The sequence below is a fragment of the Scardinius erythrophthalmus genome (genome assembly GCF_964197995.2).
Source record: "Scardinius erythrophthalmus genome assembly, chromosome: 2".
NCBI classification, from domain to species: Eukaryota; Metazoa; Chordata; class Actinopteri; order Cypriniformes; family Leuciscidae; genus Scardinius; species Scardinius erythrophthalmus.
Genome location: NC_138222.1, coordinates 3,760,814 through 3,832,902, shown reverse-complemented (window position 1 = coordinate 3,832,902; position 72,089 = coordinate 3,760,814). Strand labels below are relative to the sequence as shown.

Here is a 72,089-nt window from a genome sequence, read left to right as displayed (position 1 = left end):
GTTCCAGTTCCTGAGTCGGTGTCTGTTCCTGTGCCATGGCCGCCCGAGGGGTCTTCTCCGCCGTGGCCGCCCGAAGGGTCGTCTCCGCCGTGGCCACCCGAAGGGTCGTCTCCGCCGTGGCCGCCCGAAGGGTCGTCTCCGCCGTGGCCGCCCGAAGGGTCGTCTCCGCCGTGGCAGGCCGAAGGGTCGTCTCCGCCGTGGCCGCCCGAAGGGTCTTCTCCGCCGTGGCTGCCCGAGGGGTCATCTCCGCCGTGGCCGCCCGAGGGGTTTTCACCGCCGTGGCCGCCCGAAGGGTCGTCTCCGCCGTGGCTGCCCGAGGGGTCATCTCCGCCGTGGCCGCCCGAGGGGTTTTCACCGCCGTGGCCGCCCGAAGGGTCTTCTCCGCCGTGGCTGCCCGAGGGGTCATCTCCGCCGTGGCCGCCCGAGGGGTCTTCTCCGCCGTGGCCGCCCGAAGGGTCGTCTCCGCCGTGGCCACCCGAAGGGTCGTCTCCGCCGTGGCCGCCCGAAGGGTCGTCTCCGCCGTGGCTGCCCGAGGGGTCATCTCCGCCGTGGCCGCCCGAGGGGTTTTCACCGCCGTGGCCGCCCGAAGGGTCTTCTCCGCCGTGGCTGCCCGAGGGGTCATCTCCGCCGTGGCCGCCCGAGGGGTTTTCACCGCCGTGGCCGCCCGAGGGGTCATCTCCGCCGTGGCCGCCCGAGGGGTCTTCTCCGCCGTGGCCGCCCGAAGGGTCGTCTCCGCCGTGGCCACCCGAAGGGTCGTCTCCGCCGTGGCCGCCCGAAGGGTCGTCTCCGCCGTGGCTGCCCGAAGGGTCGTCTCCGCCGTGGCTGCCCGAAGGGTCGTCTCCGCCATGGCCGCCCGAAGGGTCTTCTCCGCCGTGGCCGCCCGAGGGGTTTTCACCGCCGTGGCCGCCCGAGGGGTCGTCTCCGCCGAGGCCGCCCGAGGGGTCGTCTCCGCCGAGGCCGCCCGAAGGGTCGTGTCCGCCGTGGCCGCCCGAAGGGTCGTCTCCGCCGTGGCCGCCCGAGGGAAAGTCTCCGCCCTGGCTGCCCGAGGGGTCATCTCTGCCGTGGCCACCTGAGGGGAGGTCTCCACCCTGGCCTCCCGATGGACTGTCTGCTCCGCCCTGGCCGCCCGATGGACTGTCTGTTTCACTCTGGTTGTCGGTTAAACTGTCACTCACTGTTCCTGTTCCCCTTCATGGACCTGGCCCCCCATCCCTCCCCCTGAGCCTCCACCATTCCACCTCCCGCCTGGACTCTTGTTTTGTCTTTTTTGTCTTGGAGCGTCTGGTAGCCGCTCCGTAGAGTGGGGGTTATGTCACAGTGTCTGGTTTGTGTTTTTCTGGTATCCACTTGAGGTCCTCTTCCCCACGGTGTCATCCACATATTGAACTACATTCCCCACAATCCTTGTCTGTACCAATCACTGTTAATTACACTCAGCTCTCCGTCATCATTGTTTCAGCTGTTCCCTGTTTCATTGTTAGTTTCCCTGTGTATATAACCCTGTCTGTTTTAGTATGTGTCACAGAGTCCTTGTATTTTTCACAGCCACTTCGGTATTCTGTTTCCTGCCTGTTCTTGTTTGTGTCTCGTTTTGGATTGCCTATTCGGATTTTGACCCATGCCTGGACTTGACTACTGATTTTGGATTTCCCTTTAATAAATACTTACCGTTATTGGATCTCCCTGTTTCTCGTGTGTGGGATCGTGACAATAGTTCTCTGTGCAGTAGTCTTACCCCTCAAAACATCTAGTCATTAGTTCATCGTATAAGACTTATTTTGCATATATAAGTCATTACAGTTTTTCTCAGTCGCTTTGGTGCATTTCTCACATCACTATTTACATTTGCACAACAGTTAGTTCAACCTCCACAACATTTAGTCATTTGGGCACATCATAGTAGCAGTTTCTCATTCCTTCCAACAAATTGCAAATGCTTTTGGACATGCATCAATTGCTTTCATACAACTCTCTGCTGTTTTATAACTTTATCATTTGCTTATGTCATGTCAGTCAAAATTAACTATACTTGTGAATGCTGAATAGTCATTCCATATAAAACTAATAGTCCTTATTTCATTGCTTGAGTCATTACATACAAAAATGTTGAACTAGCTGTCAAAATTTGTCATTTAAAAAAAAAAAAAAATCCTGAAAAAGTCTCCTAAATTTAACAATTTGCAATTGAGCAAGAGACGATATTCGCTGTGATGTAGATTACTGTAAATTATGTGACCAGACAGAGAGGAACGTCTGGATGTGCATGAATGATTACAGTACCATGTATGTTGTATGTTCAGTTCCAATATGTTCTGCAATATTGTTTACAGTTGTGCACAGCTCTACCCAAAGGGAGTTTATGTTTGTTGTAAATAATGGTGTATTTTTTCTTTGCACAATGCTGTGAACAAATTAGAATTGCAAAGAGCATATGCAGTAAAAATGTGAAACATACATATATTCAGTGTCTTGTACTCAGTTACCTCATAAATACAGTAATGTGTAACTTTACTGTATTTTTCAAATGGCTGTGCAAATAGTATTTAGTGCTGTATTGAGCATTTTCAGGTAGTGTCACCAAGATCTGACTTTTATCATTGGAAAACATTTACAGAGTAAACTGTCATAATGAAAACACGACTAAGCCATTTGACTATCTTGTTCATAAACGATGGTGTCAGGACTTTTTATTTTGATGACACTGACACTTTCATTGACATAAATACTTGCTTTTGAGGAATGGGCTATCCATTTTGAGCAAGTGACACGCTTTTGCAGGTTATCAACTAGGTTTTGCAGTTTGTACTATTTGTTTTGAGAACTGCATTAACTGTTGTTCAAATGTAAATAGTGTTATGAGAAATGCACCAAAGCGACTGAGAAAAACTGTAAATGCAAAATGGTTGATCTAGTTGTCATAAACTGTCAAGCATATTTTCTACACATTTCTATTAGACTTTTTTGTAAATGTGCCATGAATTGATGAACTGTGCAGGTGAATCTTGACTTTCACTGATGAAGAGAATGTAGATCAACCAATGAGGAACCAGTTCTCTGAAATAGCATCTCATGAACCTTCAATTGGCAAGCATATGTACATGCAAAAGCAAAGTTCTGCCTAAAGGGGCCTTTCCTGTGTTTGCCTTTCTAATGTTGTAGTTTCGCCTTTGTGCCCCTATTTCTTTTTCTTTTCTATATTACAATAATATTGTACTTTTTTTTTCTTCTTTTTTTCAGACCACTAGTAAAAGTGTAACTGTGAATCCTATCCAGTCTCTTTCAATCAATAACTCACGTACAGTAGTGTGTACATTTGTACTTTTGAAATGGATGTACGGCATACAGAAGAAGCGCAGATTTGTACATTTCAATACAGTAACTGTCATCCAAACTGTTGCCATAGTTTACATCAGATAATAATAACAGAGTGCAGTGTTTTATTGACAATTTGACTAAGCAATTTGACTATCTTGTTTGTGAACAATGACACAAGGACTTGTCATTCTGATGGCACTGACATGTTCATTGACACAGATATTTACTTTTGAGAGATGAACTAAAGATTTTGAGCAAGAGACTGGGTTTTGCAGGTAATCCATGGTGTTTAGCTATTTGTACGAATTGTTTTTAGAAGTGCACTTACTGTTTTGCAAATGTTGAGGATGATTCGATAAATGTACCAAAGCGACTGAGAAAAACTGTAATGCCCGACAAGTCCCTATTTCCAGAAATGAAATAGGGACTTGTTTGTGTTTGAGAAAAGTCCGCAACATGTTAAAACATAGGGGTCATTGAAGCCAGTAGTTTAAGGGACCATTTCTTTGGTTAAAGCCTTACTTAGACTAAAGTGTAGCTCTCCTTGAGAAAGAACGCATTATCTTGATGTTTTGAGAGGACTCTCCTGTTTATAGTTAAAACCTGGCCAAATCCAACCTTGGAAAAGCTGTGTGTTGGTGTGTGTGTTAGTCTTCTTGGTTACAGGTTAAGGAACCACTGGCATTAGTAATTACCAATGGCACCCAGCAACCCAAATCTGCGACCTGGAAGGTCACGACGTGCCTGACTTCAGGGTCTGAGTGTCAGCGGCATAATCTATGGAGATATGCTTTAGTCTATCTGTATATGTGTGGAAAATTTGGTTTATCTGTTTTTTAGCCAATGAGAATCATTCAACCTGTAAGCAATGACGTAGCTTAGACCGTGGAAATGGTATAACTGCTGTGATCTTTGTAACTGTAAGTGGGGCGGCCTACAAACTCCCATGTGAGTCTTGAAGCTGAACTTCTGCTGATGAAACTGCAAACTATCTTCAGTAAAACTTTTCTTCAATTTTTCATAATTCTGACTTCGGGTCTTCTTTCAAACATCTGGTCCTTGGGTCCTAAACTGTTACCCCCTAACAACAGTTTATGACAACTATCAACCATTTTACATTTACAGTTTTTCTCAGTCGCTTTGGTGCATTTCTCACATCACTATTTACATTTGCACAACAGTTAGTTCAACCTCCACAACATTTAGTCATTTGTGCACATAATAGTAGCAGTTTCTCATTCCTTCCAACAAATTGCAAATGCTTTTGGACATGCATCAATTGCTTTCATACAACTCTCTGCTGTTTTATAACATTATCATTTGCTTATGTCATGTCAGTCAAAATTAACTATACTTGTGAATGCTGAATAGTCATTCCATATAAAACTAATAGTCCTCATTTCATTGCTTGAGTCATTACATACAAAAATGTTGAACTAGTTGTCAAAATCTGTAATTTAAAAAATAAAACAACAACAAAAAATGCTGAAAAAGTCTCCTAAATTGAACAATTTGCAATTGAGCAAGAGATGATATTCGCTGGGATGTAGATGAAATTATGTGACCAGACAGAGAGGAACGTCTGGATGTGTATGAATGATTACAGTCCTATGTATGTTGTATGTTCAGTTCCAATACAGTATATAGGCCTACTGCAATATTGTTTACAGTTGTGCACAGCTCTACCCAAAGGGAGTTTATGTTTGTTGTAAATAATGGTGTATTTTTTCTTTTGCACAATGCTGTGAACAAATTAGAATTGCAAAGAGCATATGCAGTAAAAATGTGAAACATACACATTCAGTGTCTTGTACTCAGTTACCTCATACATACAGTAATGTGTAACTTTACTGTATTTTTCAAATGGCTGTGCAAATAGTATTTAGTGCTGTATTGAGCATTTTCAGGTAGTCACTGTGTCACCAAGATCTGACTTTTATCATTGGAAAACATTTACAGAGTAAACTGTCGTAATGAAAACATGACTAAGCCATTTGACTATCTTGTTCATAAACGATGGTGTCAGGACTTTTTATTTTGATGACACTGACACATTCATTGACATAAATACTTGCTTTTAAGGAATGGGCTTTCCATTTTGAGCAAGTGACACGCTTTTGCAGGTTATCAACTAGGTTTTGCAGTTTGTACTAATTGTTTTGAGAACTGCATTAACTGTTGTGCAAATGTAAATAGTGTTATGAGAAATGCACCAAAGCGACTGAGAAAAACTGTAATGACTTATACGATGAACTAATGACTAGATGTTTTGAGGGGTAAGACTATTGCACAGAGAACTATTTAATACATTTGAGCAACATGGCATTAGCAACTGATAATGTAGGAAACCGCAGACAACTGTACATAATCAATTGCATGAATGTACCAAAGCAATGTCACCTTGTTCAAAAGAATGAGAAACTGCTTTTATGATGTGCACAAGTGACTAGATGATGTGGAGGTTGATCAGGTAGTTTTGAGAATTTAATTTCTGATCTGAGAAATGCACCAGAGCGACTGAGAAAAACTGTAATAAAGCCTGAACCTCGTCCTCGGTCCGTCTGTCATATTTTTTAAACTCCATTGTTAATTCGATTAGTAAACAACTGTTACTGCACGCACCACAACAGATTTAAAATATGGTGGTTGAAATAAAATACTACATGAACTCAACCAATCAGCATGTTCAGGGCCAAAGTCCCACTCCCGAAAGTTCCCACGACCTCGCCAGCAGGGACTTTCTGAGGGGGAACTTCATTTAGACCCTGATCCCTGTACCACACCAAAGTCCCTATAGTTCCTGGGAAAAGTCCCTGTGGTGGAAACAAACTGCAAAGAAAGTGGATGTGTGAGTCCCATGGTTGAGCATAAAGAGGTTTAGATAAAGGGGTTTGAGTGATTAATACTCAGTATCTAACCTGACGAAAAGATATTTATGCAATGTTATCCACATTATATTTCATCTGCCACAGTTTTGTGAACTATTGTAAAGATACATTTGGGGCCCTATCTTGCACCCAGCGCAATTGACTTTTTACACCGACGCATGTATCATTCCTATTTTGCACCCGACACACAGCGGACTTTTCCCTCCACAGACGCACGTCAGTAAATTAGGGATTGAACTTGCGCTCCCGGGGGCGGTTCAGCGAAAAGAGGAGGCGTGTTCCGGCGCAAACGTTCCCTGGTGCTATTTTGCAGTTTCAGAAAACAATTCCACCACTGACCAGGAGAAACCTCGTCTAAAGTCAGTGGCGCGTTGCGCATGTTATTCAGATGCTATTTTAAGGGCGCATGTTTGGCCATAATGTAGCGTGTGCACAATGCTTATCTCATCTACACACAGATGCAGCAGTTCACATTTTTATGTCAGATGTTGACGTCAACCCGACGTCGGGTTCTTACGTCAATCTGACGTCAAACCGACTTTCATTTCCAACCAAAATCATCCACTGACTGACGTTACGATCTCTATTCACCTTGACAAAAATGTATTGGAGTAAAAAGTACAATATTTGTCTTTCAAATGTAGTGAAGTTAAAGTAAAAAGTTTCCAGAAAAAATAATACTCAAGTACGGATACTCAAAAAGTGTACTTAAGTACAGTCCTCAAGTAAATTACTGTCCACCTCTGCGAGTAGGTGGCGACAAGTGACTGTTAAAAAATGAGTTTGTTAATGAATTATTCAAGAGATTCGTTCAAAAACACTGATCCATCTAATAATGAGACAAGTGAAGACTTTATAGTTAGTCATTGATTAATTCATTCAAACTGATATTTAAAAATAAAAAAAGAATTAATTTTTTTAATAGACTGATTTTTTTTTTTTTTTTTTTTTTTTTTTTTTTTTTTTTTTTTTTTTTTTTTTTTTTTTTAATAGACTGCAGCCCCTCCTTGAACTGCCACCTTACCGTGGTGGAGGGGTTTGAGTACCCGAATGAACCTAGGAGCTATGTTGTCTGGGGCTATATGCCCCTGGTAGGGTCTCCCAAGGCAAACAGGTCCTAGGCGACGGGTCAGACTAAGAGCGGTTCAAAACCCCCTATGATGCCCAAAAAAAGGAGGACCGTGACGTCGCCCGGTATGGCGCAGCCGGGGCCCCACCCTGGAGCCAGGCCCGGGGTTGGGGCTCGTATGCGAGCGCCTGGTGGTCGGGCCTCCCCCCATGGGGTCCGGCCGGGCTCAGCCCGAAGGAGTGACGTGGGGCCACCCTCCCGTGGACCCACCACCTGCAGGAGGGACCGTAAGGGGCCGGTGCTAAGTGGATCGGGCGGCAGTCGAAGGCGGGAGCCTAGACAACCCGATCCCTGGACGTGGAATCTAGCTCTAGGGACATGGAATGTCACCTCTCTGGCGGGGAAGGAGCCTGAGCTTGTGCGTGAGGTTCAGAGATTCCGACTAGAGATAGTTGGGATCACCTCCACGCACGGCTTGGGCTCTGGAACCACACTCCTCGAGAGAGGATGGACTCTTCACCACTCTGGAGTTGCCCATGGTGAGAGGCGGCGGGCTGGTGTGGGTTTGCTTATAGCTCCCCAGCTCAGCCGCCATGTGTTGGAGTTCACCCCGGTGAACGAGAGGGTCGCTTCCCTACGCCTTCGGGTCGGGGATAGGTCTCTCACTGTCGTTTGTGCTTACGGGCCGAACGGCAGTGCAGAGTACCCGGCCTTCTTGGAGTCTCTGGGAGGGGTGCTGGAAAGTGCTCCGACTGGGGACTCCATCGTTTTACTGGGGGACTTCAACGCCCACGTGGGCAGCGACAGTGACACCTGGAGGGGCGTGATTGGGAGGAACGGCCCCCCTGATCTGAACCCGAGTGGTGTTCTGTTATTGGACTTCTGTGCTAGTTACAGCTTGTCCATAACGAACACCATGTTCAAGCATAAGGGTGTCCATCAGTGCACATGGCACCAGGACACCCTAGGCCGGAGGTCGATGATCGACTTTGTGGTCGTTTCATCCGACCTCCGGCCGTATGTCTTGGACACTCGGGCGAAGAGAGGGGCGGAGCTGTCAACTGATCACCACCTGGTGGTGAGTTGGATCCGATGGCGGGGGAGGAAGCTGGACAGACTCGGCAGACCCAAACGTACTGTGAGGGTCTGTTGGGAACGTTTGGCCGAATCTCCTGTCAGAGAGATCTTCAACTCCCACCTCCGGCAGAGCTTCGACCAGATCCCGAGGGAGTCTGGAGATATTGAGTCCGAGTGGACCATGTTCTCCACCTCCATTGTCAACGCGGCCACTCGGAGCTGTGGCCGTAAGGTCTCCGGTGCCTGTCGAGGCGGCAATCCCCGAACCCGGTGGTGGACACCGGAAGTAAGGGATGCCGTCAAGCTGAAGAAGGAGTCCTATCGGGCCTGGCTGGCTTGTGGGACTCCTGAGGCAGCTGATGGGTACCGACGGGCCAAGCGGACTGCAGCCCGGGTGGTTGTGGAGGCAAAAACTCGGGCCTGGGAGGAGTTCGGTGAGGCCATGGAGAAGGACTATCGGTCGGCCTCGAAGAGATTCTGGCAAACCGTCCGGCGCCTCAGGAGGGGGAAGCAGTGCCCTACCAACGCTGTTTACAGTGGAGGTGGGCAGCTGTTGACCTCGACTGGGGATATCACCGGACGGTGGAAGGAATACTTCGAGGATCTCCTCAATCCCGCCGTCACGTCTTCCATTGAGGAAGCAGAGGCTGAGGGCTCGGAGGCGGACTCATCCATCACCCAAGCTGAAGTCACCGAGGTAGTCAAGAAACTCCTCGGTGGCAAGGCACCGGGGGTGGATGAGATCCGCCCTGAGTACCTCAAGTCTCTGGATGTTGTGGGGCTGTCTTGGCTGACACGCCTCTGCAACATCGCGTGGCGGTTGGGGACAGTACCTTTGGACTGGCAGACCGGGGTGGTGGTCCCTCTTTTCAAGAAGGGGGATCGGAGGGTGTGCTCAAACTATAGGGGGATCACACTTCTCAGCCTCCCTGGGAAAGTCTATGCCAGGGTACTGGAGAGGAGAATCCGGCCGATAGTAGAACCTCGGATTCAGGAGGAACAGTGTGGTTTTCGTCCCGGTCGTGGAACACTGGACCAGCTCTATACCCTCTACAGGGTGCTGGAGGGCTCATGGGAGTTTGCCCAACCAATCTACATGTGCTTTGTGGATTTGGAGAAGGCATTCGACTGTGTCCCTCGCGGCGGCCTGTGGAGGGTGCTCCGGGAGTATGGGGTCCGGGGCCCTTTGCTAAGGGCTATCCGGTCCCTGTACGACCGGAGCAGGAGCTTGGTTCGTATTGCCAGCAGTAAGTCAGACTTGTTCCCGGTGCGTGTTGGACTCCGGCAGGGCTGCCCTTTGTCGCCGGTTCTGTTCATAATTTTTATGGACAGAATTTCTAGGCGCAGCCAGGGGCCGGAGGGGGTCGGGTTTGGGGACCACACGATTTCATCTCTGCTCTTTGCGGATGATGTTGTCGTGTTGGCCTCATCAGACCAGGACCTCCAGCATGCACTGGGACGGTTTGCAGCCGAGTGTGAAGCGGCTGGGATGAAAATCAGCACCTCCAAGTCCGAGGCCATGGTTCTCAGTCGGAAAAGGGTGGCTTGCTCGCTTCAGGTTGGTGGAGAGCTCCTGCCTCATGTGGAGGAGTTCAAGTATCTTGGGGTCTTGTTCACGAGTGAGGGAAGGATGGAACGGGAGATTGACAGGCGGATCGGTGCAGCTTCTGCAGTAATGCGGTCCCTGTACCGGTCTGTCGTGGTGAAGAAGGAGCTGAGCCGCAAGGCGAAGCTCTCGATTTACCAGTCAATCTACGTTCCTACTCTCACCTATGGTCATGAGCTGTGGGTCATGACCGAAAGGACAAGATCCCGGATACAAGCGGCCGAAATGAGCTTTCTCCGCAGGGTGGCTGGGCGATCCCTTAGAGATAGGGTGAGAAGCTCGGTCACTCGGGAGGAGCTCAGATTAGAGCCGCTGCTCCTCCACATCGAGAGGGGTCAGTTGAGGTGGCTCGGGCATCTTTTCCGGATGCCTCCTGGACGCCTTCCCGGGAAGGTGTTCCGGGCATGTCCCACCGGGAGGAGACCCCGGGGAAGACCTAGGACACGCTGGAGAGACTATGTCTCCCGGCTGGCCTGGGAACGCCTCGGTGTCCCCCCGGAAGAGCTGGAGGAAGTGTCTAGGGAGAGGGAAGTCTGGGCATCCCTGCTTAGACTGCTGCCCCCGCGACCCGGCCCCGGATAAGCGGTAGAAGATGGATGGATGGATGGATGGAATAGACTGCAGCATTTAGTCAGAACCTTTAGTAAATTACATGTTTAAGTGTCTATTCAGAATTGTGATCCCATTTTTTTTTAATATGTGATTCTTAGTTTATTCAGAATTGTGCAGCTCTAGTGTGAGTGTATAAACACACTGATCAGTGAATTTGCTGCTGCGACGCAAAAGGGCACCAGATCAAATCTTGCCTAGGGCCGCAAATAGACCAGTCCTGCCTGCGAGCGAACGGGTCATCAGCCTCAGATGTATCATTTATTTGTTTGTGTGTATCCTATAAAAGTGAGTACTGTTAATCCTACTATGTTCAGTGATTTATGATCGTTATCAATTATGACACAGTTATCGGCTGTGTAAAGTTACGTGACAATGCTAATTAATCTGGGCTAGATCTAATAATTTATCTGTCAATCACAATATTCAGATTTATAATGTTTATAATGTTATAGTAGCCTAAGTCATGTAGAGTTATAATGTGTGTAATGTTATAGTAGCCTAAGTCATATAGAATTATAATGTTTGTAATGTTTTAGTAGCCTAAGTCATGTAGAGTTATAATGTGTGTAATGTTATAGTAAGTCATGTACAGTAGATACATAATGATAATGCGATGGACTGTTTATGCATCCTTATGTTTTTGTATGAGCAGAGCCTAAACTTGTATGTGAATGATGATAATTATGGACTATTAATATATAATAATGATGTTGCTGGAGTACTACTCGAGTACTGCAGAAGAAACCACACACACATATTCAACCATAATCATACCATCCAAGTCTACGTCAGTTGATATGCACCCAGCTGACTAATGAGCCAAACACACACAAAATGGAGCCCATTTTCAGCCATTTTAATCCCCGAGCGAGCATTTAATGCCCCGACAAAAGCCCCCCCCCCCTTTTTTAACTCTTATGTTTCAACAGGATTATATACAGATAAATAACATGCTAAACTTTTTAAGCAAACATTCTACAATTAAACTTATTAATAAGCACAGCTGAAAAAAAATATCACATACAAATTAAAAAGTAAAATAAATTATATATAAAAATAAATTAAAATGCGTATTACATGTTCACACAATGTTTCTTGACAAAGTGACATCGCCACTTTTTATCTTACAATTCTGTTTTTTTTCTTCTTCTCAGAATTACATTTATATCTCGCAATTCTGACTTTATAACACGCAATTGCGACTTTATATAATGCAATTCTGACTTTATATCTCCCACTTGTGCGTTATAAAAAAGAATTGCGAGATGTAAAGTAAGAATTGTGAGATATAAAGTCAGATTTGTGAGATATTAAGTCAGAATTGCGAGATATGAACTAGCAATTGTGAGATAAAAAGTTGCAATTATCTTTTTAAAAAATGTTATTCTGTGGCGGAAACTAGCTTCTATAGTTTTTAGCACACCTGTTCACACTTGAGCTCGTTAACGCCGTATATTTAAGTTCCTCTTTGTTTGCAGTTCATTATCCGGTTATTGTTGTTGCCATTTTCCTGTGGATTTACCCGAGTTTGTATTATGTTATTAAGCACTATTATTTTGGAGCCTTTTTGCATATTCATATTCATCTGACCTTAAACGTTACAAAAAAAATAAACAGTTGTCGGCTACACTTTATTTTAAGGTGTCATTGTTACAGTGTAATTATATATTTAAGTACTGAGTAATATTAATTAACTACATGTACTTACTATACGATTAGGGTAGGATCAGGGTTTGGTTGAGGGTTAGTTGTTAATTGGTAAGTACATGTAACAAATGTATCAAGGACACTGTAAAATAAAGTGTTACCCAGTTGTCTCCATCATTGGAGAAAATCTGTGTGTTTTTGACGTCATATAAGCAGACTGTATTGTAACTGTCACTGAATAAAATGATCACTGATGAACTTTAAACATGTCAGAGATTAACCAGGTCAAAAGGGAAACCAAGCTGCCATCATTAATGTCCTACGATGTGATGATCTTATAATAATAAGGCTTTGTAAAGATAAATGGCCTATGGTACATTTCAACACAACAACTCCCTTGACGAGTTTTTACCTGGAATTTTTACAGTAACCGGTTTCTCAGGTAGTTTCTGTATGTCCTTCCCCTTTTTCACACGAGAGTTCCGTTTTCTCTTCTGTTATAAGCTGACAGAATGACAGAGTTGTCAGACTCTGCTCTGTATCTCTTCTGCAGACATTACTCACACACGTGCAGACATGGCTCGACTGGATGTCACCGAAACCTTTCACGGCATCACGTTCCCTGGGCACTTGCATACACAAGACTCGCTGAATTATGCCACCAACTTCAAGTTCCAGGACACAGACACTGTAATTGTCACTTACCCAAAATCAGGTAATAATGAAATGCATTTTCTTTATTCAACTTTAGTTCTTCTTTTACTTAGGTTGTGTATTTGATTAATCTCATTTTTGTGCTAGGCGATATGACCAGTCTTATTTCACGATATGAGAAATTTTATTTCACGATAACGATATATATATAATATATATATATATATATATACACTACCGTTCAAAAGTTTGGGGTCAGTAAGATTTTTAATGTTTTTAAAAGAAGTCGTCTGCTCACCAAGGCTGCATTTATTTGATTAAAAATACAAACAAAAACAGTCATATTGTGAAATATTATTCTAATGTAAATCAGCTGTTTTCTATGTGAATATATATAATTTATTCCAGTGATCAAAGCTGAATGTTCAGCATCATTACTCCAGTCTTCAGTGTCACATAATCCTTCAGAAATCATTCTAATATGATGATTTGAGGATCAAGAAACATTTATGATTATCATCAATCTAATCAGTTTTTTACATTTTTATTTCATGATGCTATGATGAATAGAAAGTTCAAAAGAAGAGCATTTATCTGAAATCTAAAGCTTTTGTATCATTAAACACTACCGTTCAAGAGTTTGGGGTCAGTAAGAATTTTAATTTTATTTTTGGGGGAAAGAAATAAAATAAATCAATACTTTTATTCATCAAGAGTTAAACTGATCAAAAGTTACAGTAAAGACATTTATAATGTTAGAAAATATTATATTTTAAATAAATGCTGTTCTTTTGAACTTTCTATTCATCAAAGAATTTTGAAAAAAAAAATTGTACACAACTGTTTTCAACACTGATAATAATCATAAATGTTTCTTGAGCATCAAATCATCATATTAGAGTGATTTCTGAAGGATCATGTGACACTGAAGACTGGAGTAATGATGCTGAACATTCAGCTTTGATCACAGGAATAAATTACACTTTAAAATATATTAAAATAGAAAGCAGTAATTTTAAATTGTCATAATATTTCACAATATTACTGTTTTTTGTTTTTGTTTTTTATCAAATAAATGCAGCCCTGGTGAGCAGAAGACTTCTTTTAAAAACATTAAAAATCTTACTGAACCCAAACTTTTGAACGGTAGTGTATATATATATATATATATATATATATATCAATCATGATATAGTTATTGTTTTTATTTTCATGATATAGTTATTTATTTATTTTTATTATTTGTGTTATTTCATCTAATTTCTGTTATTAAAAATAAGAAAAAAGAAGCCAGTTACAAACAATAGGACAAATACAACATAACAAAAACCTGAATTAAATAAATTAAGTTTTTCAGGTACAATAGGTTTATTTAACGAATTACATGAAAAGGACTAGATGTTACAATCCGAACTGATTCAGTCCGATGCTTGTCTTGTCTTGAGTCGGTTTTGAAGCACGATCTTAGTTGGGGGTGTTTCGTTAGTGACCATATAGTAACGTTTCCTCCTTTACGGCACATCTTCAGTTGTGCACCTTACCAGCGTAGTTAGAATTAGTACAGAAATGTAATAATCAAATGTAAAAAGTAAAAAATTGCATTGTCTTCATTGGATTAATTAAATATAAATGTATTCTTATTAAAGCTAAAACAAGTCAAGAGCAGTAAGTTATTTTCTCTTTAGTTTAATTCACATTAATGACACAGAGCAGCAGGTTTATTAGGCTACTGTCACTTTAAGACCAAACGCACAGATCCATTACACTGATACACATACCGGCCGTGTTCACATGAATACATACATAAATACGTGAGTATTCGACCATTCAAGCGCAATAAGACGTGAAAGAGAAGAGACTCGTACTTAGGCTGTGTGTCAGTCAGCGCGTGACCGCATTGAGCTCTTTATCACTGCTTATTGTGCTTTTAAACATCGAGAATGTCCCAAATTCGCGAATCGTCTTCTAAATGTGAGGCAGCTTTCTGTGCGCACTTTTCAGGATATGTTGCTCTTATAACTCTTTTTAACATGAGGCACGCTCTTTATATTCTCATTCACGCGTTTCATCAGTCAATAGTGCTATATATATTTATATACCGCGATATACACGATCTAGCAAAATCTCTAACGATAGACATTTTATATACGGTGGATACGATATATCGTCATACCACCCATCCCTGTTTTGTGCAGTAAGCTTTTTTTTTTTTTTTCCCAGGCAAGATAATTATTCATGTCTTTCCCTTGGCTCATAGGAACCACATGGATGCAGGAAATCCTCACTTTAGTTTTGAGTAAAGGGGACCCAACTATAGCCCAAAATCAGCCCAACTGGGCCCGTTCCCCGTGGCTTGAGCAGTACTACTGTCCTGAAGTCCTGAAATTCTCCAGCGGGCCTCGCATTATCACGACACATCTGCCTTATCACCTGCTGGGCCCGGCCCTGAAACAATCCAATGCAAAGGTGAGTGATGGACAAGACACAAATTTGCCCTATATTTAGGCGGGACTAGTTTTCCAGGAGGATGTTAGAGAAAATTGGGTTACACTTTATTTTAAGGTGTCATTGTTACAGTGTAATTATATATTTAAGTACTGAGTGTTATTAAGCAACTACATGTACTTACTAGGGGTCGACCGATTAATCGGTCGGACGATTAATCGGCCGATTTTTTGCATTTTTTAACATAATCGGCATCGGCCAATATCCAGTATTTCAAGCCGATTATTAGGCGGGCGCATCTGTGGGCAGCCTAGTGTTGTTGTTGTTGTGGAACAGGTGTGCGACGCACGCTGCGCCTAGAGTCATTCTCCAGCGGAGTGAGCAGACCTCATCCAGTGCCTAAGGAAGGAGCTAAGTTCCATGGAGAAAACTCCTTTATATTTAATTAAAACCTTTTGATATGTTACTGCCAACGTCGAGAAAAAATATGAATAGGCGACATGACGTTCGGCTACTTTGGATATTGATAGCGTTGTTGAGGTTGCATTAGCACAGCAGAAGGGTTGCTATCATGTCACAATAAGTAAGCAAGAATTTTGCAATTACAGACAGTGAATCTGAGACTTTTATCTGTTCTGTGTCTTATATTTGAGAGGGTTGTCACTCAATGCAGAGAAATAAGTAATAAAAAAAGTGACCAACGCACTATAGGTTAGTGAAGGACTGGCTTTGCTTTGCTAGCGTCGATGTTGCTAGGGTTGGGTAGCTACAGATAGACCCGGTGCTAATACGGCACCGGTGCCTTAACGACCGTTATTTACCGGACCGAATATGAATGCGGATTTCTGTGCTTCATTTCACTGTTATGCCTGTGCTTCTCTTGGATGCTCTGAAAACGGACGTTAGAAACGTAACGCTAGTCAGCAGTTAACTTTAGCATACCGTTAGCTAGAGGCTGGATTAAACACTGTTAAAATGCCGGCCAAACAGTGTAATGTGTGACTGTATTGTAGACTAGGGGTGGAACGGTACATGTATTCGCATTGAACCGAAACGGTACGGGCGTCACGGTTCGGTGTATACATTTACACGGAGAATACATGGTATAAAAATAAATAAAACTCGCATGCAAAATTAATACATGTTATGCGGAACTACTACTACGGGTTCTTTAGGGACACCTAATCTGTAGCTCCGCCTTAGCTCTGAAGCAGGCAGCGATGTAAAGATTGCAATGCTGGAATCATAAACTGTCTATGGCTGGAATATGGTGTGTGTGTGTGTGTGTGTGTGTGTGTGTGTGTGTGTGTGTGTGAGAGAGAGAGAGAGAGAGAGAGAGAGAGAGAGAGAGAGAGAGAGGCGCTGGGCGCGATCCGTGTTTACAGTTGCAAAGTGTTTACTTATATTTGTGTGTGTGTGTGTGTGTGCGCGCGTGAGGTGCGGATGCGATCGAACAGTGGAAACATAAAAACATACTCCGTCATTTTGTTTATATCCTACAAGACATCATTCAAACTGCAAAGTGTTTAAGTTACTGTTAATTAAAATGTTAAAGAAAACAAATATATTAATCTGAAATGTAGCAAATTAATTTTCAATTCATTCAAGTACAATTACCAAACATATCTCAAGGTCTTTTGTACAAGTGCAGATTGGTCAAGTGTTCAATAAATGTTTTTGTTGAGAAATCTTGTCTATCTTAAGTAATTATTTGTGTTACATTTTATCTTTCAAATAGAGGTTAAAAACAAGCACATAATCGGCCAAATATCGGCCAAAATAAATCGGCAGCATTAATCGGCCATCGGCCGACCCGGATTTCAAAAGATAGGCATCGGCATCGGCCTGAAAAAAACCATATCGGTCGACCTCTAGTACTTACTATAGGGTTAGGGTTGGTTGAGGGTTGAGTTAATTATGCATAATTTACTGTTATTACTATGGTAAGTACAAGTAATGTATGTAACAAGGACATTGTAAAATAAAGTGTTACCGAAAATTGTTTCACATGCGTACTTCTGAATCTGAATCTGCCATTTCTGTGTTTTTCTCACACAACCTCAGTATAAATTTCAGAAGCTAATTACCTAGTGTTCTTCAGCAAACTCAACGGCCCTCTGAGAAATCTAACGCTTCTCCTCAGGGGTTTTTTGACCAACCTGAGCTACCGTTTGAGCACCAATCTTTCGTTTCATTTCAGTATGGATGGTATCGAATGAAAACATAAAATTCTAAAATTAATAAATAGAGGATAAATCGCTGAAACTGCTTAGACTGCCAATTCTAGCATCAGTGTCAGGTGAGAAACTAGTCAAAATTTCTCTGCTCGCTTATGTGAGTTTATCATACACAGCCAGTTCTATAAACTCATGTGAAGTTTATAATTCATTAAAAGACATACATCATACGTTATGCATGTATCGATCTGTAAAGTCAAAAAAACAAACGTAATATCCGCACACTGATGTGACTGCTCCAGAAAAGTATGTAGTGCAACATTTCAACCATCAGGTCTTCATCAGGGACAAACTTAGTGAAATAAGGTACAACTCTTTATAACCTTAATTAAGTGCACACTCAAACACGTGTACAAGTATACCACAAAAAAAGTGTCTTGAATTAAAGAGAAAAGAAAAAACAATAAACAAATAATGATAATAATAAAAACTTAAAATAAAAATTGAAAAAATAGAATAGAAAAAAAGTGAATCGAAAGAAAACAAATAATGATAATAATAAAAACTTAAAATGAAATAGAAAAATAATTCTATTTTTCTATTTCATTTTAAGTTTTTATTATTATCATTATATAAAAAGGTATTATTTATTTATTTTAATAAAATTTAATTTATTAAAAAAATGTAATGTCCACATTTAGAAAACACACGGAGATGTTAGTGTCACGAATCATGATTTCCGTTGTTTTTCAAGGACTCTTATTTTGATATTCTGTTGTCTTGCCGTTTCTGGTTTTCACGTCCGATATTTAGTTCTTCTTTGCCTCTATTTCTATAGTTTCCCTTGTTAGTTTCGATGGTTATTGACTAAGTGCACCTGTGTCTTGTCGCTTCGCTCTGAGACCGACTCAAACCGCTCGTCGATATCCTAAATGTCGTTTAGAAAACTAGTCCCGTCCAATACTTGCTTTGTTGAATTTGCTTGCAAGGGACAAATGTTCACAAATACGATATAACAAAAATATGAATTAAATAAACAAGTTTTTCAGGTACAATAGGTTTATTTAACATATAGTTAGAATTAGTACACACATTTAAATATTGCATAGTCTTCATTGTATAAATTGAATATAAATTCTTATTAAAGCTTTGCCAAGTGTCAAGTGTTGTGGAAATGATGTATTTAGTGGTGAGACTGCAATGAAAATGGCAGGATGTCGAGTAGACATGCAACACCTTTTTTTTTTGCAAAGACATCTTCGGCTCGTAGCTGAGATTTGCAGACAGTACACAGTAATTTTCCACTAAACTATTGTCATGCAAGCACATACATTACATGAAGCAAAATTAATTACCATAACACTTTCCTCAGGTTATATATGTGGCCAGAAATCTCAAAGATGTGGCTGTTTCATATTATCACTTCCACAAGATGGCCAACTTTCTGCCTGACCCAGGCTCTTTCTCTGAGTTTCTGAGTGCTTTCCTGAAGGGAACAGGTTAGTTAAGTTTATATTATCAGTCAGTTATTACCAGTTTGAGTTTCACTTTCTTTTCCTTATAAAATTGATGGTGCTTTTCATCCATCAGTGCATTATGGCTCTTGGTTTGAACATGTCAAGGGCTGGACCAGTCACTCAAAAGATATTCAGAACTTTCTTTTCATCACATATGAGGAAATGTGGCAGGTATGATAACATCATTAATTTCGTGACCACATATACTGTGTACTTAAAGAAGCAGTTTCAGTTTAAAACATTTGTATTTTATCAGGATCTTTATGGGGCTCTTCAGAAAGTGAGTCGATTCATGCAGTGCCCTTTATCTGAGGATGAGCTGATGCTTTCTCAGAAGTACTGTAGTTTCAATAGCATGAAGGAAAATGCCATGGTGAACTACACCCTCATCCCTCAGGAGATCATGGACCACAGCAAGGGCAAGTTCATGAGGAAAGGTATGTAAATACTTCTCGTTTTCTTCAAACATTAGTATATAATCATGTCACGATAGAATAGCAAATGGGCTTAAAATTAATATAATCATGACTAAATGTACACTGCCCGTCTAAAAAAAAATTAAATAGGTAAATGCTTAAGAGTCTATCAGCCCTTTTTTAACGTTCTGAAACGCAAGTATCAAACGCGAAACGCAAGTAACTTTGTGGGCGGATCTCGGGTGCTGTTGCTATTATACCGGCGGGATAAATGACTCAACGCCCGACGCAAATCTAAAATGGGTTGGTCTGAAGTAGCTACATTACTCATAGGTGTGGTTTGGGCGTAACGTGAAATAAACCAATCAGAGCATCATCTCACATTCCCTTTAAGAGCAGGCGCTCTTGTTCCATGGCGGATTGCTATTATAACGGCGGATTTGCCAGGAGCGGTTCACAGCCGAGGAGACTGACGTTCTCGTCAGGGCCGTAAAACACAGAGAAGTGACATTGTATGGGGATGGAGAAACACACCCAAATTAGCTTCGGTTAAACAGGCGTATAATAATTTTGGTAAATGTGTAAGCTCGATTTATGCCTATTTTTTCACATCTTCATGGACAAAACAATGATTTCCCTCGTGTGGAATATTTTTCCTTGTACTTATGTATGGTTTGCAAAAATGAAAACTGCTGCGTCTGTGTGTAGATGAGAGAAGCAAAGTGTATGTGCGTTGTGCACACGCTACATTATGGCCAAGCATGCGCTCTTAAAATAGCATCTGAACGCACCACTGACTTTAGACGAGGTTTTCCTGGTCTGTGGCGGAATTGTTTTCTGAAACTGCAAAATAGCACCAGGGAACGTTTGCGCCGGAACACGCCTCCTCTTTTCGCTGAACCGCCCCCGGGAGCGCAAGTTCATTCCCTAATTTACCGACGTGCGTCTGTGGAGGGAAAAGTCTGCTGTGCGTCGGGTGCAAAATAGGAATGATACATGCGTCGGTGTACAAAGTCAATTGCGCTGGGTGCAAGATAGGGCCCATAATTGGATTATTATTGCAGTGATTATTATGTTTCTATAATGCTATTTGTTTGGCAGCAGTTCTTGACTGACAAGATCTTTCCCAAAAATTGATGCACCTCTTTATGCAACCATTCTTTCACAGTTTGAGCCTGATGAATCTTGACATTATCATCCATGATGTGTCTTCATACATGGTTGTTTAAGAAGTGAAAATCTACACACTCCATCAATTAGGGTTATAAACATATAACATGCTAGAAACATAATAATCACTGCAATAATGATCCAGGTAGAGACTCCAAGAATTTGGTCAGTGTATATAATCCTGCATTAAGTGAGATCACTCATTGAAAAACACTAGGAAATTGGTTTTCTGCATTCATTAGTCATATTAATCATATTGGAGACCTTTAAAAAAAAATGCGACCAGTATAAGGGTTGGACAATGAAAGTGAAACACCTGCTTTTAGACCACAATAATGTATTAGTATGTTGTAGGTCCTCTTTTTATTATATTGAATTGAAATAGGCAAATGCTTATTAAAGTCCCCCTGTAGTCAATCATTTTATCCCTAAAAACTCATCTTTGATCACCAAAATCTATTTAAGCATTTTTCCTTGAAAATCTTCATGCCTTAAAATAGCTTGAGTGTAACTCGACACCCTCGCCTCATTGAGTATACACGGATCTATGAATATGCAAATGAGCCCCGCCTCCACTCACTCACTCAGCTCAGAGATCCACTGGTTGACGATCACACGTTGATCTGATTGGTTACAAGGTAGTTTGTGACGTCAGAAACACCAGCGATTTCAAAGCGTGTTTTTGAGACTGTCTTTGGTTCACTGCAGTTTTAAGGAGGAAATACTCAGCAATGGTGTCGACTTATGAATTTACACATGGTTTGTCTTAAAGCAGATTAAAAACACCACATAGACACATAAACAACATTAACATGTCCCCACAGGGGGACTTTAAGAATTTGCCTATTTAAATCCAAACAGCAACTTTTTTGTCTGGGCAGTGTATAGTGCTTCTGTGTCAAACCTGTGATTTTATAAAATATATTTTTTATAATCATCTGACCACTACAATCCTTGTATCTTTCAGGTAAAGTCGGAGACTGGAAGAACATATTAACTGAGGAGCAGAGTTGCCTCGTGGATGACGTCTACTCTTCCCAGATGGCAGATTCCTCACTGCTGTTTAAATGGGAAATGGGAATGGCCTAGGGAGACTAAGGCCTTGGATAACCATTAATAATCCACCATCACATTCTTCTCTCATCACTGCTAATATCCTTCATTTAACATTTATAAAAGTTCCTAGTATTTCACAGTGAAATGCCCTGATATAAATAAGCTGATGTATTTGAGTCCTTTCTGTTTTTTGTGAGTGTGTTTTTGTGTTTAAAAAAAAAAAAAAAGGTTTCAGCATGTGACCTTAAGAGAAATGTAGCAATATTTATGTAACTTATTACAGGTAATTTTATATTTTTGTTTGATGCAATATAACTTACAACATAATAAAATTATATGAACATAACCAGTCATGTCAGATAAGCGGAGTTATGATCTAGATAGTTTGACCTGTTAGAGGTGTAATTTACAAAACAATATTTAAAGATGAAGAGTGACTTTATCAGTCTGTGTATGCATATAGCCTTGAATGATGTTTCATATTGCTTTTCACTTTTATCTCTTGGAAAAATTTTATTATTGTGCAATGCTATTGTAAAACAAGAACATCGCAAAATATACATAAACCTATTTGACAACCTCATATGCTAATTGTGGTCATTTTGAATTAAGTGAAATTGCTGAAAGTACTGCTGTTACATGAAATTACTGCTATTAAGTGAAATTACTCTCCATTGGTGACAGTGGTGTAACAAGGGCAAACCGCGGGTGTGTTTCATCAGTGGTGTGTAACGCAGTCACTCCAACTAGCCAGTTTGGCGGCTTGAATTTTACATATAATATATACATTTTTCAGTTGCAGTCTTTTAAAAAGGCATCTGAAATAATAAACTAAGTGCTATGAAGTGTTGTCAAAAATATAGATTTTTCGATACATATCGATAATGAAATATCTGAAACGCTTACACTAATAATTTCCTGAAGAATAGATACACGATACCAGCTGCTCTTTCTCTCTCTCTCATCTCTCTGACAGCAAATATTGTTGGCGTTGAATTTCGGCGAGGGATTGCACGTATTTTACTCATTCCTGCATATTTTCTGCTCACACCCAAAGTGCGTGCACATAAAGCAGACTCTTATGCTTATTGCATTGCTTAAACCATCAAATACACACAAAATAATATTAAAACGCCGGTCTTGATGAGTATTTACGTAAACATGCCCATATGGAAAAGGTTTGCTAAAAACATCTGTGATTCTTATGTTCCAACAGAATATCGTAAGGGACATATATGCTGCAAAAACCACATATATTAATTGCATAATATTAATGTATTTTTAATCATATATGTCATATATGTCCTACATACAACTAAAGCCATATAGATTTTCATGATGTAAAAACATAGGAAAACAATGCTAATTTAATATGAATGTCCAGCATGGATGTGTATAAAACAGTGCAGTTTACCAGTCAGTGTACTTCACTCATGCTTGCTCTTATCTTGTTCTAAGTCGATGCCTGTAGTCAATCATACTGTATAATCAGCCTTAGATGAAACACATTTAAACTACACACACAAGCACACATTTTAATTACAAAATTATTTATTAGAGTATATTCTAAAAGATACATTTGCATATTTCACATATCAATAATTTTTATTTTAAATCCTGCATCACCAGATTTCATTTTCATTTGTGACAATTTCTCTAAACTTTATCACAGAACAACTATGGTATAACAGTTCTATTACTAACAACATAAAACTTTCCTAAATGTCAAAGTGATTCTTATGCGTATCACTCTAAAAAATAATTCAGTGGCTTAGTAAATATCACAGTAATAATTAACTTTATTAACTTAATAAAATCTCCGAATATCATTTACTTGATAGTTTGAGTTGAACAGACCGAAATAATTGACTAAAACTCCAACAATTAATTTTGTCTGAAATTTACAGTTTGAAGTTTTTCACTAAAATAATTTAGTATTTGACTAAGCAATTAGAGCTAAGAAATGATGGAAATTTTACAAATATATTAGCTCTAATATATTTGTGAAATTTCCATCACATTATTTGGGAATGGATAATTAAACTGATCTGTTTCAAGAACCACAAATAGCCTATTACTTAAAATCAATATTATTAATTTTTAACACGCATACAATTAAATAAATTAAAACAATGCACCCCTCCCCCACCCTCTGCTCTGACGACACTCAGCGGTTGAGTGAGCGCGCGCTGTTTGAGCTCTCTCTCTCCACTCCAGTCTTCAGAGAGTTCTCCTCTTCTCCTCTCAGCGTCGTTGAACTGGTGCATTTCCTCTGTTAAATTCAGGTCAGGTGTGTGTATGTTTTTATTTATCTGTATAATCATTAATGTGCTTTAAATTATTTTATTTAATGCGAAAGAACATACAGAGTAGTGGTGGGCGATACTGCAAATTTTGGTATCGATCTGATACCAAGTAAATACAGGGCCAGTATCGCCGATATCGATACCGATACTTAATTTTAAAAGCATGCACTTGAACTTGTATGCACTTTCCTGTGCTAGAGCAGTGTGTCATGATATATGAGGTGAATGCATCATATGCTAAATCTGAATACGTTTTCATGACTACTAAATATTTTGTGATTTGTGCTCTCAACTCGCCTGTAATTAGTCAGTGACTTTTACAAAACTACCCTAATTATAGTACTAGCCTACTAGTATAGGCTACTAGCCTACTGTTCAAAAGTTTGGGTTCTGTAAGATTTTTTGTAAAAATGTTTCACCAAAAAAGTTAGTAAATCATATTAAAAGTTTTTAGAGTGCATCACCACCAGAGTTCATGTCACATATACAAAAACATATTCCAGCCAATTTTCAACATTTTAATCACTGTTCTAGAAACATGTTTGACTCAACTTTATTCACTTGCAATAATGTGTTATGATTTGTTTTGTTCACAAACAACAGGCCCAGACAGTTCACAATTAATGTAAATTCACAGTGTTACAATGTCATTGCTTTTCAACTGCTCTTTCAAATCCTTTAGGAAAATTAACAGTCTTCATAAAGGTCAGTGATACTCTGACAGTAATCCTCGAACCGGCTTCTGCACTGTACAATTTAAAATTTTTGCCAACTGCATATAAGTGAATCAGATGTTGGTCATCAAAACATGAAATCTGTATGAAACACATAAACAAATGACACAAAATGTGTATAAATTTTATATGACTTTAATTTGACTAGCATATGATTCAATATTATAAGAGTTTTATATGAGTTTTATATATTTCTACTAATACCATACACATTTGCATACTTTTGTCATGTAAAACTCATATAAGTCTTTTAACAGTAGTCATATATAACGCAAAAATCCCCTATAAGTTGTATGTGTGCTATTTAGTATGAAAGTGGCCATAATCGGTCTGATGTATGGGCCTTACATGAAACACAGAAGGTAATTCTGGTCGATTTATGTAAGGAAGATATATGGTTGCTGTATATGAACCATGCAGGTTTTTTTCATATGGGCAGGGAGCTGAGCCTTCTTTTCTATTGGTTGTCGCTCGCGAAAATCACTTCTCATTTGCATAAAGTTGAAATTTAGTTGCTGTGTCTGGTTGTTAAATAAAGTGTCTTGTGTTTATGCTCAAGTGGGCTCAGTGATATGTTATTAACTATTAAAATTAAAAACAATATTAAAAAAAACTCACTGTTGTAGGTCTCAAAGAAACTATTGCATTTTGTGATGTAGATTACCTAGATATAACACTTTTTTAAAATGAGACTCTATAAATCGAGGGGATGGGGGGCCTACAAAACCTCTCAGCTCCGGGGCCTAACATTAGGTTAAGGCAGCTCTGGCTTCGCCTGTGCTTCCCTCCAATATAGTCCCAAGTCAATATCTGCCTAGGAAATCGCCTAGTCTTAATCTGCATTGCTATTTGTACTCCTTGTTAATACGCAGGCGACAAGAAGTAATTTGTTTTGTTTTTTTTATCACTTTTACTCATGACATGCTAGCTGGCAACAAAGGATTCCATTCATTATGCTAAGCTAAGCTAGCGGTGGCGCTTCCAAACTAAAACAATGCATGCACTGAGACAAAAATGCGTTTGCCCTAAATGTAGGAAAGATGGCGAATAAGCCCTATTTCAAAAAATGGTGGAGTGTTCCTTTAAGCTTTATGTACAACACTGTTCCAGAACAGTACAACCAAAGTTTTCAACTGTGTGCTGCATTTTTCGGAGGACTGTTTCCAGAGAGTACAATCCCGGCTGTGCACAAAGGCTGCTTCTTAAAAGTGGGCAATTCCATCTTTGCAAGTACAGTCTGGCGCTTCTGACTCACAGACACAGCTGTAAGTATGTTTTCATATTTTAAGAATTTGCTACTGACTATTCAAACGCGAGTTTTGAGCATTATAGAGTAGCGCTTGTATATCGTTTCTACGATCACACGTGATTTTATGCTTAACGTTACATGGTGTTCTCGTAAAAAGACAATTAAAAGTAATTATATCCCCAATGAAATAAAACCATACCAATCTGATACGATCTGGTCCAGTCGCGCTGGCAAAGTTGATCGATCAGCTTGGTCATCTGCATTTTCCGGTTCAGATTCAGGCTCGAATTGATAAGGTAGCTACCCAGCAAACACATTTACGTTGTGGCAACGTCTCTGGCACGTTGCATTTCTGCTATGGCAACGTCGCTGTCTACGTGCTCGCAACATTGTAACAACGTAGAATTGTAAGACGTGACAGGGCTGTAGCAACGTTGTTGCACGACATTCAGCAACTGAGAGACGACGTTCTGACCATATGTCTATATGGTGTATTTTGTTAGATAATAATATACTTTTTATCGTTTATTGTTTATCTATATTATTATTTAATGGGGATATCAACACCTGCAAGTGTAGCCTACACTTTGAAGAGTAAAAATGACAGGTTTCGTTAATTCAACTTTATTAAAACTGCATATAATCAAATTGCACTTCCAAGTCATACATTTGTGAAAAAAAGAAAGAAAAGAAATAAACTAATATACAAATTTATTTTAAGTATAATAAATAAAACATAAAAAGCAAAGGCAGATCAGAACATTTGAACAAACCCGGGTCTGTATGGCAAACAGTAGCCGAGCAGGTGTCACCGGGGAAACATCGAGATGGTCCTCAATGCAGAACATGAAATCCACGGGGAGGAGTCGGATCCAGATCCAACTCCTCCCACCTTACATACCTAAACCTACCAATCTCCACCCCCTGATCCCTAAACCCACCCCTAAACTTACCCATCTCCACCCCCTGATCCCTAAACCCACCCCTAAACCTACCCATCTCCACCCCTAAACCTACCAATCTCCACCCCCTGATCCCTAAACCCACCCCTAAACCTACCAATCTCCACCCCCTGATCCCTAAACCCACCCCTAAACCTACCCATCTCCACCCCTAAACCTACCAATCTCCACCCCCTGATCCCTAAACCCACCCCTAAACCTACCAATCTCCACCCCCTGATCCCTAAACCCACCCCTAAACCTACCAATCTCCACCCCCTGATCCCTAAACCCACCCCTAAACCTACCCATCTCCACCCCTAAACCTACCAATCTCCACCCCTTATACAAGATCCGACTCCTCCCCCCGGATCTTGTGTACTGCATTGAGGTGCTACTGGAAACATCCACAAATCCAGAGAAGCAAAGAAACGAATGAGACTAAATAGCAGAAAAATCAAACGAAAAACTATACAGTGCGAGCGATGCTACATTAATCACATTAATTAAAGTTGTAGGTTGTGTTTGATAGCTGAGGTAGGCTAAACGCAATTCTCACGTATCCTTGTTCGATGATGAATGAGAACACAATGAGAAACAACAGGTGGTTGTAATTTAATGCTGATTTTCCCGCTTCAGGGCAGTGACGAGTACATTATGTAGTCCAGTGGTTGTCAAGACACCGTTGGCACAACCTTAAGCAATGGCCCTGAACGGTGGTTTAATGTCAACATTGTGACAACGCTGTAACAACCTTCACTACACAACGTAGTTATAGCAACCTTTTGGCCATGTTGTTAAAACGTCGTTAGAAGGTTGGCTACGTTGTGCCAACGTTCTGTGTTTGCTGGGTATGACATTATCACCTGTCATTATTGTTTTTGGAGCTGATGTTCCAAATATGGTAAGGGGCGTGACATTTCCGTCATACACTGTAAAAACTAAAGGAGCCTCAAGTATCCTGTTGGATACTCAAGGAACTTCAAAATGTAATTTTGGTGCCTCAAAGCTCTTTTTCCTATAGTAGGGTTACTGGAAGAGCATTGACAATCTTTGAGGTTCTTGCTGGAACTTATGGGATCCTTTAAGCACTTTGTATTTACTTCAGAGGTTCTGGAGTCACCTTTTCATTACTATGAGACCTCGAAGTGCTTTGGGGGAAAATAGAGGAACTTGAATGCGATAAAAGGGTTATTGGAAGATCTTTTAACATTTAAGTGGTTCCTGGAAGATCTCTTAAGTTAAAGCCAGCATCTGGAGGAACCCAATGGTTCAGTGAGGCCAGAATTAGATTATTATTCTATTATTATTATTATCCTATTATTATTATTATTATTATAGGCAACTTAAGTTTGATTCAGTATACATACCCAGGTGAAAAAGACGTACTATTAAATGTATTAAAAATTTACTTGAGTGTGTTTTTAGTAGACCTACAATACAAATATACTTTAATGCATTTTAATACATTTAACAGTAACCTAGTCTTTTTCACTTGGGTAGATTACATATATTTAGTATAGGCCTATTTTATTAAGTCATTTAAACCTTAAACAACAACACTAAATAATAATAATATTATATGAAGAAGAAGAAGCAGGAGGAGAGAAGTTTTATTCAGTCACGAAACTGCTGCTATTCCTCTGCTGTCGTCGCTTCAGTGATGCTCGCGCTGCTCGGGCGCAACAAAGCTCAGCTGATCGACGTCATCGGTTTGAAAGTAACGGCTCCTCTCATCAAAGCTTCCGCCGTTTGTTCGGCTCTCCATTACAAGGTTTGTAAACTCGCCAAATAAATATAAATACAGAGTCTACTCACTATATATTTAAACACACATATATATAAACTAAATTTATTATACATTACTACGTTTTTACAGTGTTCACCACTCGTTTATTGCACAGTATCTGGTTTTAGCCGCGATGCTAACTACGTTGATCTAACGTTAATGAACAAATGGAAATGATTGACTTATTGTCTTAGATTGATTTAGTCATTCAATTCAACATATTTTGTACAACTGTGTCTTCAAATTGCCTAACTAATTTAGAAAATTCTCTGATTCTTGGCGTTTGTTATGAATAACAAAAACAGGTTATAGTTTGCTCTGTTTTTGTTTAGCCTAACGTTAACTTTACTTACTAACGTTACAGGTGCCCTCATTCTCTCAAATACCATTTTAAAGCCATTTACTGGTCAATAAATATTATGTTGTGAATAATCAGCTTTGTTCTTTTGTTTCCCCAGAACAACCATTAGGCTACATTTCTAAAATAATCTGAACATTTCAGTGGCAACATTGAATTACAGTAAGTTACCTGCACCACATGCTGTACTTTATTACTATGAACTTTCTCTGTGTGCAATTGTATTGTTTGACTGTGTACTTGTGTTTTTTAATCAGTTACTCTCTGAAAATCTTTTCTCATGATCTCAAATCTCATTCATGTTACTCAGAAAAATAATATCACAGGTTTGATTCACAAAAAATGCTATAGACATTTTAACTCTGAATTATAACTTCAAGTTTAGTCTTTTTCGACAAAAAAAAAAAAATAAAAAAAGGAAAAAGCTATTAGGCTTCAGAAGACTTGCAACACAACCCATAACACATGAGTTGTGAACTCATTGATTATTTTTAGGATCTTTTCTGGGACATTTTTGGATCTTAACCATTTTTACATAAAGTGTTGCATTGAATTGAACTAGACAAGTGTACATAAGAATGGTTTCATGAATGATTTACACATTTGTTTTCTTCTTGTGTTTCATGCAGTGAAACTGAATGGTGACTGGGGCTGCATTATGCCTGAGATCTGCTTTTGGGTTCCACAGACAGAAAGTCAAACAGGTTTGGAACGTCACAAGGCTGAGGAAATTATTTAAATTTCACAACTATCACTTTAATAACATTACTAACAGTAAATTTTGTACTTTGCAGGGATCTCGGTAAGCTGAAATACAAGTTTGATCAAGAATAAAAATCCTCCTGTAGACCTGAAAATCATTGAAGTGCCTGGACCATCCACCAGAAAAGAGGCAAAACAAACGGAAAACGATGCTGTACCTTTTCACTTTTCTAACTCGTTACCTCACACCAACTTGGTCCCATAGTGACATTTTTGACCACAAACGAAATTGCTGATCGTGTGGATTCTTAGTAAAATGACTGGAATTCACCAGTGAACATTCACAGAACAACAGATAATTTTACTGCACCTTAATACTGTTTCCGGGTCGAAGCCTCTACTTCCTCTATCTTGTTTCATGAGAATACTCAACAACCATTTATGAACACTGTTGATTCAAGTCACACATTTAAGATTTTCAAAAGCCATAGTGTACATTACAGTCTCCAGTCTAACGGCATCCCAGACTTAAACATTTTATGATTCAAAATAGCTGAATAACTAACCATCAGAGATTTCAGTATAGAGATAAAGGTTACAGCACAATGAGTGTATATTAGCGCTGTTGTTTGTTTTTGGCATCTGATAGAGCTTTTGGACTTGGAAACAGTGATGTCAGACTTACCATCGGACTGAAACACAAATGTGTTAAAGTTAAGTATGATGGACATTTTTAATTAGTTCAAATGTAATTTTATTTACATTGATTTATTTCGTGGAACATATGTGTTTCCATGCATTTTGTTGAGATGTCTTTTCTTGTTTATCTATTGTATATACATGGTTGATTATTCATGTTGCTTATGTATTATACTATTTTTTTGTGTATTCATTGATATTAATCTGTAGTTAGCTTTTTTCCCCATGTGCATGGAAGTGTATGTATAAAAATGAATATCAATAAACAATTCTTATTTTGTATTTGGTTCAATTTGTTTATTATAATAGATGTCAAAGGTAACCATAGTAACAACATGAAATTAAATATTTAAAAAAAATGAAATTTGGTTCCTGGAGGCACCCAAAGTGGTTCCACACAGTGCCTAATATCAGAGTTCCTCAGGAAACCTGTGTGGTTCCTCAGAGAACCGGCCCTTTTTAAAGGGTGCCTAGAGGATCTACAGACGGTTCCGCCGGTGTGGCGAAGTGAAGAACCCCAAAAGGTTCCTCCAGGCACCTTTTATTTTTACAGTGTACGCTTAAGGTTTTCGGGCCAATCACAATGCACTGGATCATTGGCCAATCAGAGCACTCCAGGTTTTTTTTTTTTTTTTTTTTTTTTTACAAATACAGAAAATATCAACATTACACACCACGCTTTTCAGAACAATGAGCTTTGTAAAAATCGATGCGTTTCAGAAAGGCGGGGCATAGAGGAACAACAATTATGTACAGTATGTGTAAAATAATGACTTTTTTTTACCTAAAACTGCATAAACACATTGCATTAAACCAAATACGCGAAATAATGTTCTTTTTAAAACCATCATATGACCGCTTTGTGACAGCAGTGACATACCTGCAGCCAAATTATGAGATAATATTAAAAATATCTATATGGCAGTTTTTTCCCATGGTTTTTATGTCAAAATTGTGGCCGGTGAAAATGCTGAGTGGCTTGTAACTTTGGAAAACCAATATAGCCACAGTGGCTGGTGAGCAAAAAAGTGAATGTCAAGCCCTGGATGTAACGATAAATTCAGTGGCAAACAAACTGACACTCTCAAGTGTGTTCAGCAGAAGAACTTGTTGAGCTCGTTCTAGACAATCTAAAAGGCCAGATCTTCAAAGTGCCGTTCTCTTTAATGAAGAGAGTGAAGTGTTTGGAGACAGGGAACTGCACCTGTGCTGCACTCAAAGCCATGGATGGCACTTGAAATTTGCATTCGGGAAGGAAGAAACAACATTTCGGACTCTGGCTGAGTCTACCTAGCCTGGCTCCGCCCTCCTACGTACTTCCGCTCAATTTCATTTTCCTTCAGTACTACGTCTGGGACTGCTGTATATTCTTAGGTTTCCAGAAACAAATTTTTTGTAGGACCAATCAGCGAATAGAGGGAGTGGCTGAGAACGATGACGTTGATGTGATCACACACATGACTAGCGTAGGCCAATAGTGAGCCTACGTGTGACGTACAACACACAGACGTGCTGCTTTATCAAGACTCGAGGAACAGAGAGAAGGAAATGAATAGTGGAATAAAGTCGTTTTTTTTGTTTGTTTTTGCGCACAAAAAGTATTCTCGTCACTTTATAAACTTTATAAAAGACAGACATCTTATTCTAAACATAATCCTCTGATCATTCGGACGACCACACGTTAGCGATTGGCTAGGGCAGATCCTGAGTGACTCTGGGCAGATCCAATAGTTTTGAACTTTAACAGAGAACCCGCCTACAAGGAAGTAAACGTTTCTCAATGGAGCGAGGCCAGACTCTCTGTACAAATGAAATGTACGAGAGTCTGGTAGAACCAGGCTAGAGTCTACCAGTCTCACATGTAAAAGACATCATGTTACGCTCTGTACAGCCCAAGGGTTTGGCACTGACAAATGTGGTTTGCAAGGTTTGCTGCTTCAGTTGTTGTGGTGTTGATTCACATTGTTTCTAGATTATTGTGCAGAGTGATCAGAGGCATTTTGAATAAATGCAAAAAGCTTAATTGCCCACAAAAAAAGTCACGCCGACCTAGCCGTTACACAACTATGACACAATCATGATATAATACTATGATAAGTCTGTTTTTGCTCTTCACTTCTGCTTCTTCTCGTCTACCTCTCCTTTCATTCTGAAAATATCTTACTTCTTTTTGTTTTGTAATTCAGGGTCACATATATACTTACAACTTGTATAGATTGTGTATTATTTAGGATATTTTATTATATTAGGGCTTAATGACCATATGTGGGTCCCATGGCCAAACCCGTTGAGAACAACTAATTTAACAGATCATAAATACTTTAAGGAGAGAGATTCAACCTCAGTGAAGAAGGTCAAGGACGTCCCAGACAAAGGCCCTGTTTACAACTGGTATTACAGTTTTTTTCAACTGCTTACACACTAAATCTTTACTTTTCACACAATTTCTGAAACCTGACACTCAAACACCAGAACCACACACCGAATCTGCAAAACCATTCGCTAATTCTCAGCCTTCGACTCAGTTTTCTATTTCGTAAAACACTTTTTGCAAACCACAACACACAATTCTCTATGAAACACACAAAAATCTAACAGGGAGTATCTCGATTTCCTTTTTCAAACACAACCTATCAAAATGCCACACTAATTCATCAGACACACTCACACACACTTGCTTTTCTTAACACCAACCAATCATGGCTTTAGAATAGGCCTATAAACAGGCCAAAGGTCAAGTAATAGGTTTCTCGGGACTCTGTAATACTGTATTCACAACCACAAATGCTTACAGTAAAAAAAAATAGCTTGGTTTCAATCTTGTACAGAAATGTACTAGGAGCTCATGGAAGAAGAGCTTTAGGTTTTGAATAACTATGTGTATGATATATCCAAAAATATAATATTATGGCAAAGGTGTTTGCAACAAAGTAATGTGTTTGTGATATTTTGAATGCAGTGCTTCATTTTGCAAGAGATCTGAGGCATTTTGCATTTTGTGTGTGCAATTCTTGGATTTGTGTGTAAAGTTTTGAAATTTGTAAGCAGTTAAAAAAAAACTTTAAGATGCGTTTTGGTCGATCGGATCACAAGTAGACGAGAGACACATTCCTGTTTACACCTGATGTTTTAATCCGTCTCTTTTGTCCACTTTCAGACACTTCTGTCCTCATTTCTTCAAGGGAAGGGTCTATGGGCGAGTAAATGTTTGGGGCTTTTTCAGATCTTTCGTTCAAATGGACAAAATAAGGTCCCGCAATTTACATATATACAATTTACATACAAAATACACGGACATCATCAGCTTTAGTTTCTGCTCTGGCAGCCTCAAGATCAGCCGAACGCTGTGAGTGTGTGTTAGAAATCAGGAATGGGAGAACATTGTGTTTTTGGTATGTTTTTCGTCTTTAAAGTCCCCGTGAACCGGAAGTTGCAAACGACTTTTCTCCAGTGTTGTGACTATCTCCAAGTGAAATTGAATATTGAACAGAGGGCAGGTTTTACTTCAGCGCTCCTCCTCTCCATCTCTGCTCATAGCAGACTGACGGTTTGAGGAGAGGTTAAGCGTTTGTTTTTGTTCTGTTTTTTATTGCATGAACAACATTTACAGAACATGAACAAAAACTAAATAAAAAAACTAAATAAAAAGTAAATAAAAAAAAATGCCAGGGTTAAATATACACAAATACACAATACAAAAAATGAATGAAAACAAAACTAAATAGACATACAAACAATAAAAGGCTTTGACATTTCACAAAATCTGAAAAGTATTCAACAAATACATAGTTTTAACAGCTTTTTTGTTTGTACTGTCCTTAATGGAAACCATATAATTTTCAAATTCTTTCAATAGCACAGAAAAAAAATGTTTCTGATTAGTAAATTTACACCGATGAATATGAAACTTAACTAAAATAATCAAAAGATTAATAATATGCGCTTACTTTTCCAGACTCATTTCATATGGGAAAAACCCAAATATTACATGTTCGTATAGCAAAAGAAAATTACATCCTAATTTGTTATTTATAAATTTAGAAACCTCCCACCACAACCTTTTGGTGTATTGACAGTGCCAAAAAATATGAGGTACAGTTTCTGGTTGCAAAAAACAAAACGAACAATTTACATCTATGTCTTTGTTAAATTTGGATAGAAAATGTTTAGCAGGGTAAAATTTATGCAATATCTTAAATGAAATTTCCTTGACCTTATTTGTAATAATATATTTATTAGGTAACAACCAGACCTTATTCCAATTAATATTTCCAATAAACCTTGACCAATAGGAAATGACGTTTCCTATTAACGTCAATAATAAAATACCAGTTCGGGGTTCCTCTTGAGTCTTTCGGCTGTTGTTGCAGCCAACTGCACAACATATTGCAGGCATTACTGAGACCGTCGGTCGTCAAGATGGCGGCGCAAAGCTACAGTGACGTCACGTGAACCAAATGAATACGTTTTTTCCACAAAAAATTCAGCATAATTTGATCGATTATCTTATTATAATATAAGACAAGTCCCTCTGCAACCAAATATTAAATATCAAGCGTAGCTTGTTAGTTCTGGCAGGTCACGTTAGTCAAGCTCGCATCAGCTGACCCTCAGCTGATCCACATAGGAATACGACGCCTATCACCACCAGATACATACAGTATATAAGCTCCTTCAGTATTATCAGCAGCTATCGCATTTCTCAGGAGCGATTATCCTCCTTCATCCCCAGCTCCTCCTGTCGTCAGTCAGGATTTGACATTCTGATTCCCCTTGAATCAGAATAATTATCGAATAATGTTGTACTTTAAAATCTTGAATTAAATATATTTGCAAATTTTTTGCATGTTGGTTCTGTTCTGTTTACCCTGAGGGGGATTATTGCTGCTCTTATCCATGCAAAGGCTCATGGATGCGCAGGGAGTTCTCGCCCAGAACAGAACCATACCGCCAATCCAAACTGTATGCTAATTGTCAATCATATTTGACGGTAGTGGTCCTGACAGAACTATTCTTTACTTTTTTAATCACCGGGTCAAAATTTTGTGAGATTCTCTCCTGCTCATTTTTAGTAATAACCATACCCAAATAAATTTTGGATGATTTAATAAAGTGACATAACACCTGGGCAACAATAAGAAAAAGGTAAACAGAAACTGGGCAGCCATGCCTAACTCCTCTTTCCAAATCAAATCTTTGAGTAGTGCCATTCACAGAACTATTTCCCCCAGCATAAAGAGTTTTCATGGCATTACAGAAATAAGCCCCGGCTGTTTGAACACATTCGATCACATGAGCGTTTACACTACGAAAGCAATGTTTTTTCCACTAACTCTGGAAGAGGTCAAAAGTGGACGAGCTCAAAACATTTAGATCCCGTTACACCTGTATTTAGCGTCGTCCACTCGTGATCCGATATATTCCTGCCATTTTAAAATGTAGAGGCATATTTCTCCACATCAATCTATGTTTTCAATCTACAGTACTATTACATATTACCTGGCATATTCCTTTTTAAATAAGTAAAAAAAAAATACATTTTATTTAGATTTTACATTTGTTTAATGTTCATGTATAGAGTGGCTGTCTAACAATTCTTAAACTGCCAGGAATAATAATTAATAAAAAAATGGTATAAAATGTCCAGCAAAAGCAACTTCTCCCAGCAACCAAGGAGCGATTTGGTGATGGGGAATAATGTCACAAGGAGTCCATTGAAATTTTGGATTTTTGGCCAGGCCCGGATCTTAATCCCACATAGAGAACCTGTGGTCAATCCTCAAAAGGAGAGTGGACAAGCAGAAGCCCACAAATTGTGTTAAAATATTATAGACATTTCTGCTTGGAACACTTAATGAACAGGTGGGGGGAAAAACATTTCAATACTCAGAGGGTGACCTCTGGTGGTGGGGAAGTGGCATAACAGGCTCAGATGCCACCGTGAGTATAAGGGTTTACTGGATTAATTTACCCCTGTAGAGTTGCACAATCAACTCATCACAAACTCCCCTTCAGTTGTATTATTTATTGAGAGTTTCATAGTTGCATTAGATTTAAATGTCTTTGAGGTTGAGTCTAATACATTTAGAACATGTTAAAACATGTTTGGGAATACAACAGTACAATTTTCAAACCATGGAATATAGTCCTTTTTTTTAACAATATCATTGGTTTGCTGCAAGCAATGGTTCTCTGAGAAAACACCTTTTTTCCTCAAAAGAAGATGTTGTTCAAAGCTGTTGACAAGCTACATGCTGCACACAATCTGTTGACTCAAATTAATTGGGATGCCTGGTGGTTAACAGAAGAACTTGATTCAGGGTTAACTGTGGCTTGTCAGGTTTGCAGTTGTATTTGATTTTAAGTCAGTTAATCTACGTACTCTGCATGCTCCTTTGGTCTCAGAAAGATATGCTCAAGATATGCGTTTATATAACCTTGATCAGCATCCTGCAGCAGAGCTTTACATATTTAATGAACTAAAATGGTGTGTGATGTGCTTCCTCATGTTTGCAGATAGAAAATGCACACAGTAAGGTAATAATAAAACATTCATGTGGAATGTACTGTGAAAATTTTATTACATACCCAGTCGGCCCAGATCCGGCCCACATCTGGGCCGTGTGGAATCCACATGTACCAGCCTTTTTCAATATTACAATTTAGATTTCTATTAAATTAAATGTAACCCTGAATTCAGTAGCAAAGAGTAGCAAAATTTGATTTCCATTATTTAATACAATTGATATTTTAAGAGTTCCTGCTAATTTATCACAGCAAATGCACAAAATATGTTGTCCAGTGCATTGTGATGAAATGCATCTGATTTATAGCTATATATGGGATAGATATTATCTATGTATGGAATAACTGATGCGGGAGCTGTAATGTAATTAGATTTTGTAGTTTAGCTTGCATCACATTCGATTACATTATGACCTATATTGCAGCCAGCCACCAGGGGGCGATCGAAATGTTTTGGCTTCATTGTTCTGGACCTGTGCGGCACACTAGATACACTAGACACTTATTTGTTTCAAATATGGATTTATTTGTTAAATGACAACCCCCATTTTTATTCTCACAATTTAACAGTGCAAATTACAACCCAGACAGCAACAAAGTGTCGGCCCAGATCCGGGCCACATCTGGTACATGTGGATTCCACAGATGTGGGCCGGATCTGGGCCGAAACTTTGGCCTTGTCCACACTAATACGTTTTCGTTTAAAAACGCATCTTTTTCTCTACGTTTTGGCCTTCCGTCCACACTGAGACGGCCTTTTTATTAATGAAAATTAAGCTTTTTGAAAACGCTCTCCAAAATGGATTCATTTGAAAACATTTCCGCCTTGTAGTGTTGACTGTCAAAACGGAGGTATTTAAAAACGATGACGTAAGTTTAGTCATGTGACGCATATTGTACCAATAGATATTTGTTTATAGCAGTATTGTGCCTGTTATGTGCTATTCACTTTCACACAGTTGCTAAAATATGTTTGCACACTCTTTATATCACAGTCCTGCAAATTCAATCACATTTGCTGTCCTGCAGCGAAACATGAAATCAGTCGTGTTTTAGACCAAACATATAATAGTGAGTGACTGCGACCTGACGCTTCAGTGAATGATGAGATATTTTTCTAAATAAAATTATCCTGTCAGAAGAATTGCGCGATAACTTTATTATGTATTTTTCCGTCTGTCTGATCTCAGTGAGCTTCTGTGAGGTTTTACACATGCGCAGTATGAGGTGAATTTAGCGTTTTCAGGCGTTTTCCAAAAGTTTCTCATCCACACTGAAACGCCTGAACACGCTAGTGTGACGGAGAGCGTTTTTAAACGAAGACGCCGTTTTCAAATGTATCCGGATTAATGTAGATGTAGCCTATGTTGCTGTCTGGGAAACCAGAGACATAAATGTATATTAATAAAGCAATTATCACTGCATTATAATCACACTACTGTTGTTGTGAAAACATGTGACTTATAATTGAAGCACGCCGCTCTGGAAATCCCTGTGAATCTCCTCTCATGACGCTGTGGATCCAGGGCAGGTACGCAGAAATCTTTGTGTAGACAGCATGCTTTTCCACAGAACAAGCCTTGTCGAAAGAGAGGATTCCCGCAGCATAGACTGCACTGGTGTTGGGGTTCAGGAACACAAGAGCGCCCCCTGCGTCACCAAAACACACATTTTCTTGGTACTCGCTGGGTCCGGTGCAGAACTGTTTGTCAGTCACATTTGGTGTGCTTGCGAGGACCGTCGCCTGGTATTTCCCCTTGCATGACTGGACGGGCAGAGCGAGAAACTTCAGTTTTGGGGCAGGAGTGAAAAGACGCCCCCATCCCCACCCAGCGATGATGCCTCTCTCTCCTTCGCTCTCTTCCTGGTTATCTCCCATCTCTGGAAGCGGGATGGGTATTATAGACTCGTTAAATCTGACCGGCTCCTGCAGTTTGATCAGAGCGAGGTCGTCGTCCCAGTCGGATGTGTTCTGGAAGCCTGGATGCAAAAACACCTGCAGGAAAGATGCATTTCAACTATTAATGCTCTCATGCAACCATTATCTCCTTTATTCTTTTCTTGAAATACAAAATGAACTTGTCACAGTGATAAATTGGTCCCAAAATCATTTGCACTCGAACTCTTAGAAAAGCATGAATTTCATTGCATCATATGCACCCACGTTTAATATTTAGTTACCTAATGCAGTGACTTTTTTAATTGTGGCTTAAGTGTCCAAATACTTTTTAGGGTCACTGTCTGCACAACTAAAGAAGACAATTAATTCTATATTGTTAGGGTTTAGGGTAGTTGTGAACCGTACATTGGAAAATTATGAAGGTCACCCTGAATAATACTCTGTCCAACTCTATATAATCACCACAAATTAAAAAATGTCATATTCTTTTGGTTAGAGCTTTTGAACCCCTTTGAAAATCACCTGATATCTCATCTCATGGTGATCATGTCAATATCATACAGTATATTAAAACTCTGCCCATGACAGTAGTCGCCATTTTGAAATGTACTGTATTCTTTTTCTATTCGCTATTCTTCCCAAAAAACTTTTTGTCAGATTCCTGCCAAAATTAGCTCAGATAATAACTGGACCGAACTGCACAGAAGTGGCCAGACAGAATTTTACATTAATCTTTGTTTAAAAGTTATGATGATGTGTAATTTATGATTTCGACCTATAACCCAGACAGCAACATAGTGTCTTGTACACATCTGGTACGCGTTGAATCCACATGTACCAGATGTGACCCGGATCTGGGCCGACACTATTTTGCTGTTTGGGAATAATTAGGCAAGATGCTTTCTGGGCAATGCTTTGATCTATCAAAATAAATCAAAAACAAAACTTGGTAGGCTTCATTAACACCATGACCTGAGTGCCCCTGCCAAATGTGGCTATTTTTGCTAATAACTTTTGAAAAGTTTGTCAGAAAATCATGATTGGCGTCTACGGACTCATTGGGTTATGCTGAAACTGCCGATTCTGAATTTGGCGGGATCAGATTAATCTTCTGCCCATCATTTTCAAATTTGTCTTAAATTATGATATTTTTTTTACATATTGGCACAAAATTTGGTATATATCAGTGGTTTTCAGTCCTGGTCCTGGAGCATCATTAGCCACGTTTCTTTTACCCTTCAAATTGTGCAAATTTTAATTGCAAATTGAAAATACGCCCAATGGAAACACGTAAATTTTCCAAAAACTCGCATATATTGCAAAAAAGTTTTTACACTCGCGTGAGGTGGTTTTTCAGGCAATTGGAAAAAGAAATATTTTGCAAAACTGCAATGGAAACATTTACAGTAAAAGACAAAAGTATCACAGGAATACTGGATCCTAAACAACAAAGAAATGCCAAAATTCATCAAGATCTTGAAGCAGAAATGAGGGAGAAACACCTCATATGAGCTGCTCAGAAATATAAGTGTCTTTCCTCTCCATTAATGCTTGGATAACACGCCTACGTCAAAAATTACGTTTAGTCGCATAACGTGATTTTGCAATCGTTTTTTCAAAGATAAAATAATTTTTAACACTGATGCCACTTTCTAATATTGCTCTTCAGCTATCGAACTACATTAGAAGCTAAGTAAGCTTAACATGCTGATTGGTTAGCATGCTAACTAATGCTTTTTTGTCTTTGTATTTATATACAAAATATATGGAGATCATGATTTAGCGAATTTAGCTTAGCAGGTTTGGATATTTACCTTCTCCACAGCTACTTCAGAAGAAGCATTTGCATCAGAAAGTTTGCTGATTCCAAGATAGACTTTTGGGATTAATGGTTCTTGTCCTCTTGTATGATTTCGACTCTTTCCTACAAATAGATTACGTCCGGCAGTCAGTACCCAGCGTTCCGCTATCAGCGCTCCTCCAGCAAAACCTCCATCTAGTATGTTTTCACTGAGGTACACCAATGCCTGCCACGGGACGGGTGCGTTCAGCGATCCCCCCACCATTCGTTTGGGACGTAGGGCTGAAATCCTGTGAGCTGTAGGATACATGAGAATGGGATCTTTTTAGGCAGCTGTCAATGATATTTTTCATGCTACAGATGTAGAGAAAACACTAAATGTAATGAATCACGACCTCAGGTGCGTTCAACTCGTAAATACGATTTTTCCAACATGACTTGAATACACCAATTGTATGAACATAGGGGTTTGCTCTTTTGGCTCATGCTAGCAAACAGGACTTCCAACATGTTACACGTGATAACAGTGAATAGCTGCATGCTTATAGCGATTAGCTATGTGTAAAAAACATTCTGAATAATCCTAACTAATTACTGAAACATGATATAAAATAAATGATATAAGACAAAATGTGCAAGCATCATGGTAACAAAATGTTAAAACACATAGCTGCAAACTTTTGAGTTTTGCTTGGAGTGAGATTTGGGGGGGGGGATTGCTTCGCAATTTTTCTGTGCGTGAGAAAATAACAACATCTAGTGAAGCGTTAAAACATGCTAACGACATGATCATTTGTTAGCTGGCAAACAAGACTTCCAACATGCTACAAATGCTAGCAGTGAATAGTTACATGCTAATAGTGATTAGCTAAGTGCTAAAACGTTCTAAAAATCCTAACTAATTATTAAAATATGATAAAAATGACTCAAAATGTGCTAGTATCATGGTAACAATGTTAAAACATGTTATCATCGCCTAGTTGCATACTAAAACATGTTATAAACATGCTAACAACATCTAGTGAAGCATTAAAACATGCTTATGAAATGCTAACCGTGTTATCATAATGTTAAACATACTAGCATCATGCTAACAACCGACTAATAATGTTAGCAAAAACATGTTAAAAATATGCTAACAGATGTTTACAACATCTAGTGAAGCGTTAAAACATGCTATCGACATGATAATCATGTAAGCATAATGCTAACAACATATTAGCATGTTAGGATGATGTTAGCAAAACATGTTAATTGTTGTAACTACGCTGCCCCCTACATTGCCTTGAGTCAGAAAACTCACCCCGTGTCTCTATGATATTATGGGTCTTGTTTCAACAAGGTGCTAACATGATTAAAGGGGGGGTGAATTACTGTTTCATGCATACTGAGTTTTTTACACTGTTAAAGAGTTGGATTCCCATGCTAAACATGGTCAAAGTTTCAAAAGTTAAGTTGTACGTTTGAAGGAGTATTTTTGTTCCAAAAATTGTCCTTCCGGTTTGTCACAAGTTTCGGAAAGTTTTTTTCGAGTATGGCTCTGTCTTACGTAAGAGAGGGCGGAATTTCCTTATTCCAACCCAAATTTTTGGGGGTATTTTTATTTAAAGGAATTAATTATAAAAGCGATTTAAGGGAATAAAGAAAAAAAAGCTTATTGTATTAGTGAAATAATTGTAACTATTTTCAAATAATATTTTATTTTTTATTATGCATGCATTCTCTCTAAATGAATCAAAGAAATTATAGCATATTTTCAATTCAAAAAGGCAAAATTTAGTAAATAAATAAAAAAAGTTGAGTAATTCGCGTCACCGGATACTGTCGGTAGTTGAACATTTCTATTGTAAAACAGTCAAATATTAAATGTTTTCCACTTACATTTTGCCAGGCATTCGTTCACTTCTTTAATCATTCTGACATTGAAGAGCTAGACCGCTGAACTTTTAGTCATCCTAACACCAAACAGAGCGGTGCGTAATGGAGCGCATCAGAACAGCATCAAGAATATCAAATACATTGCAGTGAATCTTTTATTTGCATCTTAAGTTTATAGGCAATAATAATGACAGGTTTGCGAAAGTGTAGAACTCGGTGAGCTCGCGCAAAACACATCTTCAGGACAGCGACTCATTTAAACGCCTCTGATTGGCCAATGCGTTCAACAGACATGTCAGTGATTGGCTACAATGCTCAACGCTGCCGTACGCCGTGCGTGCGCTACGGTTTCTGTCTCGCATGCGTGCTCGCTCTAGATTCCGGGAGATTTTAACTAATTTGCGCCATAAATAGTGGTCTATCCAGTAGTTAAGAGCCTGAATTGTTTATAGTAATTCTGAAATTTAGTGCACACGAGTGAAAAAAAAAATACAGCACAGAAGAATGTCTAATTTAGCGTGAGATTTCTTTGTTAAGCGTGAGAGCGTGAGATTGAGGCTGAATGCGTGACTGTCACGCCAGATGCGTGAGAGTTGGCAACCCTGTATCAGGGGTGCTTCCCCTATAACATTTTGCTATGGTCTTGCTAAGATATTCTCACAATGCTGTTGTTATTGAGACGAACTACACATGTGGTTACTCTGTAGCCTATGATACAAAGATGGTTTAAAATGCTTTTTAAAATGTGACTTTAAATTCACTAAAAGCATTTCACTGATTCACAGCTGTAGCTGTCTGGTGCTGAGCGTTGGTCATGTCAGACGAGGAGGTTGTTTGTTACCCGAAACATGCTCTCTGACTCTGTCCAAAGCAGGAGACACATCTGGCAGCCAAGTAATAGTGCCCACGAGCAGCACAGATAGCCTGGAGACCAAAAAGGGTCATCAGCGTTAAATAATCTCTTGCTTGTTTGAACAGATTAAGAATGCATTATGCATTGCAGTGAAATAGCTAATGAAATTGGCTAGATGCTTTTTAAATGTCTTTCAAGCCAATACTTAATCACACATCATTATTTGAGACATTTTTTAAAATTTAGGGAACAAAACAGACACTTACCACCTCATGATGAAAACGTTTTGGAAACAGATCCGTCTTTTATCAATTTGTGGTCATTGAGGTTCTGCATTTATATGAGTTCGACACAGCTGTTCCCCCCCTAACAAAAAACATCTAAACTCACAAATTACATAATCGGGGAAATTTATCTTTGAATGTTGACACTATCTCGGATAAACTTTCCAAAGGCAGTCTCTGTATGACCTACTTTTCAGTGTGCATTTAAACAAGAGATGGCTCTCTTTTCGTTATGTTGTAACCCCCAGAAAAAATAATTGTGTTTGCAAAATGGTGAACATCTTGCATGAAATATCGATCGATCAAACGACAGTGCCAGTAAGTCCAAGTTTTGCAAACCCCAACATCAGGATTTTGCAATACACAGTGTTGCAATAAAAAGAGTTTTGATCACTCTAATAAAAGTTAAGCACATGAAATTTCCAGAAGCAAAACTTGGCAATCTTTTGTGGAACAAGTACAATGGCAGACGACTCAAATTCTGTTTTTGTAAATGGATCTTAACAAATTTGAATAATTTGGTTGATTATGGGATCGGTTGAAACAGCTTCACTCATTGCAATTGACATTAATTTACATGGTTTATGAAAGTAGTAGATTTCTAAACAATTATATGCTTGAAAGTGGTGTGCCAGTACTAAATTGATTTTGAGAAACCTGACCTTAGAAACAGACCTTAAAACAAAAAATAACTCACAACCCCCTGATGGCTATTTCTGAACTTGAGAGCATTCTTAAATGTTTAAAAGGCTTGGTATTTCTGACTGACCTCATTCCCTAGATTTGCTCTTTAAAACTTAAAGAGCACTGTGTGCATTGTTAAAGAAAGTTATAAAACACATTGAATAAGGGTTTGAAATATCATTTTGGCTGTAACATCATTTTACAATGTCTAGACAGATTTTCATGCTTGCTAATTTCATGTGCCCCTATTATGTTATTTTAAAGGCTCCTTGTTTTGAAAACTCCTACACTAGGTAACATGCATCCAATGTAAAAAAAAAAAAATCTCAAAATATACGTTGCAGCATCAGCTCTTTTCTCACAGTGTCTGAACCGGTTCAATAAAGGCTTTGGTCTCTCTAAATCTAAAGATTCCTCTGCTCTGATTGGTCAGATGGCCCAGTCTGTTGTGATTGGTCTACTCTGCTCTGATTGGTCAGATGGCTCAGTCTGTTGTGATTGGTCTACTCTGCTCTGATTGGTCAGATGACCCAGTCTGTTGTGATTGGTCTACTCTGCTCTGATTGGTCAGATGGCCCAGTCTGTTGTGATTGGTCTACTCTGCTCTGATTGGTCAGATGGCCCAGTCTGTTGTGATTGGTCTACTCTGCTCTGATTGGTCAGATGGCTCAGTCTGTTGTGATTGGTCTACTCTGCTCTGATTGGTCAGATGGCCCAGTCTGTTGTGATTGGTCTACTCTGCTCTGATTGGTCAGATGACCCAGTCTGTTGTGATTGGTCTACTCTGCTCTGATTGGTCAGATGACCCAGTCTGTTGTGATTGGTCTACTCTGCTCTGATTGGTCAGATGGCCCAGTCTGTTGTGATTGGTCTGCTCTGCTCTGATTGGTCAGATGACCCAGTCTGTTGTGATTGGTCTACTCTGCTCTGATTGGTCAGACGGCTCAGTCTGTTGTGATTGGTCTACTCTGCTCTGATTGGTCAGACGGCCCAGTCTGTTGTGATTGGTCTACTCTGCTCTGATTGGTCAGATGGCCCAGTCTGTTGTGATTGGTCTACTCTGCTCTGATTGGTCAGATGGCCCAGTCTGTTGTGATTGGTCTACTCTGCTCTGATTGGTCAGATGGCCCAGTCTGTTGTGATTGGTCTACTCTGCTCTGATTGGTCAGATGGCCCAGTCTGTTGTGATCGGTCTACTCTGCTCTGATTGGTCAGATGGCCCAGTCTGTTGTGATTGGTCTACTCTGCTCTGATTGGTCAGATGGCTCAGTCTGTTGTGATTGGTCTACTCTGCTCTGATTGGTCAGATGGCCCAGTCTGTTGTGATTGGTCTACTTTGCTCTGATTGGTCAGATGGCCCAGTCTGTTGTGATCGGTCTACTCTGCTCTGATTGGTCAGATGGCCCAGTCTGTTGTGATTGGTCTACTCTGCTCTGATTGGTCAGATGGCTCAGTCTGTTGTGATTGGTCTACTCTGCTCTGATTGGCCAGATGGCCCAGTCTGTTGTGATTGGTCAGATGGCCCAGTCTGTTGTGATTGGTCTACTCTGCTCTGATTGGTCAGATGGCCCAGTCAGTTGTGATTGGTCTACTCTGCTCTGATTGGTCAGATGGCCCAGTCTGTTGTGATTGGTCTACTCTGCTCTGATTGGTCAGATGGCCCAGTCTGTTGTGATTGGTCTACTCTGCTCTGATTGGTCAGATGGCTCAGTCTGTTGTGATTGGTCTACTCTGCTCTGATTGGTCAGATGGCCCAGTCTGTTGTGATTGGTCTACTCTGCTCTGATTGGTCAGATGGCCCAGTCTGTTGTGATCGGTCTACTCTGCTCTGATTGGTCAGATGGCCTAGTCTGTTGTGATTGGTCTACTCTGCTCTGATTGGTCAGATGGCTCAGTCTGTTGTGATTGGTCTACTCTGCTCTGATTGGTCAGATGGCCCAGTCTGTTGTGATTGGTCTACTCTGCTCTGATTGGTCAGATGGCCCAGTCTGTTGTGATTGGTCAGATGGCCCAGTCTGTTGTGATTGGTCTACTCTGCTCTGATTGGTCAGATGGCCCAGTCAGTTGTGATTGGTCTACTCTGCTCTGATTGGTCAGATGGCCCAGTCTGTTGTGATTGGTCTACTCTGCTCTGATTGGTCAGATGGCCCATTCTGTTGTGATTGGTCTACTCTGCCCTGATTGGTCAGACGGCCCAGTCTGTTGTGATTGGTCTACTCTGCTCTGATTGGTCAGATGGCCCAGTCTGTTGTGATTGGTCTACTCTGCTCTGATTGGTCAGATGGCCCAGTCTGTTGTGATTGGTCTACTCTGCTCTGATTGGTCAGATGGCCCAGTCAGTTGTGATTGGTCTACTCTGCTCTGATTGGTCAGATGGCCCAGTCTGTTGTGATTGGTCTACTCTGCTCTGATTGGTCAGATGGCCCATTCTGTTGTGATTGGTCTACTCTGCCCTGATTGGTCAGACGGCCCAGTCTGTTGTGATTGGTCTACTCTGCTCTGATTGGTCAGATGGCCCAGTCTGTTGTGATTGGTCTACTCTGCTCTGATTGGTCAGATGGCCCAGTCTGTTGTGATTGGTCTACTCTGCTCTGATTGGTCAGATGGCCCAGTCTGTTGTGATTGGTCTGCTCTGCTCTGATTGGTCAGATGGCCCAGTCTGTTGTGATTGGTCTACTCTGCTCTGATTGGTCAGATGGCCCAGTCTGTTGTGATTGGTCTACTCTGCTCTGATTGGTCAGATGGCCCAGTCTGTTGTGATTGGTCTACTCTGCTCTGATTGGTCAGATGGCCCAGTCAGTTGTGATTGGTCTACTCTGCTCTGATTGGTCAGATGGCCCAGTCTGTTGTGATTGGTCTACTCTGCTCTGATTGGTCAGATGGCCCATTCTGTTGTGATTGGTCTACTCTGCCCTGATTGGTCAGACGGCCCAGTCTGTTGTGATTGGTCTACTCTGCTCTGATTGGTCAGATGACCCAGTCTGTTGTGTTTGGTCTACTCTGCTCTAATTGGTCAGATGGCCCAGTCTGTTGTGATTGGTCTTCTCTGCTCTGATTGGTCAGATGGCTCAGTCTGTTGTGATTGGTCTACTCTGCTCCGATTGGTCAGATGGCTCAGTCTGTTGTGATTGTTCTACTCTGCTCTGATTGGTCAGATGGCCCAGTCTGTTGTGATTGTTCTACTCTGCTCTGATTGGTCAGATGGTCCAGTCTGTTGTGATTGGTCTACTCTGCTCTGATTGGTCAGACGGCTCAGTCTGTTGTGATTGGTCTACTCTCCTCTGATTGGTCAGATGGCTCAGTCTGTTGTGACTGGTCTACTCTGCTCTGATTGGTCAGACGGCTCAGTCTGTTGTGACTGGTCTACTCTGCTCTGATTGGTCAGACGGCTCAGTGTGTTGTGACTGGTCTACTCTGCTCTGATTGGTCAGGTGGCCCAGTCTGTTGTGATTGGTCTACTCTCCTCTGATTGGTCAGATGGCTCAGTCTGTTGTGACTGGTCTACTCTGCTCTGATTGGTCAGACGGCTCAGTGTGTTGTGACTGGTCTACTCTGCTCTGATTGGTCAGACGGCCCAGTCTGTTGTGATTGGTCTACTCTGCTCTGATTGGTCAGATGGCCCAGTCTGTTGTGATTGGTCTACTCTGCTCTGATTGGTCAGATGGCCCAGTCTGTTGTGATTGGTCTACTCTGCTCTGATTGGTCAGATGGCCCAGTCTTTTGTGATTGGTCTACTCTGCTCTGATTGGTCAGATGGCCCAGTCTTTTGTGATTGGTCTACTCTGCTCTGATTGGTCAGATGGCCCAGTCTTTTGTGATTGGTCTACTCTGCTCTGATTGGTCAGACGGCCCAGTCTGTTGTGATTGGTCTGCTCTGCTCTGATTGGTCAGATGGCTCAGTCTGTTGTGATTGGTCTACTCTGCTCTGATTGGTCAGATGGCCCAGTCTGTTGTGATTGGTCTTCTCTGCTCTGATTGGCCAGATGGCTCAGTCTGTTGTGATTGGTCTACTCTGCTCTGATTGGTCAGATGGCTCAGTCTGTTGTGATTGGTCTACTCTGCTCTGATTGGTCAGATGGCCCAGTCTGTTGTGATTGGTCTACTCTGCTCTGATTGGTCAGATGGTCCAGTCTGTTGTGATTGGTCTACTCTGCTCTGATTGGTCAGACGGCTCAGTCTGTTGTGATTGGTCTACTCTGCTCTGATTGGTCAGACGGCTCAGTGTGTTGTGACTGGTCTACTCTGCTCTGATTGGTCAGATGGCCCAGTCTGTTGTGATTGGTCTACTCTGCTCTGATTGGTCAGATGGTCCAGTCTGTTGTGATTGGTCTACTCTGCTCTGATTGGTCAGACGGCTCAGTCTGTTGTGATTGGTCTACTCTCCTCTGATTGGTCAGACGGCTCAGTGTGTTGTGACTGGTCTACTCTGCTCTGATTGGTCAGATGGCTCAGTCTGTTGTGATTGGTCTACTGTTTCCTAGGTTTCTATAGTTTACTATGTCTAAAGTTTACTTTCTCTTTTCCATTGTGCATTTATAACCCCCAATTCCTCAGTTCTTGGTAGAATCTTGTTTCACACAGTCCATGTGTTTGAATAAATTAAACTGTAACTGAGTGGGTTTTGATCTTAAAGGTGATGTTTTCCTGTTCTTCCTGGACTCCTGTGTTTGTTGATTCCTGAGCCGTTACAGCCGTACTGTGTTTAGAATATATAGTTACTGTAATCCAAACCAAGTCAGGGGTTGTAGTAGATAAACAAGGCGCCATGACCAGGTAATGATCAGGAACACAGGCTAACTGAAACCAAAACAGAATTAAACCGTTACAATCACAAGGGAATCTAACATAAATATGTCAAATGTAAAATTCATCTTGAATTCAATGAAGGTGAAGAATGCAAAGGGAACAATAATGAATGAGAACGTTTTAATAGAAGTGCAGAGATTGTATCCCATATTTCTCCAGCCAAAAGCCATGGTGCACAGAGAATCAGTTTAATACTAAAATTAGGTAAAAATATGTTTGCTTTAATTTTCAGCCTGGACGGAGACAGCTGGCTTTAAACGGACTTGCTTTAGTTCCACATGAGCAGTTTTAATAATTACTTGTTAATCACTTGTATGATGTCCAGCAGTGCTGGTGCAGTAGAGAAGTGGTTAGAGAGATTAGGGCAGAAAACACAAATGTTTTAAATGTTATGAACTATTAATGACACGCAGTAGCCCGAACCATCTCACAAGTGTATTAGAGATGGAAGTGGGTCATGATGGCCGTCATTAGCCTGCAGCCAAACTCAAAATATAACCTTTCAGCTCCTGTTGAAGACCTTACTGCTCTCGTACAGGACTCGGATTATGAAAAACAACTCTAATTAAGATAAAATATAAAAACTTCAAATCATCAGTTTTTCACTTTTATAAAGCAACATATTATATACTTAATACTTCCATGTAATGTTTGTAAAATGTAATTAATCTTATTATCTATCTCAATCACTCTAAACTTTAATTGAAAAATGTGAAAATTCATCAAAGCATTGAAACATGGCTTCATTTCCACAGTTCAAAAAAAAAATGCACATCCAGCACTTCATTCATGGTAGAACAAATTGTAAAAATCCAGTACTATAATAAGGAAAATAAATTGACCTGTTTAATTAATTTAACCCTTTGGTGGCACGTAATCACATGGCAGTCAAAATGACAGAATTTTTTATATTTTGTATTTAATATTTTGTATTTTTATGTTACGATATTATATTTATACAGTATCCATTTATTTACCTGTTAACCACTTGTTGAGCATTAAACTGTCCTAAATCTTGAAAGACTTAAGTTTGGTCTCTTTGTAAATACTTTAAAACAAAACAAAGAGTTAAAAAGCTATATATGGAGTCAAAATAGGGCCATATATATCTGCAAAATAAAAAAATGTTTTGCAAAAAAAAAAAAAGTTTTGCAAAAAAAAAAAATGTTTTGCAAAAAAAAAAAAAGTTTTGCAAATAAAAATAGAGTATTGAGAAAAAAAAATGCTTTTTTGCAAGTAAAAAATATAATTGCAAAAGAAAAGTTAACCACTGAGAGAAAAAAATAAAGTTTAGCAAAGTAAAACTTCAGCAGCATTGACTTTGCAACACATTTTTCCCTTTCCGCCGCTCCTTTAAATCCGCGTTTCAGTCATCCGTGCCTCTGCGGCGCAAGCTTTCCTTTGCGCTTCATTTTTCTATGCGCCTCGCTTTGTGTCCCTGATTTGACGTGGGGGAGGGGTCAAGAGGTTGGGGTGTGTCTCAGAGCCGTTAGGGTGTGTACAAGGGATGAAGGGAAGGCGCGTCCTTCTCGTTACGTCATCAGCGCGAGCCCCAGACCGAGTGGTTTGATCGAAATGGCAGAGCAGAGACATGCGGGTGATGGATATGATGTTAAACATAGTTACATATAACGTTAGTTATCGGTCTATCTAGTGAACTTGAAGAAAGCGATCAATAATACATACCTGTGATCCATCACCCGCATGTCTCTGCTCTGCCATTTCGATCGATCCACTCGGTCTGGGGCTCGCGCTGATGACGTAACGAGAAGGACGCGCCTTCCCTTCATCCCTTGTACACACCCTAACGGCTCTGAGACACACCCCAACCTCTTGACCCCTCCCCCACGTCAAATCAGGGACACAAAGCGAGGCGCATAGAAAAATGAAGCGCAAAGGAAAGCTTGCGCCGCAGAGGCACGGATGACTGAAACGCGGATTTAAAGGAGCGGCGCAAAGGGAAAAATGTGTTGCAAAGTCAATGCTGCTGAAGTTTTACTTTGCTAAACTTTATTTTTTTCTCTCAGTGGTTAACTTTTCTTTTGCAATTATATTTTTTACTTGCAAAAAAGCATTTTTTTTCTCAATACTCTATTTTTATTTGCAAAACATATTTTTTTTTTGCAAAACATTTTTTTTTTTGCAAAACTTTTTTTTTTTTTGCAAAACATTTTTTTATTTTGCAGATATATATGGCCCTATTTTGACTCCATAGCTATAGAAGTTTTAAGTTTGTCATGAAATCTTTTTTTTTTTTTATGAAATTTATACACTGCGAGAAAATCAAAGCCAAGTTATGTTCCAAATTTGAGGTTGACATCTCAAAAAAGGAGCTTTCACTAAGATTTTGTTTGGCCGCAGTACCAAACGTTCCCACTAGATGAAATTTGTGTGTGTGTGTGTGTGTGTGTGTGTGTGTGTGTTCGTACCATTCTGATGAAGTAAAAAATCATATAAGAAAAAGAAAATGTAAAAATTTTCGAAGAGCACCACAGGGTTAAAAAAGTTTATTCATATATACTTTGCACTTCCATGATGACAGATTTGTGGAAATGCACCTGTTGTGTAATCCCATAAATAGGCCTAATGCTTGCCAGAATGAATGTTTATTTTTGGGATTGACAGAATGTGCTCATACTTAACATTTTGCTAACAGGAGAACTGAACTCCTAGGATTACTCTAGACATATTTTCAATCCTGTTTACATTTATTCTCAGATGCAAGACACTGATTCCAGAGAGGAGAGGTTTGAATTATTCATGATATTAATGTCTAGTCTAATATAGTCAGTGAGTACATTTTCATTTAATATTTTGAGAATATTGTAAGTAGGATATTTTCCCTTTCCATTACTCAGACATGCAGAAAAGTCCTGCAGGAATACTCTCCAAGGATAACATTTAAATAAGCAGAACTTTCCCATCATATTTGCATAATCTATTAGACTGGGGCATATCAAGCACAGTTTAATATGGAGACGCAGCGGTCTAGACTGTATAATGTGGACGGCTTGAGTTTGATATTTTGTATCTAATGCAATGGAATTCAGACATTTTTAAGTGACTTAAGTGACCGAGACTAAGAGGCCTGTTCCCTGTTTTTTTGTGTGTGTTTTTTCAGTCACAGACATCAGACATCTTACACTCTTAGAAGAAAAAGTTATATATTGAATCATAAAAGGGTTCTTTCAGGTGTCTCGTATATAAAACCTCAGGGTCAATCCGTCATTTTATGCATTTATTATTAATTAATTTTTAATTTGAATAAAAAAATTTGAACCAAACCACATATTTTTGTCACGGTGTGGGTTTTGTGTCTTGTTCTTTGTTAGTGTCTGTCATATTTTCCCATGCTTGTCATGTGATCCTGCCATGTGTCTTGTCATGTTTAGTTGTTCCTTGTTATGTTGATTAGTCTTCACAGGTGTTTCAGTTTACCACGCCCCCTTGTTATCTTGTTTAGCTTGTGTTCCCTGTGTATATATACCCTGTCTGTTTTAGTATGTGTCACGGAGTCCTTGTTTTGTTCACACCACTTCAGTTCCCTGTATTCCCAGTTTGTTTTCTGTTCTTGGATTGATATTTGGATTTTGACCTTTTTGCATGGAAGACTACGATTTGGATTACCTAATAAATAACTTACACTGCATTTGGATCTTGCCTGTTCCTTGTGTGGATCGTGACAGAAGGACTCCGTCATGCAGAGATCCAGTAGTGTGAGTTCGAGCCTTTTTTCCCCAGCCACTGAACTGGAGAGGAGAGAGTACTTTAAAGGAACCCACCTTGTCATTTTCCGTGGAACCCGGGGAGGTCGCAGAGCAGGAGGTGGTCGAGTGGAGGTCCAGCATCACTCTCCACCATGGCCCCCATTCGACCCTGGGCTCGTGAGGGACGGACCGGAACCACCATCTCGCCGTCGCGGATGGAGAAGAGGGAGGAAGATCACGTCTGCCGATCCCGAGACTGTTCACGTCACGACTGCTGAGCCTGTGTCTTCGGACAAGATGGCCGCCGCCAAGCCTGTGTCTTCGGACAAGATGGCCACCGCCGAGCCTGGTTACGTCACATCTGCCGGGCCTGTGTCTTCGGACAAGATGGCCGCCGCCGAGCCTGTTCACGTCACGCCTGCCGAGCCTGTGTCTTCGGACAAGATGGCCGTCGCCGAGCCTGTTCACGTCACACCTGCCGAGCCTGTGTCTTCGGACAAGATGGCCACCACCGAGCCTGTTCACGTCACGCCTGCTGAGCCTGTGTCTTCGGACAAGAGGGCCGCCGCCGAGAGTGTTCAGGTCACGTTTGCCGAGCCTGTGTCCCCTGACAAGATGGCCGCTGTCGAGCCTGTGTCTGTTCCTGAGCCGGTGGTGTCTGTTCCTGAGCCGGTGGGGTCGGTTCCTGTTCCTGAGCCGGTGGTGTCTGTTCCTGTTCCTGAGCCGGTGGTGTCTGTTCCTGTTCCTGAGCCGGTGGTGTCTGTTCCTGTTCCTGAGCCGGTGGTGTCTGTTCCTGTTCCTGAGCCGGTGGTGTCTGTTCCTGTTCCTGAGCCGGTGGTGTCTGTTTCTGTTCCTGAGCCGGTGGTGTCTGTTTCTGTTCCTGAGCCGGTGGTGTCTGTTCCTGTTCCTGAGCCGGAGCCAGCGTCTGTTCCTGAACCGGAGCCAGCGTCTGTTCCTGAACCGGAGCCAGCGTCTGTTCCTGAGCCGGAGCCAGCGTCTGTTCCTGAGCCGGGGCCAGCGTCTGTTCCTGAGCCGGGGCCAGCGTCTGTTCCTGAGCCGGGGCCAGCGTCTGTTCCTGAGCCGGGGCCAGCGTCTGTTCCTGAGCCGGGGCCAGCGTCTGTTCCTGAGCCGGGGCCAGCGTCTGTTCCTGAGCCGGGGCCAGCGTCTGTTCCTGAGCCGGGGCCAGCGTCTGTTCCTGAGCCGGGGCCAGCGTCTGTTCCTGAGCCGGGGCCAGCGTCTGTTCCTGAGCCGGGGCCAGCGTCTGTTCCTGAGCCGGGGCCAGCGTCTGTTCCTGAGCCGGGGCCAGCGTCTGTTCCTGAGCCGGGGCCAGCGTCTGTTCCTGAGCCGGGGCCAGCGTCTGTTCCTGAGCCGGGGCCAGCGTCTGTTCCTGAGCCGGGGCCAGCGTCTGTTCCTGAGCCGGGGCCAGCGTCTGTTCCTGAGCCGGGGCCAGCGTCTGTTCCTGAGCCGGGGCCAGGGTCTGTTCCTGAGCCGGGGCCAGGGTCTGTTCCTGAGCCGGGGCCAGGGGTCTGTTCCTGAGCCGGGGCCAGTGTCTGTTCCTGAGCCGGGGCCAGTGTCTGTTCCTGAGCCGGGGCCAGTGTCTGTTCCTGAGCCGGGGCCAGTGTCTGTTCCTGAGCCGGGGCCAGTGTCTGTTCCTGAGCCGGGGCCAGTGTCTGTTCCTGAGCCGGGGCCAGTGTCTGTTCCTGAGCCGGGGCCAGTGTCTGTTCCTGAGCCGGGGCCAGTGTCTGTTCCTGAGCCGGGGCCAGTGTCTGTTCCTGAGCCGGGGCCAGTGTCTGTTCCTGAGCCGGGGCCAGTGTCTGTTCCTGAGCCGGGGCCAGTGTCTGTTCCTGAGCCGGGGCCAGTGTCTGTTCCTGAGCCGGGGCCAGTGTCTGTTCCTGAGCCGGGGCCAGTGTCTGTTCCTGAGCCGGGGCCAGTGTCTGTTCCTGAGCCGGAGCCAGTGTCTGTTCCTGAGCCGGAGCCAGTGTCTGTTCCTGAGCCGGAGCCAGTGTCTGTTCCTGAGCCGGAGCCAGTGTCTGTTCCTGAGCCGGAGCCAGGGTCTGTTCCTGAGCCGGAGCCAGGGTCTGTTCCTGAGCCGGAGCCAGGGTCTGTTCCTGAGCCGGAGCCAGGGTCTGTTCCTGAGCCGGAGCCAGGGTCTGTTCCTGAGCCGGAGCCAGGGTCTGTTCCTGAGCCGGAGCCAGGGTCTGTTCCTGAGCCGGAGCCAGGGTCTGTTCCTGAGCCGGAGCCAGGGTCTGTTCCTGAGCCGGAGCGCCAGGGTCTGTTCCTGAGCCGGAGCCAGGGTCTGTTCCTGAGCCGGAGCCAGGGTCTGTTCCTGAGCCGGAGCCAGGGTCTGTTCCTGAGCCGGAGCCAGGGTCTGTTCCTGAGCCGGAGCCAGGGTCTGTTCCTGAGCCTGTGCCTGAGCCTGTGCCTGAGCCTGTGCCTGTGCCTGTGCCTGTGTCTGTGTCTGTGCCTGTGTCTGTGTCTGTTCCTGAGCCTGTGTCTGTGTCTGAACCTGAGCCGGTGGTGCCAGTTCCAGTGCCTGAGCCGGTGGTGCCAGTTCCAGTGCCTGAGCCGGTGGTGCCAGTTCCAGTAGTTCCAGTGCCTGAGCCGGTGGTGCCAGTTCCAGTAGTTCCAGTGCCTGAGCCGGTGGTGCCAGTTCCAGTAGTTCCAGTGCCTGAGCCGGTGGTGCCAGTTCCAGTAGTTCCAGTGCCTGAGCCGGTGGTGCCAGTTCCAGTAGTTCCAGTGCCTGAGCCGGTGGTGCCAGTTCCAGTGCCTGAGCGGGTGGTACCAGTTCCAGTGCCAGTTCCAGTGCCTGAGCCGTTGGTGCCAGTTCCAGTTCCTGAGCCATTGGTGTCTGTTCCTGCGCCGTGGCCGACCGAGGGGTCTTCACCAACCTGGCCGCCCGAGGGGTCTTCACCACCGTGGCCGCCCGAGGGAGAGTCTCCGCCCTGGCCGCCCGAGGGACAGTCTCCGCCCTGGCCGCCCGAGGGACAGTCTCCGCCCTGGCCGCCCGAGGGACAGTCTCCGCCCTGGCCGCCCGAGGGACAGTCTCCGCCCTGGCCGCCCGAGGGACAGTCTCCGCCCTGGCCGCCCGAGGGACAGTCTCCGCCCTGGCCGCCCGAGGGACAGTCTCCGCCCTGGCCGCCCGAGGGAGAGTCTCCGCCCTGGCCGCCCGAGGGAGAGTCTCCGCCCTGGCCGCCCGAGGGAGAGTCTCTGCCCTGGTCGCCCGAGGGGTCTTCACCGCCGTGGCCGCCCGAGGGACAGTCTCCGCTCTGGCCGCCCGAGGGACAGTCTCCGCCCTGGCCGCCCGAGGGAGAGTCTCCGTCCTGGCCGCCCGAAGCAAAGTCTCCGCCCTGGCCGCCCGGGGGACTGTCTGCTCCGCCCTGGCCGCCAGATGAACTGTCACTCCCTGTCCCCGTTTCCCTCCATGGACCTGGTCCCCCTTCCCTCCCCCTGAGCCTCCACCACTCCACCTCCCGCCTGGATTTTTGTTTGGTCTGTCACGTCTTGTAGCGTCTGGTAGCCGCTCCGTAGAGGGGAGGTTATGTCACGGTGTGGGTTTTGTGTCTTGTTCTTTGTTAGTGTCTGTCATATTTTCCCATGCTTGTCATGTGATCCTGCCATGTGTCTTGTCATGTTTAGTTGTTCCTTGTTATGTTGATTAGTCTTCACAGGTGTTTCAGTTTACCACGCCCCCTTGTTATCTTGTTTAGCTTGTGTTCCCTGTGTATATATACCCTGTCTGTTTTAGTATGTGTCACGGAGTCCTTGTTTTGTTCACACCACTTCAGTTCCCTGTATTCCCAGTTTGTTTTCTGTTCTTGGATTGATATTTGGATTTTGACCTTTTTGCATGGAAGACTACGATTTGGATTACCTAATAAATAACTTACACTGCATTTGGATCTTGCCTGTTCCTTGTGTGGATCGTGACAATTTTATCACAAGAAAGAAATAAAATAATCTGTTGAACATGAAAGTATTATGCAATCATTTAAGACATTTGTCATTTTTGGCATAAATTCAAGAACCCTTGCGATCTATGTAGAACCCAATTTAACCTTTTTTAAGAGTAAAGGCAGATAAGTAGGCTACAGATAAAAAATAAATAAATCATGGAAAATGGTGAGATCCTATAAACTGATTTGTGGAAATAAATCTGCATGTTGCTTTCAAGACTCACTTCAGAAATTTGTTTGCTCTTAACTTTGGGTGCATTTTTGTGCTGTTAAGTTACATCCCATAACTCTAGCAACAACTTGGCAACTACCAAACCCAATCTGAGGTGCGTTTCCCAAAAGCATCAGGTCGCAAGTTCGGTCGTTATCAGCAGTTCAACGAGTCGGTCTTTCCCGAAACCGTCGCTCTAACGAACATTCGCAGAGTTGTGTGGTTTCAACGACAGCTCTCGACCTGTGGTTAAGAGCATAGTTTCATGTTTGCCTGACATGTGGTCTTAATAAATCCTTATCTTAAGCAAGCAAGCTGACATTCAGTGCAATCTGTATCTTTTATTTAGAATAAATACAAATGTCATGTACGTCTTTTAGTTTTAAAGCATCATTTTTGAAGAGTTTGCATGTGTGAATGAGCTCTGTAAGAAGAACGAGTCTATGATTGAATCTGGAAATAAAGCAAAATAAATGAGAAATAGTCCTCAGATGCATGTCTGTTATTTATAGCAAAACATCTAGCATTAATTCGATCTCAAACAGATTCGTTAAAATAAGTTATTAGAATAAGTTATCCTACTCCAACAGCTGCGTGACATCATTAACCAACGTGGTTGAACTACCAATTTGCGCCAGTACGGTTTCGGGAAACAGTCGTGACTCGCTAGTTGATTTCTTCAATAATGCATTGTACTATGATAGTGAAGCAGCGAGTTACAGCGTTGTACGGGAAACACACCCCTGCATAGCAATGCCTTGGCAACCACCCATAACAGCCCAGAATCGTAGTGGCAGGTTTGCATGCATAACGGCACTCTTCTGAATAGAGAAAAATCAGTTATTTTAGAAATCCCTCCAAATATTACAGTAAATCTATCCAAATGAATATACACAGATGAATGTGCTGGCAGATGTAGGCCTATTTTCAGGAATAAAACTAGTTAAGCTGAAGGCCATAATAAACACAATAAACAACACCCCGATCTGGTGATTAAGCCACTGGTTTACGCACATCCATTCATCACACTTGCATTCAAGGTTTCAGTTCATTTTCCGGTTTCAATACATCTTCAACACCAGACCTTCAGTGCAGACCTGGCTCTGTGTGTGTGTGTGTTTGTGCCTGTTTCTATACATATTTTATGAGTGAAGTGGAAGAAAAAAGATGAAGTGAGGAGAGGGTGAATAAAGCTGCTGAAAAATATAGGAGGGGTAATTTTAAGAGTAACAGGTAAAAAATGTGAAAGACGTCGAGAGCTGTGAGCCACGAGCTCTTTTAAGGTGGATGAGAGGGAAAGAGAGGATAACACACTGAGAGAGAGGAGCATGTGTTACTGTAAGGCTTGAGCGAGAGAGAGAGAGAGAGAGAGAGAGAGAGAGAGAGACTAGGTCAACAAGGAACGAGAGACTGCAATAAAGAGTGGGAAGAAGAAAACGTGGAGGGTGAGAAAAACAGGGGAGGATGGAGGGATAATAAATCTGACAGAGAGAATCATTTCAAAGCTTTTTTTTCTGTTTGTATGAGAGATTTACCTGTTTTCTGATGGGAGATCGTGGATTCAAACGGGAACTGGACCAAGACTGGCATACAGAGTATTACCTCGCTCAGTTTTCAGTAATATAAAACACAGGTAAGAGCGTTACATGAAGATGACTGTTTGTTGATTGAAAAGAAAATCTAAATTTCTTAGAGCATATGTTTATCTGCAAATATTTAAAGGAATCTTCATTAAAAGAACAATGCATGACAATGTATATTGAGAATGAACCAGTAAACACCCCTAAAGTCCAGTGCAAATCTTCGATAAAGCTCAACCTACAATTGATATGAATGGACAAGGTCAAGTGTTTTAAGGGAAACATCGGTGCATTTTCAATTATATAATTCTTCACTATTCTTCATTGTATATGCTCCTGTAGTGTGAAAAATGAAATGTGTAATTCTATTACAAATTCTCCATGTAGTTTCTAAATCAATATTAAGGCCATTATTAAAGCTCCACACATAATAAGAATAAAATAAATGCAACAATGCAATTTAAAACAAATGAGATGGGGTAACTCTGTTTTAACTAAAATGAGTAAATATTTGCTATTTATTAACAAATGAAATGCTGTGACATTATGCAATGTGACTTTTTCTTGCATGTGTACTGAGATTAAAATGCATTCTGTAATGCGTAGAATATCATAGATGATGAATAGCCTACTGTAGATCTCGATTATTCTCTTCATTGTTCTTCATTGTTCTTTTATAATTCTTTTATCAATTATAATTAGTTTTGTAATTATAAACCCGGTTATTACAAGATAATTGGAAAGTACACCTGTGTCCTAAACCAATCAATTCTCAATATTATACATAATTATAAAATACATTTGCTTGTAAAAACCAAGCAAATTTATTTCACAAAAACAGGTAGGCTTCTCAACATACGCATTAATAATATCTCTAACACTGATGAATAAACTGTATATAAGGTAAGGATATTAAATAGCAGTAACGTTAGTAAGTTGGTATGAGCCACCAGTCATTAAAAATATAAAAAATCACAAAATAAGTTAAACTAAAGTGGTATTTTGGATTATACTGATACTATGGTAAATACACAATACTAACATTAACTGTTATAAAAACACTGATCCTGTTAAATAAATTGAACATAAAACCTGCATGCAAATCATAAGATGTACCAGTCACTTCATTTATTGGTACTTTTTGGTAATATTGTGATTGACAACGTAACTACGACGTTATACCGCGTAATATTTACCGTGGTCCAAACATAAGGGTAAAAAACAACATGAGCAAGATGTTGAAATAAGTATAAGTGCACACACACACACACACACACACACACACACACACACACACACACACAGCCTCAGGGCTTCAGGGTCCAGTGCAGGTCACTCCATTAATCCAACAGATGACGGTCTCGACTGTCTGGGAATATAGGGACTTCCATATAAAGCGGTTTGCTGCCGCTACACTACACTGAAGAATTCCTTTTGTTTATAGCTCACTTCCACCATCAATTAATTTATGCACAATGTATTTTCTTGTGGTTGACAGACTGGCTCTGTTCCAGTTGCTTCCGTGTCTGTCTTCCTAAATGCTTCATAAGGGACGCTTCATTTGGAACGATCCAAAGAAGAAGGAAATCCACACGATTACTTCTCCAGCAGTTGACTTCAATACACACGAATGGTTTGACATTAGTACTGTATATTGCTAAGCTAATGACACAACAATACACATAAAATACAAACAGCACAAATATGGGGTGAAATAGTACATTTTAATTAGAGTGAACTCTTATCAATCAGTTGGCCTATTCAAACTCTTTCAGTATTGAATGAGATATAAGTTTATAATCAATTTTCCAAAGGATTTCGTGATTTTGCATACGATGGATTCATGGTCCAAACCATTTCTCTTGTAATGCGCTGTATTTATTCACACGGTTAGCAGCATCATATGATTGGCGGCCCTGTTTGGTGTGCCGAATACGCTTCTGTTCATAAGCAGTTCTGATACGTGAGAGATTGACAACTGAAGAAACTACCTCTTCATTTCCAGAAACACAGACAAATTTGGAGAGCAACAAGAGATGTGTGATGTGAATGATGCAAAACTCTTTATTAGTGGAAGTGTTCGAGGAGGAAAAACAGAAACAGACAAAAACAAAAGTGGAAATTCCTTAAGAATGAATTGTTCCTGATGAAAGCGCTGTTTATTTGTAAGCACTATCCGCGCAGATTCACTAAATGAATTATGGCGTTCAGCAAACATGCCCACAAACCCTGAGCTGAATGCTATACTGCATAGTTTCTATTCGCTTTGGATAATTTCATGATCCCAACATGAAGGCTGTGGCAGAAGGGGAACAGCTCTGCTTCTTCATACGATATTTCATTTCAGACACATTAGAAGACAGAATTACATGTATTTTTAGGGCGAAGGCAATCCCTCAGTTAACAAATCTTTCCCTCGTGGGTCACAATGACCCGAAGCCTTAAAATTACTCTTCTTCATTTTTTATTTATTTTTTGTCCAGAAAGCTTAAATCATTTAATTGTTATATATATATATATATATATATATATATATTATTTTTTTTTTTTGTTATTTATTATTTTATTTACCTTTAAATAACTAGATTTAGACATCAGAGGGCCACAGTGAGCCGTTTCATTTACAGGACATTTGTGTGGAAGGATATACCCAGCTAACAAAAATAAGTTGTCAGAACGTTTTGCTAACATTCCCATTAGGTTAGGAAAAGGTTATTTCGGAATGTTTTTTAAACACTGAAAACGTCCAGTTTTTTTTAAAGAGAACGTTCCCTGCAGGTTATTTTTGGGTTTTATTTTACAGTATATTTAAAGAGAGCTTTCCAGAACGTTCCCTGCACTATATATTTTTTTTATAACCTAAAGAGATCATTCCCATAACGTTCTTTAAAAGTTATGTATAAATGTTTAGACAAAATGTTCTTAAAATGTTTAAAAAAAACTGTTTTGAACGTTCAGAAAACACTCAGAAATAACGTTTTCATAACTTAATGGGAATGTTAGAAAAACATTCTAAGAACAAATTTTTGTATCTGAGAATGTTGTTCTATGAATGTTTTCTCTCAATAGTAAGAGAACATCAGTCAAGAACAAATAACATCACAAGGACGTTCTAAAAACTTTGTTCTAAGTTCTCTCAACGTTACGAGAATGTATTTTAACTCTATAAACATTATAAGAACGTTCCAGAAATATTATTTTGGGAAAGTTTTTTACTAACATTTACATAACTTTTACATAACGTTAGTGAAAGTTACGGGAACGCTCCCTGTTAGCTGGGTAAGAAGAGGAAAATCAGCAGATCTGCCATTTGATGCAAAGTTTAGAACAAGAAGCAAAACAACTTTCAGCGTGTTGTTTTGTATCACTCTTTCTGCACTCTTCCACTACTATTGCACAGTGCGTACTGCAACCAAGTGGACTCTTCTGTCGAAGTATACTTTAAGCTTTAGGCTGCAGCCTTAAGAAGTGGAGACACTTACTATTGTTTGGCAAATATTTGTGGGCGAAATCCAGTCGTTTCAATAGGAATCCACATGATTGGGAATTTCGTGTGAAGGAGAATGATTCAATAGTTCAAGTTGGTCACGTTAATTCGCTGCGTTCGACCAGCATAAAACTGCTTGGTTTGGCAGTGTGAGCCGTGCTTCATTCATCACTGCACTATTGACAGGAGACATTGGATCTTTTTTAGCCTGTGAAAATTTACCAGCTTGAACATGAGCGAAATCTGCATGGGAAACTTTGTTGCCCTCATGTGAACTCAATTATGCGAATTCCTACTAGAATGACTGGATTTCACCCACCAAATTTTGCCAAGTAATGATAAATATGCCTGCACCTTTAAGACAATAATAAACAGTAGGCCTATACATACAGGCAGCTTATTATGTTTTGGAAGCAGAGATATGAGAGCAATGGTTTAATTTTATCCTTTAGCTTGGTAGAGTATCAGCATACCATTTCAAAGTTTCACCTAATGCAATCTGTCAAATAAACTATAATTTAGTAAGTTAAGTTTTAGTTTTGATTCTCAGAGCTCTAATTTATAATGAATAAGCCGTTGCAAAAGCAATGTCTCAGTTGGATTCATTAAAGGTCCCATGACATGAAATGCGCGCGCGCGATATCCGCATTTCAAGATCGCAGAGCTTGATGATGTAATTGTAATAAGATAAATTACAGATGTTACAGATCTCTCATGAAAAGGCAACAGTAGGTTAGCGTTAGCTACATGATAATAACTAAACCATCCGAATAAAGTACCCTATCCAGACATAATATTTTAAACTAACCATTCGGAAACGTCCTGCTGGAGCCGCCGAGTCGTTGCTTCTCCATCCGGATCAGATTCTGGGTCAAACTGAAATGCTTGAACGACTGCGTGTCTTCGTGCCATTGCTATATCCAACGTAAACATGCACGGACCGGTACCGTTGCGCAAGATGGTCAAGGCCACACCCACCCTCCACCTTGCGCCGCCTTTCTCCTCCTCATTAGTATTTAAAGCTACAGACACCGAAACGGCCTGTCTGAAGGAAGCTCATTCTGGGACTGGCTTGTAGTGGCTATAATTCTGCACCGAGGCTGGATTTTTGAAAAGAGATTTCAGATACAGTACTAGGGACCACTAAGGCCTATATTAAAGCCTACAAAAAATAGCATGTCATGGGACCTTTAAGAAACCCTGGCCTATTTCCTACTAAATGCATTTGAAGTAAAAGATGCAAAACTTTTTTGACAGATAGTTGGAGAGACTGTAGGAGTTTGGCTGAGTGTGTTGGTGTCCAGTTGAGATGCTGTCATAACGCTTTCTATATTAATGCGCACATAATATTTATCATGCTAAAGTTAAGTAAGTAGCCTACACTGAGAGCTGGAGTCTAATTTTAAAAGCTCTGAAATCAGTCAAGGATACATTTTGGGTTCTATTTGAAGAGATGCTGCAAGAACTACAAGACAGAACTACACGAGACGCGCGATAAAACGCCTCTTCTCCATGTTGATCAGAGTGTTTGTCCTAACCATAGACTGTAAAAAAAGGTCCTAACCAGCCGCGACGGCGACACGCGACGATTCTATTTTAGAAACGGTTTCTATTTTTCTGCGACGTCGCGCTGGAACAACAAACACAAAGTGTGGCAATGATAATCTCAGGTACTGATTATGTGCTTTATTTAATGTTTAAAGCGTGTAATGTGACTCTGAATATCATTTAGTGCTCCAGCTTTGAAGCTGTAAAAGCAACAATGGATCTTGAAATCAAACAAATGGAAACAAGAACGCTCAAACTGTGAACAAACAAGTGTATTCTTTGACAAAGATTGTTTTAGTAACTCAGCCTATGTATTTTTAATAATGTTTAAATGGTGTAATATTTGTGAATTTGATTGTGTAGCTACTTATCCATTTTCTTGCGAGTGCCGTCAAGATTACGCTCTGGTGCCGCGAGACTCCGCCCACACGCTGTTCTGATTGGCTGACTCCGCCCACACGCTGTTCTGATTGGCTGTGGGTTTTGATTGATTTTAACGCATCTCGCAGTCACGTCGCGTCGCGTCTAGTGTGGACAGACAAATTATTTGTCGCTGGAATTTTATCGCATCGTGTCTGGTTAGGACACGGTGTAAGAAAAAAATGGGTATTTAGAACTGTTCACTGAAAGGTATGACTGCAAAAAAAAAAAGGTTCTTGCCTGTGCACATCTGTTCTTGTATCATCCTTCCTTACAATCAAATTTGCATTGCAAATTATGTCCATCCTGTTTTCTACCTCAGGTAATTTCACATTAAAATTGGAATCTGATTTGTTAGCATACATTTGCACAGGCTTGTTGACACCATGCAACTTTTATTGCAGTCTATTGTGTTGCCTTACGTTAAAATGTACAAACTGTTTTCTCTGCTCTTTCACAGGGTTGTAATTCACTGCAAACAACAGAACCACCCGAAACATTGACTTGACTAGCCCATCTATATCAGTGCCTGTTAGAGGCATGAAGACCATATCAATACTGCACTATTGGCCAACTTTGGTGTACTCAGACAACCAGGACCTCAGCTTGGGATAATGGAGACTGCTAATCAGACAGCGACTGAAGAAACTATGGCTCCTCTCTGCACAGTCTGCTGCTGTGGACTGATAAACCGAACATTAGCGGTCATATTCATGGTCAGTCTGGCCTTCGCCATTGTGGTGGGAAACGTGGTGACGCTCACTGTTTTCATGCAGACCCGGCATTCTCGAACACCACAAGGCTACCTCAAAGGTAACCACGATGATTTACATACAGAATATGTTCAGGATGGCATGCTATACGTTCGCAGATTGTAGTATCTACAGGGTTTACAGTATGCAAATGTTGTCTGTTCTCTTCAGTACCGTATCCCACACTGCAGTGTGATTAATCAGAAGAAATATGAACCTTTTTCTTGAAATTTCTTGACATTGTTTGGCCAAACTGCTAAAAAAATAAAATAAAATTGGGTTAAAGTCCCCCTGTGGTGAAAATCAAGTTTTAATGTTGTGTATATGTCTATTTGGTGTTTTTAATATGCTTTAAGACAAACCATGTGTAAATTCATAAGTCGACACCATTGCTGAGTATTTTCTAAAATCTGCAGTGAACCAAAGACAGTCTCAAAAACACGCTTTGAAATCGCTGGTGTTTCTGACGTCACAAACTACCTTGTAACCAATCAGATCAACTTGTGATCGTCAACCAGTGGATCTCTGAGCTGAGTGAGTGGAGGCGGGGCTAATTTGCATATTCATAGAACCAAATGAGGCAAGGGTGTCGAGTTACACTCAAGCTATTTTAAGGCAAGAAGTAACTTTTGTTCAGGGAAAAAATGTCATTTTGGTGATCAAAGATGAGTTTTAAGGAATACAATTATTGACAATAGGGCGACTTAAAGCAAATTAAGTGATACATATCTGAGAGTAATTATGTTTAATTAAACATCTAACATAATAAGGTTACAGTTACATACTGTTACAAACGTACTACTGTTCAAAACATTTATCATTGCATACTGCACACTACCTCACATATTTCTGAAACAAAACAGTGTATCCTGTTAACAATGGGGCAAGCAGTATGTTTTTCAATTAGCCTAATTCTACAGGTCAGATATAACAATTTATTAAAACTAAACTCCATATTGAGAGAGTATTTTTGCACCTCAGAGCAAAGGGAAAATTAATAAATTGAACTGCAAAGTTTATGGAAGCACTTTTTCTTGAATAAAAAAAAAGTCATAATAATATCATAACTTTCTCATAATTAAGACTTAGTGGGCCCTATCTTGCACCCAGCGCAATTGACTTTGTACACCAACGCATGTATTATTCCTATTTTGCACCCGACGCACAGCGGACTTTTCCCTCCACAGACGCACGTCAGTAAATTAGGGAATGAACTTGCGCTCCCGGGGGCGGTTCAGCGAAAAGAGGAGGCGTGTTCCGGCGCAAACGTTCCCTGGTGCTATTTTGCAGTTTCAGAAAACAATTCCGCCACTGACCAGGAAAAACCTCGTCTAAAGTCAGTGGTGCGTTTTCGGATGCTATTTTAAGAGCGCATGCTTGGCCATAATGTAGCGTGTGCAGAACGCACATACACTTTGCTTCTCTCATCTACTCACAGACGCAGCAGTTCACAGTTTTGCAAACCATACATAATTACAAGGAAAAATATTCCACACGAGGGAAATCATTGTGGTGTCCATGAAGATGTGAAAAATAGGCATAAATCTAGCTTACACATTTACCCAAATTATTATATGCCTGTTTAACTGAAGCTAATTTGGGTGTGTTTCTCCATCCCCATACAATGTCACTTCTCTGTGTTTTACGGCCCTGACGAGAACGTCAGTCTCCTCGGCTGTGAACCGCTCCTGGCAAATCCGCCTTTATAATAGCAATCCGCCATGGAACAAGCGTGCCTGCTCTTAAAGGGAATGTGAGATGACGCTCTGATTGGTTTATTTCACGTTACGCCCAAACCACACCTATGAGTAATGAAGCTACGTCAGACCAACCCATTTTAGATTTGCGTCGGGCACAAGAGTCATTTATCCCGCCGGTATAATAGCAACAGCGCCCGAGATCCGCCCACAAAGTTACTTGCGTTTCGCATTTGATACTTGCATTTCAGAACGTTAAAATAGGGCCCAGTATCTTATTTTATCAAGAAACTTTCTCATAATAATGAGAAACTTTCTCATTGTAATGTTTACTCCACAGAAGGCGAGCTGAGATGAACCTGAATGAATAATGCAATCTGAAATAATTTCTATAATTGTCTTGCAGTGTCCCTGGCCATCGCAGACATGATGGTTGGAGTCTGGGTGGTGCCATTTTCTGTATACACCGAAATCTCTCTCATGGTGACCAGAGCCCCCCCGCTGTGGTACCAGGGGATCTCAACCAGATCTTGGCAACCCTGCATGCTGATTGGTCCAGTTTTTGCTGGATGCACCTTTGTCTCGATTAGTACCATCTTTCTGATGACAATGGAGCGCAGTGTTGCGATCCTGCGTCCGTTGCATAAAGACACGCTTGTGACACGCCATCGTATCCTATTCCTAATTATCCTGTCCTGGACTGGCAGCTTTTTACTAGCCATGTCTCCGCTCATGCTGAGCAACAGCTTCACACTGGAGTACAACGAGTGCAGTCGAATGTGCAACTACGCACCTTTACTGATCAAAAATCAGCTGCCTCCAGATGCAAACATCCTTCTGCTGTTCCCAGCCTTCGACTTCAGTTTATTAGGAGGCACATTAGCCGTAAATATCCTATCCTTCACTAGTATCCGCCGTTATTCCCGCAAACGTAAGCTGCTCTCCGAGGGAAGTCTTGGCACGGATATGGGAGCCAGTGGGTGTCCTCATAGACCCTCGTTTTCTGATATCAAAGCCGCTAAAACCATTGGGATCCTCACTTTTGCCTTCACAGCCTCATTCTCTCCTATCGCAGTGTTCGTTCTGGGGAATGTTGTGGGATTCACCTGGTGCAACTTCTCCTTTTTGGCATTTTGGATTCTGACGGGCAATAGTTGCTGCAATGTGATTATTTACAGTGTGCGGGACCACCGTTTTAGGAAAGGCCTGACCTTGCTCTTTCAGCGGGATAGAGCGCAACCTCACTCAGAGAAAAGCTGAGGTTATGGACACTGGATGGCACTGACTTCACTTTCTGTACCACTTTCTACGAAGCACCGCACATGACAAGCAGACAAAAATATATATTGTGGCCACGAATTAAGAATTCATTCCTACTGCTTATCAAAGGTATAGTTCACCCAAAAATGAAAATTAGCCCATGATTTACTCACCCTCAAGTCATCCTAGGTGTATGTGACACTCTTCATTCAGACGAATACAATCGGAGTTATATTAAAAAATGTCCTGGCTCTTCCAAACTTTATAATGGCAGTGAATCGCACTTCTGTTTTGAAGTCCATAAAAGTGCATCTATCCATCTTAAAAGTGCTCCACACTGCTCTGGGGGGGTAATAAAGGCCTTCTGAAGCGAAGCGATGCGTTTGTGTAAGAAAAATATCCATATTTAAAACTTTAGAAAGTAAAATAACTAGCTTTCGAACATACGGATTCGACTTAAGATTTGACTTAAACGATATTTTCTAAATGTCGTTAAAAAAATATTGCGGAATGACAGCGTTTCCATTAACCGATGTTATGCGACTAAAACCCAAAAAAATCATGGCAACGGTTTTTGGTACTGTAGGTTTACATGTATCTCAGCCGCCGCACTAGCCATTATTTTTAGAATCCAGTAATACTTTTTTGTCTTTTATGAGTTTAATAAAGAAAAGCACCAATACCATCATCTCTCTTTCGTTTCGCCATGTTTGAAAACTGTGTACGAAAGAGCTTCTGTGCTCCTATTGGTCAACGACACAGATGTGACGTAACTCGTCGCGGAGGGCTGAAAAAAAAATAAACATGCTAATCTTTCTGCCGGGACATCGTGAAGCGTCACATTGTCTATTGTCGTCCACTATGACAAACTATACAAGATAAAACAATCGATTCTTACGTCACGACGCCCTTTGAAATTTATGAATCACCATGACAACCTACGTCAAACGGATCGTGCCAAAATCGGGCTGATATTGTGTAGTCTGAACCTGGCATAAAACAAGAGGAAAAAAATAACACAACATGGCGATGATTTAGTCAAACGAGGGAACGTATAATTATATCATGCACACGATTTACTTAAAACAAGGGAACGAGTTAGTAAAATGTGCTGATGTATTACTAAGTCTTGATAACAAATTGTTCATTTATGGCCACAATATACATATTTTTTCCCTGTATGTCATGTGTGGCGCTCCGTAACTTTCGCCTCAAGAGATTAATAGTTTGTTTTTCAGGATCTCTTTCACAAACTGATCAGGGACAACAACAAGCATCATTCCAAGAATTTTGGCAGTTGTCATTATGTTTTACAGAGAATTATAGTCTTTATTAGCAAATCCATGCAGTTATTTATTGTTTTATTAAGGGCAGAGTATCATATTTACAACAGATGCCTTAACGTTTATTATTGTTTCGTGTATCCAACATAAACTTGTGAAATATGTTTGTGAGACATTTTTGAATGTGATTTATTGAAACACCTCACAATTTTTTCTAAGATGAAAAAGTTATAGATGCTCTGTAAAAAGTTATTTCGACCAAATTAGGTCATAGTCAGATTCATCATATTCAACATTTAATTATATAGTTACCATGAATAATAGACCAATTTTCAGTTGGTAAACATGGTGACGTTTTTGTGTGGGCGGAGCTTAGGTGGTGGCAGAACGATCCCTCTGGCCACTTTACTAACGTTGGTTTGCAAGTTTTGTAAGCTTGTTTTTTTAATAATGACTGGAGAAAATCCGATTTTATCTTAATGTGCAAGGTCACTCACTGTCCAGGACCGCGATTGTTATTTGGAAATTTTTATTTTAACGTACATCCCAGATTGGCTGACCTGTACGCGCTCAGTCAATGAATGGACGATCTGACAGGATTAACGTCAACGCTACCTCCGGTTGAGTGGCCTGACTTCTACACCTACCCGATAGAGAAACTGAGTGTAAAGAGAAACTGAGGGCATATAAATCTTTAGATGCCTATAACTGTAATGGTCACATACAATTTAAGCCTTGTGTGGTAGCCTACGATCCGCAGTTCTGCCTAGCCAGCGCCACGGCCAGACACAAAGACGACAATGTAAGTGACATTACGGTGCAATTTTAACGATGTGATTAAATAAAAATTCCAGATACAGCATATTCATTTTTTAACTATGTATTTGATTACCCTTTTTTACCAGGTTCTTCAAAAAGGATAGTCACAATCAATCAAAACTATGTATAAATTCATAGATGATTCACAAATAGTCACAATCATTTAGAAAACATTATGCGATAAAATTTCAAATTGGAGCCTGTACGCCGTTGATTCTTGCACCCAACAACACAACAAGATGACATTTAATAACAATAATAATAATTTAAGCTCCTTATTTTGTAGCCGAATCTGTGCTGGTTTGTGTCGGCCGCCTTCAGTTTTCCTTTCCTTTTGCCACCAGCTAGCGCCGTGACGTAACTGTGACGTCGGCTCGAAACTGGTCTATACAGCTGAGGTACTTTTGTTTTGTTTTTTGTTTAAATACAGTGTTATAGATTTTCCACTTTCAGATTTTCATTTCTAAAAAAAAAAATAATAATAAAGAAAAATAAATACAATACATAAGTATTCAACTCTTGGCACTTAAAACTGGTGGGCACTCATAAAACTGTGAAGTACATAGTCAGTGCAATCAATAAACAATTTGAAGCAAATGTGTCCCCTGTGTTCAGTGAGTGTGGATAATAGTAGGTGACAGGGCTAAAAGTTTTCTGTTGAAATATTCACAGCAGAACCACACTGACTGCCTCGGGCTCAAACTTGTCTCTCACATTCAAAGGGTGGATACAAACATTTAAATGCACAATACTATGGGCTGGTTCTACAAAGGAGAAACAATAGAGTTGCACCAACATATATGTTTAAACTGCATAACATAATAATAGTAAATGTAGCCTAATGTGAAACACACATTTCATTTTGGGGAATGACCCTGTGATAAAAAGACTTCAGTATAATCTATATCTTAAATTTAGCACAAACTGGAAACGAGCTGGATTGCAAAACAAACATGACAGAGTTTTGTTGTATTTGTTATAATTATTATATAGTGGTGTATAGTTGAGTTATGATCAATGGTGTACAATAATAATAACAATAAATGTTACACTGACAGAAATGTATTAATTTGTGTCAGGAGTGCACATGGATCATGCAGTGGTATTTATCATTATTTCACATGAAAAGGAAATGCACATATTTATTCAGTTGAACCTAATTCTGTTTATTTGTAATTAGAGGATTTCATAAAGCAACTCCATTAGCGCTTTTAAGTCCAAAAGTGTACACATTTTAAAAAATATATATACATTTTCATGTTTTCATCACATTTATTATGCGATCTGAGGAGGTTTGATATTGATACAGCCAGAGCAAAAGAGGGACAAAATACATATGGTGCAATTTATGACATGCAGATGCACCGGCAAATATGGACATCAGAAACTTTGGTGTCGAGAGAGGCAAATAAGGAGGAGACAAGCAAATTGACAGATGAAATATGAAATCAAATAAATACATGATTCTCATATGATATGAAGTTCTTCAAGTGGTCTCTGGTATTTTCATAAGTAATGCATATTTATTATGGCAATTGTTAGCATGAGTTGCCTTTAGCATTACATGTTCGAGCTTCAGCGGGAACCAATGAGGTTCATTCTGGTGTTACACATCACGTTTGAGCTTCAGCAAGAACCAATGAGGATCATTTTCATGTTACGCAGCACGTTTGAGCTTCTGTAAGAACCAATGAGGTTCATTCTCGTGTTACGCTGCACGTTTGAGCTTCTGTAAGAACCAATGAGGTTCATTCTGGTGTTACGCAGCGCGTTTGAGCTTCTGTAAGAACCAATGAGGTTCATTCTGGTGTTACGCAGCACGTTTGAGCTTCTGTAAGAACCAATGAGGTTCATTCTGGTGTTACGCAGCACGTTTGAGCTTCAGCAAGAACCAATGAGGTTCATTCTGGTGTTACACATCACGTCTGAGCTTCTACAAGAACCAATGAGGTTCATTCTGGTGTTACGCAGCACGTTTGAGCTTCTGTAAGAACCAATGAGGTTAATTCTGGTGTTACACATCACGTCTGAGCTTCTACAAGAACCAATGAGGTTCATTCTGGTGTTACGCATCACGTTTGAGCTTCAGCAAGAACCAATGAGGTTCATTCTGGTGTTACGCAGCACGTTTGAGCTTCAGCAAGAACCAATGAGGTTCATTCTGGTGTTACACATCACGTCTGAGCTTCTACAAGAACCAGTGAGGTTCATTCT

At 40.8% G+C, this 72,089-nt stretch overlaps 3 protein-coding genes across 4 annotated transcripts; 2 read left to right on the top strand and 1 right to left on the bottom strand.

Annotated features, from left to right (window-relative positions):
* Window positions 1–12,746: 12,746 nt before the first annotated feature.
* sult5a1 (sulfotransferase family 5A, member 1) lies at window positions 12,747–22,231 on the top strand. Its single transcript, XM_081347349.1, has 6 exons — window positions 12,747–12,929; window positions 15,126–15,334; window positions 18,863–18,989; window positions 19,081–19,178; window positions 19,264–19,444; window positions 21,561–22,231. The coding sequence occupies exons 1-6, from the start codon at window positions 12,791–12,793 to the stop codon at window positions 21,680–21,682; spliced, it is 876 nt and encodes a 291-aa protein (XP_081203475.1). The 5' UTR covers window positions 12,747–12,790; the 3' UTR covers window positions 21,683–22,231.
* A 13,742-nt stretch (window positions 22,232–35,973) lies between these two features.
* Window positions 35,974–43,792, bottom strand: hp (haptoglobin). 2 transcript variants are annotated; one of them, XM_081347361.1, is made up of 4 exons: window positions 43,651–43,792; window positions 43,373–43,455; window positions 40,667–40,950; window positions 35,974–38,948 (listed from the first exon to the last, which is right to left on the bottom strand). In XM_081347361.1, the coding sequence occupies exons 1-4, from the start codon at window positions 43,656–43,658 to the stop codon at window positions 38,388–38,390; spliced, it is 936 nt and encodes a 311-aa protein (XP_081203487.1). In that variant the 5' UTR covers window positions 43,659–43,792; the 3' UTR covers window positions 35,974–38,387. The 2 variants fall into 2 exon arrangements, with proteins under 2 accessions (XP_081203487.1, XP_081203488.1); XM_081347362.1 differs by lacking the exon at window positions 43,373–43,455 and having other exon boundaries at window positions 36,440–38,948; window positions 43,651–43,694.
* Window positions 43,793–64,678: 20,886 nt separating this feature from the next.
* Window positions 64,679–67,773, top strand: LOC308686036 (trace amine-associated receptor 7d; the record flags this gene model as incomplete). Its single annotated transcript, XM_081358286.1, has 2 exons — window positions 64,679–64,877; window positions 66,920–67,773. The coding sequence occupies 2 exons, from the start codon at window positions 64,679–64,681 to the stop codon at window positions 67,771–67,773; spliced, it is 1,053 nt and encodes a 350-aa protein (XP_081214412.1).
* Between the last annotated feature and the right edge of the window lie 4,316 nt (window positions 67,774–72,089).

Bases quoted from the DNA above. Each gene is read 5' to 3' on its own strand.
- sult5a1 (XM_081347349.1), top strand. From the start codon at position 12,791: ATGGCTCGACTGGATGTCACCGAAACCTTTCACGGCATCACGTTCCCT. The intron at 12,930-15,125 runs GTAATAATGAAA...CTTGGCTCATAG, and splicing joins TGTCACTTACCCAAAATCAG to GAACCACATGGATGCAGGAA. The intron at 19,179-19,263 runs GTATGATAACAT...GTATTTTATCAG, and splicing joins CATATGAGGAAATGTGGCAG to GATCTTTATGGGGCTCTTCA.
- hp (XM_081347361.1), bottom strand. The intron at 40,951-43,372 runs GTAACAAACAAC...TGTATCCTACAG, and splicing joins AGTCAGAGAGCATGTTTCGG to CTCACAGGATTTCAGCCCTA. The intron at 38,949-40,666 runs GTAAATATCCAA...TCTTTCCTGCAG, and splicing joins CTGAAGTAGCTGTGGAGAAG to GTGTTTTTGCATCCAGGCTT.